At 35.6% G+C, this 72,089-nt stretch overlaps 4 protein-coding genes across 8 annotated transcripts; 3 read left to right on the top strand and 1 right to left on the bottom strand.

The window, feature by feature from the left end:
- Positions 1-7,986: 7,986 nt before the first annotated feature.
- LOC106665717 lies at positions 7,987-15,679 on the top strand. The gene is made up of 5 exons (XM_014392369.2): positions 7,987-8,098; positions 8,158-8,293; positions 10,860-11,048; positions 15,252-15,360; positions 15,421-15,679. Exons 1-5 carry the CDS (start codon positions 8,023-8,025, stop codon positions 15,634-15,636), a joined length of 726 nt encoding a protein of 241 aa, XP_014247855.1. The 5' UTR covers positions 7,987-8,022; the 3' UTR covers positions 15,637-15,679.
- A 5,839-nt stretch (positions 15,680-21,518) lies between these two features.
- Positions 21,519-23,222, top strand: LOC106665602. Of its 2 annotated transcripts, none has more exons than XM_014392105.2 (4): positions 21,519-21,949; positions 22,297-22,618; positions 22,689-22,800; positions 22,849-23,222. In XM_014392105.2, exons 1-4 carry the CDS (start codon positions 21,859-21,861, stop codon positions 22,864-22,866), a joined length of 543 nt encoding a protein of 180 aa, XP_014247591.1. In that variant the 5' UTR covers positions 21,519-21,858; the 3' UTR covers positions 22,867-23,222. The 2 variants fall into 2 exon arrangements, with proteins under 2 accessions (XP_014247591.1, XP_014247590.1); XM_014392104.2 differs by having other exon boundaries at positions 22,854-23,214.
- Positions 23,223-33,076: 9,854 nt separating this feature from the next.
- On the top strand, positions 33,077-50,231 carry LOC106665713 (integrator complex subunit 1). 2 transcript variants are annotated; one of them, XM_024228603.1, is made up of 32 exons: positions 33,077-33,163; positions 33,412-33,737; positions 35,523-35,758; positions 35,829-36,110; positions 36,178-36,398; positions 36,474-36,612; positions 36,694-36,890; positions 37,100-37,262; positions 40,007-40,252; positions 40,370-40,489; positions 41,399-41,642; positions 41,698-42,032; positions 42,090-42,340; positions 42,406-42,601; positions 42,771-42,911; positions 42,995-43,453; positions 43,524-43,693; positions 43,772-43,980; positions 44,039-44,172; positions 44,228-44,428; positions 44,499-44,622; positions 47,737-47,885; positions 47,948-48,087; positions 48,147-48,276; positions 48,354-48,556; positions 48,618-48,739; positions 48,803-48,953; positions 49,012-49,204; positions 49,263-49,390; positions 49,464-49,615; positions 49,675-49,941; positions 50,030-50,231. In XM_024228603.1, the coding sequence occupies exons 2-32, from the start codon at positions 33,575-33,577 to the stop codon at positions 50,143-50,145; spliced, it is 5,982 nt and encodes a 1,993-aa protein (XP_024084371.1). In that variant the 5' UTR covers positions 33,077-33,163; positions 33,412-33,574; the 3' UTR covers positions 50,146-50,231. The 2 variants fall into 2 exon arrangements, with proteins under 2 accessions (XP_024084371.1, XP_014247851.1); XM_014392365.2 differs by lacking the exon at positions 33,077-33,163 and having other exon boundaries at positions 33,404-33,737.
- Positions 50,232-51,697: 1,466 nt separating this feature from the next.
- On the bottom strand, positions 51,698-56,540 carry LOC106665652 (homocysteine S-methyltransferase 3-like). Of its 3 annotated transcripts, none has more exons than XM_014392236.1 (6): positions 56,372-56,540; positions 53,070-53,260; positions 52,860-53,012; positions 52,541-52,803; positions 52,268-52,479; positions 51,698-51,940 (listed from the first exon to the last, which is right to left on the bottom strand). In XM_014392236.1, exons 2-6 carry the CDS (start codon positions 53,224-53,226, stop codon positions 51,787-51,789), a joined length of 939 nt encoding a protein of 312 aa, XP_014247722.1. In that variant the 5' UTR covers positions 53,227-53,260; positions 56,372-56,540; the 3' UTR covers positions 51,698-51,786. The 3 variants fall into 3 exon arrangements, with proteins under 3 accessions (XP_014247722.1, XP_014247720.1, XP_014247721.1); XM_014392234.1 differs by lacking the exon at positions 56,372-56,540 and adding an exon at positions 55,520-55,621; XM_014392235.2 differs by lacking the exon at positions 56,372-56,540 and adding an exon at positions 55,454-55,503.
- Between the last annotated feature and the right edge of the window lie 15,549 nt (positions 56,541-72,089).

Below are 72,089 nucleotides of genomic sequence, written 5' to 3'. Positions count from 1 at the left end.
AGCGTGTAATGAGGCACTACCTGCCTCCTATTGGCACGTCCAGTTGTGACGAGACCAAAATAAAAGATAATCAAAATAAAAACGGTACACTCTTTATTGATAAAAAAATAACAATTTTAATTGAACGAAAAATAAACCTTGATGTATGTGTCCAGAATAAAACAATAAAAATTAAAATTTACTTACAAAAAATAATAAATCTTTCGAGAGGAATAAGAGGAAGGAAGATTCGTTTGAACACGCTCAGCCAATATCCGAACAACAACAACAACAATATCTTTCCTGTCTTTCCTCAACCTTAGGGTCTCCCCACTTGAACATATTATCGTCACACAGTCTCTCGGAATCGTGCTAAAGCCCGGGGGACCCGTTTTGAGGAAAGCCAACTGCCTCTGGGACATCCACTTGCCGGTGACGTCGCTCACTCTCACTATAATACTGCGAACTTCTGGTTCAACATCATGTTACTTCGATGATATAACACCATGGTTAAAGAGAATATAACTACACTAAAGTGGAGAAAAGGTGTTTGTTTACGAGTATATATTATGCAGGGTGGGCGACCAAGACCCGAGGGGTTAAATGCCTGGGTAGACTTGTACCCCATCCCTAAAAGGCCCGGGACTTGGTCGGCTCACGAGTCCTGCATAAACCTCTTGGACTTGTTCACAAACCCCAAGATTTTGGACCATTTTATCTCGGGGAGTGATTTGGTGATGTCCTCTCCTTCAAAGATTTCAAATCTAGACCTAGCATACCCATCACATTCTGCGAGGTAGTGCTTTGCCGTTTCTTCTTTTATTTCGCAAAAGCGGCAATGGGATCAGGTAGGATACCCATTACGAAGAGGTGTCTTCTCAGTGGGCAGTGGCCCGTCAGAGTACCTATCAGCCTCCTAATTCCCTTCCTTGAGATAGAGAATAGCCATTTCGATTCAGCTGGTTTGATCCCCTTAACAAACTCTTTCGAATGCCTATGTCCACTCCCTAAGGAATTGTTTCATGCCCCAGTTATTGATACTCTCTTTCGCTGTGCTCATAGAGTGAGGTAATATCGGTTGTGGTACAACAAACACAGTATTAGAACCTTGTTTGACTAGGTCATCCGCCTTTTCATTGCCATGGTGTCCCTTATGTGCTGGTATCCAAATAACGGTTACCTTGTTTACGAGTAATCTTCATGTTTAATATTCTTACGTAAATCGTTATTAAAAATTAGGATGATTGACGTATTGACGATGTTATAACAAATGAGGATTCATTTGTTTGTTTTTGGTTTGTATTTTCTATTTGGTTTTATCCAACTAACAAAAATATATCGGCTAATTTAATTAAAATGTTTCATTACCTACTCAATCGACAACCAAAATTGCCATTGAAATCAAAATTTTCAACACACACCTACTCAAATCTATTTGGATGAACAGCCAAGGTTATGGCCAAATATTATGATTAATATCTTTTATTAATCGAGAGCGATTGCCAATGGGTAGCTTTCTCTATAACGCCCTTAATAACAAAATCATAAATTGAACTCCAATTTACTGGTTATGTATAATACAAGTAAAGTTGTAGATAATAATAAATCAAGTCCAAAAAAATTATGATAATGAAAATTCAAAAGGTGGGGTTGAGATGGGAAGTTAGTGTCCGAGTGGATCGAGGTCACAATAGCTCAAGTGGTAGAGCAGCGGCGTATCAAGCCGAAGATCGTGGGTTCGAATCCCGTTCGTGCCATTGACTTTTTTATCTCAACTAAAAACCTTAATTAATTGTAATAGAAAAATATTAGGTTGAAAATAACGGGGATAAAATTAGGAATTTTTTCCTATGAAAAAGCCAAAAGTTAAGGGGTTTCCCTTATCTGGTGGGACGATATAGATGTCGGTTAAACATTAATGATTTTAATGTTCATGTTTTATGTTTAGTGGTCTAATTGACCAAATTATTTCTTTCAATTAATTATGCTTTTTATGTAAGGTCTTGGTTGAGATGAAAAGGTTAGTGACGTGAGTTCGAATCCCGCTCGTGACACTAACTTTTCATTCTCAAAAGACCTTACATAAAAAGAATCACTAATTAACGATTTTGTTTTTCAAATAACTATAAAAGCAAAGTTCTTTACTGAATTCTCACTTTTTTTAGATTTTTAAATTATTTCATTTAAAACCGGTTATAAATAAAAAGCCAATATATGTTACCTATTTATTTATTTTATTTTTTCATCTGAATCACTTCAAATATTGCAAAGATTTTGTATGAGGAAGAGGAAGTAGGACTGCTTCGAGATGTATACATTTTATAAATAAAAAAACAGGTTGAACGTGTCCTTAACAAAAAAGCAACCTACAAGATATAAATAACAGTTGCATAAAATGTCACTGATCATATGAATCATAAATGGTAATCGTAAGTCACGCGTCGTCAGACAATCCGCATTGAACGGAATCAAGTGCCATCCGTTCTTCGGGGTCGCACTTTGCGACCTTCGGAACAAAAGTGAAACATTTACATATTTTACACACGGTATTTAAACTCTTTTTAACCCTCCTCCCTCGGCGTGTGCGTTCGTAAAATGGTACTTTGCGAGTGAATTTATTACACCCGCCCGCCCACCGCGCCCCGCGCCCCGCGCCATCCGCCACCTAGAACTTCCGCTAATTCCGCACGTTACACCCTAACGCACTAACGCTCACACCCTCCTCCCACCTACCACGGAATGAATGATAGCGGAATCGTTTATGTTCGCCCATGCACATTCTTTCGGAACGATCGTTATTTTGGTGCCTCAACTTTCTCTCTTCCTAAACCCACTTGGGAACTTGTTATGAAAAAACCCTCTTTTTTTCACTCAATAGATTCCAAACATTTGAAATTGTTAGTTTTTGGTAACAACACAAAATAAGTATGAAAATAATTTGATCAGATCAATCCAATCGGTTACCACGAAGAATTTAGAGAATGCTCTTTAATAAAGTGGGATAAGAATAATCCTGATTCAATTTCCAAACCGGGAAATAACTGTATACTGCACAATAATTAATTTGGCTTTTGTTTGATGAACATTCATTTATTCCAGGCCTTCCTTACCCCAGGAATATAGGAAATCGTTTCCGATCATTTAGTATATCTATCCTCTTTCTGACGCGTTTCGGCTTTTCGCCATCTTCAACAAAACAGTGAGGACAGTAAGAGAAAACTATTGATTAAATGAAGAATTATCAAGAAACTCAACAATTATTTAAGGTTTTTAGTTGAGATGAAAAAAAATGGGGTTGAGATGGGGAGTTGATGTCCGAGTGGATCGAGGTCACGATAGCTCAGGTGGTAGAGCAGCGGCATATCTAGCCGAAGGTCGTGGGTTCGAATCCCTCTCGTGCCGTTAACTTTTTTTCATCTCAACTAAAAACCTTAAATAATTGTAATGTTTAATTGGTCAAGCGGACCACGAAATTAGTGAATTTAAACTCAACAATTTTATTTTGACACAGACACAGCACTGAAGTTGACACAGTCTTTGTGAAAAATTGGTCATTGCTACCTCCTTGCAAATAAAACTGCGCGGGCGGTTCGTCAATAATAATAATACTTTATTGCAAAAAAGAAAAGTTCTAAACATTACATAGTATATAATTTAAAGTAAAATTACGGCATGGAGGGTCCGTCTGCCGGAGGTCGATTTTCATTTGACTTAAATTTTTGGTCGACAAAGAGAAAAATGTACAAAAGAAAAAAATTTTAAAAAAATTGATCCATAAATAAATATTACAATTGATAATTTAATTGTTAATAATTACATTAATTACTAGCATACATTATAAACAATAATTTTTGTTCTTCGTTTAATTTACAATAATATATATAAATTATTTGGGCCAGCAATTTAGAATGACAAGGCTTTAAAATATTCAAAAATTAAAATCTAATATTAACTCTTGGCGATAGTGCCAGGCGTGGCGCGCATATTTGATTAAATTTTTGTAATCATTAACCAGTAAGTCAATAGCCTGTGTCATATTCAATTTAGAAAAATTTAGATGCAGAAGCCGAATCTCCGATAGGATAGTGCATTTTGCAATAAAATGCACTATGTCTTCTTTAACCTGGTGATTGCATAATGAACAAATTACATTTTCTCTAGCCCGAAATGCTGCACCATTGAGATAAAGGAGGTCCCCTCTGATTTTGAGTAACCACCTTAACTCGACCAATGACAAACCTTTAGACCTGTCCTTAGATAGGTTAAACATATTAAAATCATCTTGGTAAAGTTCCTTATAGAATAAAAAGCGCGAGGTTGATCTGACTTGTTCACGAAGTTCTTCACTGAAATTGACACTCAGTTTTGTTATAATTTTCTTAAACTGCAAAGGCCACTCATTCAAGTTATTTATAGAAAATGATGAGTCACATGATAGATCCCTACACATGCTATTCCAACATTCAAACCACAATGCACCACGACTAACGACTTCCAGGGCTATTATTTTGGAAAGACGGTAATCAGGATGTTTCAAGAGTTTAAAGATGTAATTAAAATGAAGTTTGAAGTTTAGTTTGGTGTTTTGAAGTTTCGGGGTTCGTCAATAATTCTCCCTTGTTTTGTCGAACAGACTCATTTAGGGATTTCGCCATCTTTAGTGATTGGCCTGCGTTATAAGCAAAGTGAGGCAAGGGTCTGAGTGTGTAGACCCTAAATATATTTTGCTGTAAGAAGATAATCTATCGTAAAGTTGAAAACGAATTATGGTTTATTTGTTAAACATTGAGACGTTCCTTTACCTTGATCAATTCCGATCAAATCCTCGCTGGATTTTCAGCACATCGCTCTAATGTGTGCAATGTACACTAGAGTTAATGGATTGGTTGGATGGATTAACGTACAAACATTGGTCTGTCGAACTAGATTAGTGATCGTAGTAAATAATTTTGGTATAAAATGAATGAGAAACTGGCATAATATCAAATATCCCTGAGGCTACCCTGGCACTGTACATTTGGTTGTCGACTGTATTGGCGTCAATTTTCTGACATCTCGTCAGGCTCACAAACATAGATTTATTCTTGTAAGTAAAGTAATTTCTGTCATATATGAATCATCACACGTTTGGTGCTGACGGATGAATCAAATTGCAAAGCTGTTTTCCAAATTATTCTCAGAGAAAATTCTGAGGGCTATACCAGGATTCGAACTCAGAACCGCTTGTGTGGCGAAATAATACGAGTAGGCCGACCCAGCAACTCGGTCAACGCGATCATTTTTAGAATGATTGTGGCGAATGGGTACGGAATTAGAGTAAGAACTACTAAATTCGGACGTATAAACCAAATGAGGATAAGTAAAGAAGGACAAGAATTTTTGATTTTTGCAAATTAACCTCCAAATCCAGAAGTTCGCAGTTGTCGCCCAAAGAATCACTGATCAACTGTAATCCAGCAGGGCAGTCATCATGTAGCATAATGCAGATGGCGTAGATAATGCGCGCACATTATGTCACCTACTGTAGCCGATTTTCTCCATTAAGTCATTCAGGGACAAAGAGAAGAGTACCGGAGACAAAAGGTAGCCTTGCTAGTCCACCACATTTAGTGTAGAAAATTTCTCACAAACCAGAGAAACCTATCTCTGTTATAATTACCCAGTTGGTCAGATAAATAAGTTGAAGCAGTCTCAGACGGAAACAACAGGAAGTTTCCCACGAACCTGGAAAATATAAAGTTGCAATAGTTAGACAACCGACCAAATAAATAACTAATATCGAGTTATTTAGTGCTGAAAGGTTGATACAAGGCCAAAAATATAGAAGCGACGTGGGACATCATAATCGGGATCGCGTCAAACAGGTGCGCGACACCCGTCTTCGCCGGTCCCTGGAGGAACTCCCCTGACTTTTGATTTTCCTTTCCACCCCTACACCAGGAGAGAAATTGGTACAAATAGGAATGATTTAGTCAAAAGTCAGTCTCGATCAATGGCCAACCCAGTGAGTCTAGACCAAGGGAGCAAACCATTCAGTCAAAGACAGTGAACTGTCGTCTCCAGGTGTCAATCCGGGGACTCAACAAGGGGACTCAGCCAGCCAAAGCCGAGGAGGACTAGCCGTTGCGACTTCTCAGATCAAGTAGACCGTCGAGATACCGGAATGACGCTGGAGATTCTATGGACGCTGATCATGGCGAGCGTCGTTTGGGGTAAATCCCTTTGTTAATAGACTCATCCCAGATTTAGAGTTATGGCTCACCTCTTAGATTAATTAAGATTTTGTTGTGGTTGTATACATTTAAAAAGCGGAATTGTGTTCAAATAAATGTTGGAAAATATACTCTCCGGTTTAATAAATTCCTTGCCCTACACAAAAATAAGTAGCGAGGCGCTTATGCCGTCTACTCTCATCGCATAGAGAAAAAAACCGAATTTAGAGGGATCGTTCGGCCGTCGCGCTGTCTCGCCCGCTTACAACTTACTTGTTTAAAAGTATAAATTCGTATATTTTTATTATTGTTATTTGCTATTAAATTTTTATAAACTGCCTCAAATAGAAGCTGATGTACAAAATTTCCTTCTGTTTCGTTTTTTTTTCTCTATTCAAATAAACTTCCTAGTGTATTTTACATTCGAAGAAGGCTTCTGTAGGATAACAACGTCTCCGTCGAATAGCAACAAAAGCCCGTACACGATGGCATTACGAACGATCCATGTAAATGACGAGACGATAGAAACGTCCGAAGTGACGACGTTGGTAATGTAAATCCATAACAAAGGGGTCGGAACATCCTAAATGTCGTAAGGGTGTGCCCAAGGGTAGTAGAGGCTTCCTCCCGGCCGGTTGGAAGGGCAGAAGGGCTTCCTCCGGAACTAAGCGATGGACCTTTGTGTATGTCAACTAGAGGACTTACTAAATAATGCCGACGGCCGGATGCGCCTAACGTCCGAGACGGTTTTATGGAAATGTTTCGATAGTGTAAATAACAAGAAGAGTATTACACCATTCGAGGAGCGGGAAAGAATCGCACAACAAAAATAATAAATTATCAATTTTCTTCCTTCTCAGCAAATCAACAAAGCAGGGGGCTGAAATGACGAAATGACCTCTTTATCAAACTGCTGTCGATTGCTGCACAATGCAGCCACAATTTGAAATGGGAAATTACTTTTAACTTTCCCTCCATAGTGATATTTTTCTGAATGTTGATCTTAGATTCATTACTTTTCGTGGTCCGCTTGACCAATTATTGACGAATGTTGATCTTAGAGTTATCATTATTTATACTCCATTTATATTTTAGTGGTCAATTGATCAAGTTACTTCTTTCAATTATTTTTTTTATGTATGGTCTTGGTTAAGATATTTTATTCTACTGTCTACAGCTTGCAAGACAGCTGAAAGACTTCAGGTATAAAGCTATGAAATAAGAAAGCAGGATTAATTTCCAGGCTGTGACGTGGATATGCTACAACCTGAATATGCCGTCCGGTTAATTAAACCAAAACAAAAAAGGTTTTCAAATAGGAGGAATTATCAAATTATTACATCTACCAGATCTGTCTTCGGTCAGGTAGCATTGTTGTTAATTGTAAAAAAAAAATATGGCATAAGCAAAATGCGTGCTTGTCAATTTTTTTTATTTTCATACGGTTTGCACTTCAAAATCAAACACTCTAAAGGCAATGTAGAACTAAAGCGTTTCGAAATGAAAATTATTATTTGTCTACACATCACTTTTTCGTATATGGTTTCAATAAGATTATTACTATCACTCTCCCAATTGATTTTTTGTTTGTTAATGTCCACTTCAATTACGTTTTTAGTAAGATTTTGATTTTTAGAAAGTGAAGTGGTTTTTATACGAGACAGAAATCGCTTTGAGGTTATCGTTCGACGTCTATAAACAAATAAAGCAAAACTGTTTAATTAAAATCGAAAGGTTTTCAAGTGGCCACTTTCTGCAATCGTTATTTAATTTCCTTTGATAAATTCTGATTATAAAAGAAAATCTGGCCGTGGTTGCAGTCACATTAAAAATGAAATACACATTGTTCGCTGTTTTGGCCCTGGTTGCTGCCTCCAGTGGGGCCTACCTCCCCGAGGACGATGACAGTAATATTTTTCAATTTATATTTATTAACGTTGTCAAAATTAATACATTTGCATTCTAGGCGTCTATTTTGTTAGAAACATACTCGACAACCTCGTCAGACAGTCTTTTGAATATTTTAGAAAACTCTTGAAGGAAAATGATCCATACCCGCTTCCCGACGTGTCAGAATTGCACGTCCAAGATCAAGGAGTCGAGTTAGTATTTATTTCTACTCTTAATTTTTATATCTCATAATTTAATTTATTTTAGTATAACGAATGATATATTACTATTATACCCGGTGTCTCGTATTTCAATGAAACACCCACATTTCTCAAAGACGGAGAGTTATAAAAAAAAGTTTTGTAGTTTTTATAGCTTGTCCAACGGAAATGTTTAGACCACTTATTTTAGATCCGTTGGACAAGCTATAAAAACTATATACTTTTTATATTATTATAAATTATTATTTTAATAGTATATTTATTATAATTACCATTTTTATTATATTATAATATTATATTAAGTATTTATTATTATTATGTTATTATAACTCAATTTTATTTTTTCAAATAAAAAAGAGAGAGACTTACTAATTTTTGATATATTTTCAAAAACTAAATTTTTTAATATGAAAAAATTACATCAACAAAATTTAGATTGTTGTTCATTTCCAGAGCTATTTCATGCAAAGACGTGTGTTATTTTATATTTTTAATGTTGTTCTAAGGACTAATTTTACTCAATTTTTTTTACTTTGACTGCTGATCAATTTGGCCTCCGACGGCTCGGCTGCCAAACTGCCATTGTTCGTTTGGTAGATCAGCAATTGACCTGGGACGAATGTAGGCAGGCTTCGACTTGGTTCATTATGGTCTTAGTCGTATGTGAGAAGAGTAATTATTACTGAAGACCCGATTATGAGATATTTCCACAAATTAAAAAGCGGGGTTAAATAAAACGAGCTGGCCAAGAAATAGGGCCACTGTACCTAATCAATTTTTCAGGAAAGAAAGGATCAAGTAAACGTGTAAAAATTGTGCTATTGTGGGCCGAGCGTACAGTTGAAACCACATCCAACGTGTCTGCATTGATACCTCCTCCAATAATCCTGGTAATTCGTTGACGAAAAAATTTTGATAAAATTATCCTGACAAGTCATTTTGGTAGAAGTCAGTAGACGTTAAGACCGATTAATTTATTTCAAATTCAGCCAAACCGAATATTAATTGAACATACATTTTAATGATGAGCTTCATATACCATCCGAGGATTGTTCACTGCTCAGATTCGAAATTTCCCATTATCGGTAATTTTGCATGCAAAATGCACGGGAGAAATCTTATATGGTTCTACTCCATAAGTTTGTACATTATTATCTTTGAAAATACTCGGTACATCAGCTCTTTTCTTAAAGATGAATTAGGGTTTTCTTTCACAAAAATCAAAACAGCTAATTCTGTATCAAATTTACGTCTTATTTTTTTATTCGTATTGGGATATCTCAAAGTATTATAATTCTAATATACAAAATATCTCCGCAAATACGCAACCAATTTAATTGTTTGTTTATACCAACAAATCTAGTATTTTTAATATATCATAACTTGTTACGTCTCATTTGAAAAAACAAATAAATAAATTTTTATGCCCAATTACTTATTACTGCCTTTAAAAAAAATATTTAGACCTCTTGGCAAAAACGACGGTGGGTTACATAAAATTTATTTAAACTTTTTTTCTATAACCCTTCGTTTTTAAGAAAAGTGAGAGTTCGATTGAAATAGACACTTGTAGTTTTTACTTACAAATATTGCCAATTAGTATGGTTTTATTTTATTGCAAACCTTTTTTTTCTTTTTCTTTTCAACTAAGTTTTCAAAATTTCTATGGGATTTCGTAATGTTGAGTACAGTGTAATGTTTACAAATCCGGGTAGGCCCATAAATGGAAGATAACACATGAATTTAAGAGAGTCGTGAGATTTTTCTTTAGGTTTGAGGGATGATGAACCTGCATTTCCGTCGTGTCCGATCATTATTATCTGCTATTCCTCACTTTATATATCTTTCAGGAAAATTTCATATCTGAAAATGGCGGAAAGCCTAGAATAAGCAGCCAAAAATTATCAGAAACGACGAAAAAATATAATTGAATTTTATTTAATTATTTCTGTTAAGAGCGCATTGAAAGAAAAAAACGTCTTGGGAAAACGCAATCAATCGTTACAAAGCGAAAAGTAATATTTTGTCTTTTATAAATTATAATCATATTTCAAACGATTTATACTTGTGCAATAAGTTTACCGAGCCATCAAAGAATTATGAGGCATTCCGTTGTCATGGAAGGTATTTATATTCATTACCGTATGCCGTTCATCTTCGATGGCTGCATACAGTTTTTTAGGAAGATATTTCTGATTTCTGTGACATTGGCTATCTCAAAAAGGAAATTCTTTAAAGGATGTTCCCCCAATCGCTTGAAATATGTACTACTACTACTTCTACTCTGTCTGTCTCTCTCTGTCTGTCTGTCTCTCTCTCTCTCTCTCTCTCTCTCTCTCTCTCTCTCTCTCTCTCTCTCTCTTTCTCTCTTTCTCTCTCCATGTATTCAACTCTCTATCTATCTCATTCTATCTCTATCTATCTTTCTAGCTATTATTTGTCGATCTAGTTAATATATATATATATACATTTTTACATATTTACTTAGGGCATAATTATAATTTATAGATACAATAACGTGTCTGCAGAGTTTTTAATTGTGAGATTTTATTTTTAGCTTAACTGTCTCCCTTAAAAACTTCAAAGCAACCAAAGCGAGCGACTTCACTATAGACCAACTCAACAGCGATCTTCCAAGCCTTTATGTCAAGTTGGAGGGGACACTCCCGGCGCTGCACTTAGAAGGCGATTACGAAGTCCTTGGGGTCGTCCAAGGGAGAAAGGTCGAGGGAAAAGGCCCGTGCAAGTAAGCTATTATTCTGTACTCACACCTAAGGAGTTTAAAATTTTTACGAATCGTAAAGAAAACATGACGCCGATAGGGATGATATGTGACAAAACGAAGTGTGTGATGCTCGAGATGATATCGGGCAGCCTGTACCCTTCGCTTTTCAAGCATAAAAAGAAATACAGAGATAAAACGTTGTTCAGAAATAAGTACCATTCCAATGTGCAGTCCAAGTCGGCATTGAGCTTTTTGTACAGCAAGTCGAAAGTCGAGCAAGAAATTAATATAGGTGTTAAAATGCGGTACGCCAGCAAAAATGCGACGATCGGTCCCGTTTTTACCTCCGTGAAATTCGAAAGCCAAGGCTGATTTAGAAATTGTCGATACTCACCGTTCCCTGTTGCAAAAATCCCAAACCAAACAATTATAAGTAAAATCGTTCCCCTTCTGACGTCGTGTTTCCCGAATGGGTCTCGAGTCGTTTTCTCTCCGTTTAAAATCGGTATCTGTGAACTGCGTAATTCCATGCAATAAAAAGTAATCAAGAAAGCGGAAAGAGCCAACAGTCCTATAGGTTCCTCTTGGTGAGTCAGAAGTATAAAACTCGATGAAAGACCGAAGCACAAAGCGCACAGCTTTTTTACGCCCTCCGTGCTATGCAGAACAGCCATAAACGGTGCAAACAATATGACCCTGGATATGAGCACTTTTAAAAAATCAGGAATATCTTCGTTTCTATTTTGTATGTTGTAGATGTTCCACGTAGCCAAGAGTACTAAACACGCTTCTAGAAACGCGAAACAGCAATCGAGAACGTTTCTAAAATAATACATGTAAAACAGCATCATTAAAATCCAGGCTGCTGCGCAGTTGGTCCTCATTTGTAGAATCTCTCCTTCTAAAATTGGTAGGTTCAAGCACATGGCTAAAAAAATAGAAGTCGCTATCCACAACAGCCTTAACACGTTTTCAGCCCTGCCTTTAGAATTAAAAATAGTTACACCCGTCAAAGCCACGACAAGACACAGTCTACCCACTGAGAAATAAATGCCCAAAATCAACAGAATAACAGACATCACTGAAATCCCGCACCAACTCATTTTGTCCACAACGTTTACAGGACCTTTCAAGATATCTATAAAACACAAGACAACTCTCCACATTACGAACACGTTGATTAAAGACGTTATCGTTATAAAGATCGGTATTTTCTTCACATAAAATAAAATTGAAAAGCCAAAACTGAAAAGTAAAAGTGAGCAGTGTGAGACGTTATCTTGCCACGTATTGAAATGCGCCCTGAGCCTGACGACGAGATTGTTTTCGACTTGTCCATTGGTGGCTACAGACAAAACCCTCAAGAATAGCCAAAACCCATAGAGTACATACGTCAAAAACATAATACACCAGATCAAAGTCTTAAAGTAGTATTTATAAAATCTCAACTGCTCTCGGTGTGTGAGAATCAGTCTTTCTTCCACGTATATCTTCTCTTTTTCAACGCTATTTTTCAACAAGGTTTGAAGGATGGTTATGTTTGCAATCCCGCTAGGCGTTTTGGAAGGGTAGTTGTTTAAACCTGTAATGTTCTGGTACTTTATTACAATATTTTTTACCTGTTTCTCGTTGCAACGTAACGCACTGAGCAAATCAATTTCTTCGATATCTAACATTTTGTACGGTATAATTCCTATTGACTGGTCTGGAGGCGCGTGCCCGAGCAACGTAGAAATCAAAGGAGCGACGTCAACGTCTTCTATGTCAACCCGAGTAATATTGACATTTCTCCAATTGCTTCTAAATTTGTACATGTTATTGGGCTTTTTGATACCCGCTCCCCATGCTAAAATCGTCCCTTCTGTATCTTCCGGTCCGCTTTTTCTCCTGTATTTGTTTAAACCGTGATCCGAGGTAAAAACAAAGCTTGTGCGAGAGTCGTTATAAAACGAACGAAATAGGATTTCCGCGTTCATTATCTCAGTGTGAAAGTTGGCTATCACGTCAGCGCACAGGTCGAAGCTGTGACTCCACTGCCGGCAATTGGCCAAGGCAGAAAGGTAGAAAACGAACACCGTGTTGTTTTTCGTTATTCTCGTTCTCATCGTTCTATCGGCGAACAGGGTATCCAATTCGTCAAAAACGAAAGTATCTATAAGCTTGAAATTTTGAGAAGAGACGGCGTCTTTCCTCAAACTCCTGTTCCACGTTCTGACGTACCAATTTTTCCCCGTGGCGTTTATGAACTCGGGAAATAAAGGGTCACCCAATAAAAACACATCGTCGGCTTTGTCGAGTACACTGTCCAATTTGTACTTGACCAACTTGGCGTGTGTCCAGATCAAAGAGGTTTCGAACCTGGTGCCAGAGAAGATGGCAGTGTTACTGTACTCGGCGGCTGATGAGAAATCCCCGTACGAAACTCCCCACGACCCTTCGCTTTCTATTATCCTTCTGAAGAACAGCGTCCTCGCTGTCGTCGACGTCATGGTGTAAAGCTGTTCAGCTTCGAGTTGGCCAACGACAAAAAGAACGACTCTGCTCGCGAGGGGCTGCAAGCTCTCTTCGCACTCAAAACGCCCAACATCGACACTTCTATAATGCAACAAATACGCCAAATATAACAACAACAAATTGATAAAACCCGAAAACGGTAAAAACATTTTTGAAATTATAAATGCCGAAAAAAATGTGGACAGGTGATTTTTGTAATGATAAAACTAAAATCCCTTCTGTATTCCATGTTCTTTCGTAAAAAGCAAAACCACAATATCTCACATAGAAATGATAAATGGTGGAGTGAGTGTGTGGTTCTATCTTTTGAAAAAGGTATTTCCTACTCACAGTTAATTGTTTTCAACAATCCGGGTTTCAAGCTTATAGCTCATCATCAGGTTGAAAGAATTTACAACCACGTCTCTCGACATGAATTGTAAGAGTCATGACTATATTTTTAACCTCTACTGTTAATTGTAATCCTTGACAAAACCGGCTAAAGATTTATTTATTTACTTCATTGTGAAATTTCCAAGAAATGGTGAACCCGTACATTTTCGTTTCGTGTCATTTTGATCTGCCTATCCTGCTTGTTTTGTCCTTTGAAGTTCGTTTCAGCTTCTCGCCATTTTCAGACCCAGAACTGATTTTCTCAATCGTATCTTGTTACAAGGCGTTTGTTCCGCCATTTAGTCTGTTGTTGTAAGCGTTTTGACAAAGATAGCAGAAAAGTGTCTGACTGACCGAAACTTCGAGGACAGGCAGACCAAACTGATCATAATCAAAGAAACTATACATTTATTGATTTTTAAATATTTGTCAGGGTGAAGACAAGAACTAAGAATAATTTATGTACATTATAGACGTTCCGCACCCTCTCTTGAAATCGTAAGAATACTCCAATTATCCAATATTTATTGAATTATTTGTTTCTTCTTATCCTGGAATCCTATTTCACGGACCGCTGCTTCAGAATAAGGTGCGTCAAGGAGAACTTAGATATCGGACCGATAAATGCCGGCGTCTCATATGGGAGCATTTCTGGTTCCATCCTGGTTACCATTTATACTACTGTTTATACTACTACGGTTATACTACTGACTTCTTACACATCTCAACACCATTGAGCAGTTCTGCTTCTAACACCAACTGGTGCAAAAAGTGAAAAACAAAACTGAATAAGGAAAAACGTACAGAGTGTACATTTACATTTAAAAAAAGTTTTGTCCTTCACTGAACATCAATAACAAGACTTCTACTTAACTAAAACACTTATAACACACCTAGACAGCAGACACACAAGACTTAAGACTTGGACTAGTCCGAGAACTGTTTTGACTGTCAAACTACCACTATAACAAAAGACATCACTGCGACCATTCTGTACATACGCGGTGGAACTGTGTGGTTCCAAGCCATCCAATATCCAACCCTTCCAGCCAAAAGTCCGCAGGCAAATTTTCTACCTCCCTTCCGACGTCACCAATCTCATAACTATTTTTCCTTTTGTCAAATCCCGAAAAACCGATTCGCTTAAATAATAAATTAGCCTTTATTAAAAAATTTATTTGTTAAATGAATGACTAAAACCACAATTTTTTCATTTTATTCTTCTAAGGTTTTCTTCTAGATTTAAATGTGTTTAAATGTCATTTTATATTTTATTTTCTGTTTAATTTTATTATTGTTCCTTTATATTTTATTTCATTTAAACTTTTTTTTTTGAAGATCTGAAGTCACTCTGTTTAAGCTGAAAGGAATGTTGGAAGAAAAAGTCGAAAAACACGAACTCCAGGTTTCAAAACTCGAATTTGATTACGACTTAAAAGGTCTTGCGGTAAGCTAAGCTTAACATTATAATCAACAAAACAAACGATAACATTACGTTACATTACAGTTCGACCTCCCTGACCTGAAAGTTGAAGGTATGTCCAAGGAAGAAGTACACGAACTTATCAACAACAAGTTTTTTGAGTATCTCGAGAACAACAAACAAGAAGTCAGCAATGCTGTTGCCAAGCGCGTCAAGGATTATTTGAATAAGGCTACCAAAGGGAAATCGCTCAAGGATATCATGGATTGGTTCAAGAGCATGATAAAACCGGCTGCTTAATTAAAACAATTTTTTAAAAATAAATAAAATAATACACGCTGGCCGTTGGAAATTGATTATTTTCCCTTTTTTGTAATCTTTATTTGACAAAAACGATCACTCATCAACAAAAACCTTTCCTCAATGAAAAGTTGACACCGTCTTATAAAATTGTATCTCAAATGATATTGGGTTGTCCGGAAAATAATGCAGGATTTTGGTATTAAACAAAAAAAAAGAAACTAGTTACTTTAAAGCAATGTTCTTTAATCAAAATAATTTCCCATACTCTCAATACATTTCTCCCAACGTGTTGGTAACTTATTAATTCCGTCTGAGTAGAATTCAGAATTTTTAGAATTGATAAAGTCAATAAATGCATTTTCCAGTTCCGTTTGATTTTTGAATATTATGTGTTGTAAGTAGTGGTCCAGGTGTCTAAAAAAATGGTAGTCAGTAGGCGAGAGGTCCGGAGAGTAGGGTGGGTGAGGCAAAGTTTCATAGCCAAGCTCCAATAATTTTTGTGACGTTACACGTGACACATGTGGTCGAGCGTTGTCATGCAACAAAATGGGCCCTTTCCGATTGACCAAAGAGGGCTTCATTACTGCCAATTTCTGATGCATGGTATTAATTTGGTTACAGTATGATTCAGCATTGATGGTTTCGCCAGGATTTAAGAAGCTGTAGTGTATTAAACCAAATGAAGCCCACCATACCGTAACCATTACCTTTTTTTGATGAGTTGGGGGCTTTGGAAAATGTATTGGAGCTTCTCCTTTGTCGAGCCACTGTCCAGAACGTCTAGTGTTATCGTAGAGAATCCACTTTTCGTCACATGTAACAATTCTGGCCAGAAATGGGTCATTTTTGTTTCGACAAAGAAGTGATGCACAAACATCAAAGCGCTGATTTTTTTGGCGATCGTTTAATGAGTGTGGAACCCAATTTTCGAGTTTTTTCACTTTTCCAATCGCCTTGAGGTGGTCAGCGACGGTCGTTTTACTGACTTTGAGTTGCTCTGCAAGTTCTCGAACAGTTGTTTTGGGGTTTTCTTCCACCACTGATCGCAGAACATCATCATTAAGAGAGGAAGGCCTTCCACGACCTTCTTCATCTTCAAGGCTGAAATCTCCCTCCCGAAATTTTTTAAACCACCTTTGCACAGTGCACTCATTAACACAACCCTCGCCCCAGACTTGGTTAATGTTTCTAGCCGTTTGGGCTCCGCTTCGGCCGAGTTTAAACTCGTAAAAGAAAATCGTACGAAATTCTCGCTTTGACATTATAAGGATGACTGAATTATTTCCAAGTAGCGGAATGCTACAGAGGTAAACAAACAATATCATTTGGAAGAGGATTAATAAGTGTTGACATTCATACAAATGAGTAATCCTGTAAACGTAAACAGAATATTTTATATAGATTTTTTTTAATGAAAACTTAAAATCCTGCATTATTTTCCGGACAACCCGATAGTATTGAGAAGTCAAAAAGATGCAAATTTTGCAAAATCAAGTTTTTGAGTACTTTCTCGATAGATGTAGATGAGCCTTTTGCACTGCATCATAAGGTAGGATTAATATTCCCTTCCACTTAGGTTACAACTCACAATTCAGGCTTTTTCTTAGCCTCCATAGTCTTGATAGTAGCTCCTCAGTTATGTTTGTTCTATTAATCTTTTTTTCGCTTACATAAGTACTGCAGTTTCTTTATCTTCGTGTCATCTACACTATCCTACATTCTTCTACTCTCAATATTTTTAAATGCCTATTGAGTCAGCAATGTCCAGTGCACATTTTGCAATGATCCTGAGTTGGTTTTGACCATGCCGCAGGCGGTCAGTTGTAAGCTTAGAAGAGGACTTAACAAATTCTTTTCCTGCCAACTTCCTGGAGTGTTGTTCCACGTTTTAACATAATCCCGTCGGAAATTGTTTTCGTAGAAGTTTGCAATTTTACAGAAAGTTTTGGGTCTTATTGGAGTTGCTGAGGAACCTTCCCTGATTTTATCGTCCTCTTTGTTACATTTCTGTTATGTATGACAGAAGACAATTTGTTTTTTGTTCTTATTTCCCATTACTCTTACAAAGTCTCATATTCTCCTTACTCTTACTCAGTTGAAGCCAGTTCTATGAGGACAGCTTGGCTGATAAAGTGGACCTTTTTTCCTTCCCACTCATGGTTTTATCTCTTTCGGCACAAATCTATGTTCGGAAAGAATTCATATTCCTTCTATTACAACTGGCTCTCATGCCTATTACAACTGTCTTTTGAGCCATCCGTGTACCAAATAGGATGGACGCTTTCTCAAATACCATAATGTGGTATTTATTTGATAAGTTATACCTAAGGGTCATGGCATACATGGGCAAATATTACTTGCTTTCAAAGTTCCGCTCAAAATCTTAATTTCTTGGCATCTTAAAAACATAATCGTTTGTCCAATCTTGGTTTACGCTGGATGAACATGGTAGAGGGGATAGAGTTAGTACATTCAAGGCAGCGGTCAGCTTGTTCTTTGCGACAGTTCCTATACTGACATAACCTAACTCGTCTCTAACACAAACTTTACCTGAACTAGCATACCCTAACCCTTCTCTAACTTTATTTAACCTAACATACTAATCGTAAAATAATCGATATTAACACTAACTCTACCTAACCTAACATAACCTAACCTAACATAACCTAACCCGTTTCAATAATATCTAACCTAAACCCTTCCCCATAAACTAACCTTTCCCTAACACCACCCTTACCTAACCTAACATAATTATAACCCGTAGTTCTTCACGATAATTTCAATGCGATTACATATTAGTAACAGACACAGAATTGACAATGATCGTTATATCGATATCGGGACTTCTGATTCTCGCTGCCAAGTCAATTGACAGCATCTTTGATAGTTGGTCTTAGGGGGCGTATAATGTTTACAAAATGGGTTCAAAACTGTTTGCATTTTTAAGCTATTGCAACTAAGCATGATGAATTTACAACTGATTATACGAGCTGTACATCAGTTGGGATGACCTATGCATCGATAATAGCACACCATCAACTGCTCAACCCCATAGATAATAATTAACGAGAACATAATAATACAGCATTCGACATACGTGTCTTAATGATCAATAACAAGAAAATGAAATGAGTCTGAGGGACCTATACATAAAAACTGTAAACATAATCGGTTACACAACAATGTCTCCAAATTCGTTGCTGTAATATAAAAATTATATTATTTATTTAGAAATCGTGAGATGCGGTCTGGTGTGATGTAGGTTTCAGAAAAACATTTTCTTATCGTGCCAATGTTTCGATCTTTATTGAGATCATCTTCAGGGCTCAAAGTGTTTGTCTTCTGTGTAATGTTGCCATTCTTGCGTGTCGTGTCGAGAGTGCCGATTTCTAAATAAATATCGATTAACGGTCACTAATCACCACACATTATATTATTTGTAAAACCAGAATAAAAATAATATTGAATTAATTAAAATATATACTTTTAATTCAAATAGGTAATTAACGAGAAATCACCATATCAGACATAGTTGACGTCCTTTGACTCTATATAAAAAGGAAGTTGTCACGCGACCCAATATGAAATTAGCAGCAGCCTTATTGTTTTTGAGCACCACAGCTAGTTTCTTGGATAAAATTAAATACGAGCTGTTACTTATTTACGTGATTTTTTTTTATAGAAACAATAAGCCTGAATAGTGTGACAGGGTTAAAGATGAATATCTAATACTTGGAAATGGTGTGCCCTATTGAGAGAATGAGTAATTTATGTTTTGCTCATAATTTGCATTCGGGAGCGGGGCTGAAATGACCTAGTTGTCGATAGACTCGGAGCCTAACTTCTGTGGGAAGGACGGACAAGACCAAGCTGCCAACAACACTGTAGGTGAGAAGTCTAATTCCAATTCCAACAAACTTCTAAAACACGCTAAATTCTCAAATAAATATTTATACTAAATTCACTGCTGAGCCAATGGCAATTATTTATTCCCCAATATTGACGGAGAACCGCACAAATTTCAACGGTTTAGTTGTCTTAAACAACAACAAACTTTAGCTGATGATTTTTCGTTTAAACGAGTTTTAATTCATTTACCGTATATTTGGCGAATAATTAATCTTAAAAATTAAGTAGAATATTTGCTTAGCTTGTCTTTTAAGTCAACATATAGGCGCGATTTCAAAGTAACAAATGCATACTGACATACCACACTTGCAGTGTTTCTTTACGTTAAAATATATGTACAAATATTTTTTTCCAAGTTGTTAGCCAAAACAAGTAAAATAAATAAGCAACTCGATGTAATATTCAAAACGAAAGATTTTTCATTTGTAAAATCTTCTCAAAATTACAATTTACATTTTAATGATGTCATGGATACGATTTTACTGGTTTAAATTTCCTCTTCCTTGATTAAAATACTCAGAATGTGCGTTATTTACAATAATGGTATTATTTAAACTTCGGTGGCTTTCTGAGCCTTGCAATTGTAAAACTTTTGATAAGTAAACAGAAAAAATGTTTAAAAACAAACCGCTACAACATGGATTTATAAAAATTCAAGTAGGACTCATCATAACTCACCTTCAGCATCAGTTTAATTTATTGTGACATTTCCTTTTGGGGTATGCGGTGTGATGAACCTGTAGTTAGGCATTTCCGATCATTTCGGCCTGTCTATTCTCGCTATTCGTTACAACTGAGGACAGACGCAGCACACAGAGGAAGAACGCGTCTGACAGACCAAAAACGCGAGAATAAGCAAACTGGAATACAACTAACTACCAAATTATAAGTTTCTTTATACTTACTTAAACCGAAACATCTTACTTCGTCACAACTCGGCAAGCCTGAGTTTTGTATTAAAATATTTTCTCCACTTCATAAAAAAATACTGAAGCATGATATATAACCTAACTCTTACTCTATGTAACATGACATAACCTAACCTTAACCCTTCCTAATCTAATAACCGAACCCTAACTCTAACCTTACTTAACCCAACAAAACCTAACCCGTTCCTTATTTTAACCAATTCCATCTAACTTACCATAACCTAACCCGTTGAATTCTATCTAACCTGCCAAACCTAACATAAACTAACCCATTTCTTACCCTAACCAAACCTACCTAACCTATCATATTCTAACCCGTCCCCTAACTGTATCTAACCTATCCCGTCCCCGAATGGCTATTTTTTATTTTGACGCACTTTTTTAAATTCTTAAATTTTCTAGATTTAATTTAATCCGATTTAATTAACAAAAAGCTAATAAATATTTTCTTGTAACAATAAATTAACGTTCCTACTTTATTAATGCTAAAAATAAATTATGTAAAATTATTTTGTAATCAGCAATGGAAACAGGATGAATAAACAGCCTCATTACAGGGTTAATGTGGCGGGAGGAAACCCCTGACCCTAACCTAGCCTAATCTACCCTCATTCTAATCTAATCTAACATAATCTAACCCAACCTGAACCGACATAACATTACCTGCCCCCAGCCCTATGAAACTTAACGTAACCTAGCATAACCTAATCTCTCCCCTATCTAACTTAATAAATCCTAACCCTAAATCTAAATAACCAAGCCCGATCCTTAGGTAATCTGGCATAACCTAACCATGCCTAACTCATATAACTTAGCCCGTCCACAATTCACACTTTTTTCTGTTGCCCATTTCAACTTAACGTAAAAGTTTTAGCCTTGTTGGTTGCACTATTATGTCTTGAACTCTGACCAAGCTGAATCGTATTATCAATTAATGTTTTCGTACAAACGTTAAGGATTCTTGGGTAGTTGAGCTCAGGCGTTATCATGTTCCTGTTCTCTGCAGATTGGTGGTTTTAAACACAAGTTGAAAATCATGTGCTTTTTTTGGTTTCATGTTCAAGAGTAAAAGTTTTTGTAGAACCATGAAATATTCTAAGTATATTTTGAATTAATTCAGACCAGAGAGTTTTTCTTTACCTCCTTCAACCATCTTGACTCGTTAGAAGAGAATAGTACGCCATCAGCAAACAATCACAAGATGGCATCGATCCATTCGATAAATATCATCACATTTCTCACAAGAAAAAATACACTACGAAATAAAATTCTTAACAAACACAGATTTAGTAAGAAACCGACTTTTATTTCAAATCATTTGAACAATTCAATAAAGTAGAACGAGTCACAAACATAAAGAAGACTATCATCTAAATTAAAGATGTTAAAACAGTGGCAATTTACAAAAAGAAAACATAACTCACTCTCACGGAAACGTGGAAGCTTCGGGTACTCCCAACTCACCTACATGAGTAAGAAATAGATTTTACACAAAATTTTGAAATATTTTGATTTCTATTTTATTTTTTCCCATATGTTTAATTTATGAATAACAAAGCTTAATTAATAATCCTAACTGAATTAGTACTTAAGTTTGAATGTTTTAAGTATTTTATTGGTACCTCGAATATAAAGTCAATGTTAAATGTTTAAAGAGTCAAGCTCACTTCCTGAATAGAAATTATTGCAGCAAAACAGAATAACACCTGTTGAGGATCGTCGCATACTTTGATATCAACTGAGTTTAAACACCGATAAAAACTTTATACTTTTTTGGCGTTTACTTTTGAACAAATTCTAATTAAACGGATTTCAATAGTTCCTGACCAAGTGGACCCACTGTCGTTCTTGACTGAAAAGGCACTCGAGTTCGCAAAACGTTACTTGAAAAAGAACGAGCCGTTCACTTACAAAGAGCTGCCGATTCTGAAAGTGCGGGGTGATGACATCAACCTTCAGGTCAGAATCAAGGATCTGTCAGTCGCGAGCGGGGCTACCTTCCGCACAGACGACATCATCACCGACCCGGAAAGGATGTCGATCCGCTTCAGAATCATCTTTCCTCAGATCATCATAGCGGGTCGTTATTCGGTCAGCGGAAAAGAAGAAGGAAAGAAGGTCTCCTCTAAAGGCCAATTCAGGTAAAAACTATTAACCGAACTTCTTATCACACTGTTATAATCCGCTGTGTATGCTTAATTGTGTAATCAGGATTGGACTTTATAATTCGAAGGTAACCGGGCGCCTCAGCTTGCTTATAATCGAGGGGAAAATATACATCAAGCGATTTGACATGGACTATTTCATCAATAACAACTTAAAGGTATAATCAAATATTATATTGATGTCTGTAATGCTAATTTTTTGACAGTTTAGGTGGAACAGTTAAGCATAGATAGCAAGGGGATGACGGAAGACGATCTTTTCGAACTGCTACCCCATGTCATGTTCCTTTATCTCGAAGAAAATGAAAAACTCATATGCTTCATAATTAGCATCGAACTTACAGAATATGCAAACGTTCGGCTGGCCAAGCTTTCTGTTAAAAACGCTGTGAAATGGCTCACAGAAGAAGTTTAAATTACAATTAAACGCAAAATAACAACATTTGTAGTTTAGTCTTCTCCTATCATTTTGGCCCGCCTATTCTCGCTGTTTCGGTCTGTCAAACATTTTTTAGCTCCTCATCATCTTCTGAAAAAGGGGAAAAACAGTTTGATACAACAGTCTAATACAACAAAAATAGCGAGGATAGGCAGACCAAAATGATTGGGAAGACCTACAATATTATCTAACCTTACCGCTCCTCACTATTTCAAATACTCGATATTACCTAAGTTAAGGTTAATGAAAAAAAAGGTGTTTCTTTTTATCGTAATCATTTTTGCTGTAAAGCTGCGACATAAATTGCATATAAAACGTTATTTTTAAAACTAACTAATAAGCTGGGCGGAAAGTAGGCTAAACCAGCAATTCAGTTCTGTCCATCTGTTTGGTTGGACTTCTGCGCCGTTCAGTTTTCCCTATTATCCGACAAATGATTGTTATCGTTAAATTATAATTATAAATTGTTCGTATGTTTCATTTAAAATTAACAAATGTCCTTAGTTACTGACTTTGCGTAAGATTTTGTTATATTTAATTAATTAAGGTTTTTAGTCGAGATGAAAAAAGCTAATGGCACGAGCGGGATTCGAACCCACGATCTTCGGCTAGATACGCCGCTGCTTCTACCACTTGAGCTATCGTGACCTCGATCCACTCGGACATCAACTTACTATCTCAACCCCACCTTATGAGTTTTCCCTCCTTTTTGCCATTTTTCATGAGGTCACAATAGCTCAAGTGGTAGAGCAGCGGCGTATCTAGCGGAAGATCGTGGGTTCGAATCCCGCTCGTGCCATTAGCTTTTTTCATCTCGATTAAAAACCTTAATTAATTGTAATGTATTAATTGGTCAAGCGGACCACAAAATTAGTGAAGTTATATTTAATACTTAATCATCAGTTTTAAATAAGTTTAACGAGTTGTATTTGTAAATACCATATGAAATAAATGTACCAAACCTACATATATATTAATTGAGAGTATTAATTTTAACTAAAACACATAAAAAGATAAAATTTCACACTGCACAATAGACTAATACTGGTCGTGGTGTGTAAGGTCGTAAAGAGGCTGACCCTTTTTAACATTTAAACTTAAGTTTCGCATAAAACGACTAAAAAATTGGAATTATGGTATCGTTTTGGAAATGTATTTGATTTCTAGTTGTCTGGTAGGGAAGTTGAAATAATGTAAGAATGGGTACTTATGAAATGAAAAATTTAAAGCAACCTCTGGCGTACCACAAGGTTTAGCCCTATCCTATTTTTAATATACATTACTGTCTTATATTTTTCATATTGCTTGAAACCATTCCATCAAATTAATAATTCTCACAATTTTCTTTTATTGGAATAAAATTTAGATACCTAGAAAGTTAACGTATCATTGATGGATGTTGGTCTATGAGTCATTGAACCATGTTGAACCAACCCTGTCACTTGTATCTGTCTACACTCAAGAACATTTCTCATTGCTAAAAACTAAGTAATATAAAAATCCACAAGTGTAAACGGAACCAAGAAGTGACCCAGTGCCAGTTCAAAATCTAATTAGGGTAAATATCACCAATGTTTTTTCATCTAAAGATTTTTTTATTTGTATAAACGTTATATATGGACATAATAGAACATGCATACATATATTGGGTTGTCCGGAAAATAATGCAGGATTTTGGTATTAAACAAAAAAAAAGAAACTAGTTACTTTAAAGCAATGTTCTTTAATCATACATTTCTCCCAACGTGTTGGTAACTTATTAATTCCGTCTGAGTAGAATTCAGAATTTTTAGAATTGATAAAGTCAATAAATGCATTTTCCAGTTCCGTTTGATTTTTGAATATTATGTGTTGTAAGTAGTGGTCCAGGTGTCTAAAAAAATGGTAGTCAGTAGGCGAGAGGTCCGGAGAGTAGGGTGGGTGAGGCAAAGTTTCATAGCCAAGCTCCAATAATTTTTGTGACGTTACACGTGACACATGTGGTCGAGCGTTGTCATGCAACAAAATGGGCCCTTTCCGATTGACCAAAGAGGGCTTCATTACTGCCAATTTCTGATGCATGGTATTAATTTGGTTACAGTATGATTCAGCATTGATGGTTTCGCCAGGATTTAAGAAGCTGTAGTGTATTAAACCAAATGAAGCCCACCATACCGTAACCATTACCTTTTTTTGATGAGTTGGGGGCTTTGGAAAATGTATTGGAGCTTCTCCTTTGTCGAGCCACTGTCCAGAACGTCTAGTGTTATCGTAGAGAATCCACTTTTCGTCACATGTAACAATTCTGGCCAGAAATGGGTCATTTTTGTTTCGACAAAGAAGTGATGCACAAACATCAAAGCGCTGATTTTTTTGGCGATCGTTTAATGAGTGTGGAACCCAATTTTCGAGTTTTTTCACTTTTCCAATCGCCTTGAGGTGGTCAGCGACGGTCGTTTTACTGACTTTGAGTTGCTCTGCAAGTTCTCGAACAGTTGTTTTGGGGTTTTCTTCCACCACTGATCGCAGAACATCATCATTAAGAGAGGAAGGCCTTCCACGACCTTCTTCATCTTCAAAGCTGAAATCTCCCTCCCGAAATTTTTTAAACCACCTTTGCACAGTGCACTCATTAACACAACCCTCGCCCCAGACTTGGTTAATGTTTCTAGCCGTTTGGGCTCCGCTTCGGCCGAGTTTAAACTCGTAAAAGAAAATCGTACGAAATTCTCGCTTTGACATTATAAGGATGACTGAATTATTTCCAAGTAGCGGAATGCTACAGAGGTAAACAAACAATATCATTTGGAAGAGGATTAATAAGTGTTGACATTCATACAAATGAGTAATCCTGTAAACGTAAACAGAATATTTTATATAGATTTTTTTTAATGAAAACTTAAAATCCTGCATTATTTTCCGGACAACCCGATACATGGCAACTCTACTGCCCAAGAATGTGGAGTCATAGTTGATTGCAAATTTTTTTAATGTCCAATTACATCAAAGTCCAACTGGATGTTAGGATTTATCTATCACAATTCTAAAGCCAGCATATTAATTCACTCAAGTAACTTCACTGTTCTTCAGTTAGACCTCATCTGAAATTTTTGGCTTGGAAAGGAACAACAAGTTCAACAGAAATTCAAGCTTTGTTGAAGGGCTGGCTGTTTGGCCAGTGATACTGGTAAGATCATATGGTACACGTTGTCAGTACTAGCCCAGATGCTCTTTCACAGCTCTTTTTGGTGAGGCTTAATTGGATGTTGGAACAGGACACTGTCTTATCTAGACCTGTGATGCATGTTTTGCAAGTGAATCAACAACCTCATTCCCTTGTTGGCTACTCGTACCCAGCTGAAGGACACCTCGGTTCCGGATTTGCTTGTTATCAATTGCTTGGATTGATAAAATAGACATTCAGAGATTTTCCAGATCATTTCATAGTAAAACTGCTTTTCTGTTCAATGGTCATACCCTAACTGAAATATGGCTCTTTAATTTGGTCACCCTGTCACAAATCCTCCATTAGAAAAAATTTTAAAAGTACAAAGAAAAATTATGGCTTCCGCTATTTAGGCATGTTGTATGTCGAATTATGTGACATACTGGGCCTTGCTTATTTGCTAGATTTGTTTTCCCTTTTCCATCTTTTAAATAATCATATTGACCACCATTCTTAATTTAAAAAATATTAACTTTTACGTACCTCTCCCTTACACCTTATGACAAGCCAAAGTATTATTGAATAGCCCTCTCCTACAAATTATGAGAACAGCAACCTCTCTTGGATTTGTAACAACAATAACAAAAACTACAGATCTGACGACTAATACTCACATAGTAAATGGTCATATTTCATATGGTATTCATTTACATTTTATCTGCAGATATTAATAGACTAAAAACTTTGAATTAATTGACCAAGGGAGTAGTGCATATAAAACAGAAAATCACCACCAAAAGTATTGAGGAAGATCTTAATAAAAAATTATATTATCAATACAACTGATAAGCTGATTGAAGAAACTCAAATAACAACAATAAAAGAAAATTAGAAGCCAGAAAGGAAAAAGTGAATACTAAAAGCAAATACAAGTGTCAGAATGGTAAAAGTTAGAAAAGATAAAAGGAGCATCACTACAATTGTGTTACACTAATTCACTTATCTAGGATTCATTCCATATACTTACTAATATGTATTATTTAGTGACTCTTGATATAATGTAGAGCCAATTAACAACCATTCTTATGTACATATACTCCAAAAGGCCTACGGAGTACTGGATATTGTAACAACCTCAACACAAAGTATGCGACTAATCTATACTGATGTCTCTCACACTAAATATTCATGCTAATAAATACATTCAGTCTCATAAGATATTTCACAAACAATGTTGCATTAAACCCAAATGTCTTACAAAAATCATATGAGTGAATTCACAATATACAGTTGTATCCTCGTACAGTAGTAAACAGCGGAATAAAAATTTACATTTCACAACACCATCACATAAAACTAATATGACACTACAAGAATAGCACCACACTTAATGTATGTATGAAATACTTGGTTCAAAATTTATATTTATCTGTATTGTATTTTTTACAATCAACATATGTTTTGTAATTTACCCAGGCCCTGAAGATGACCCGAATAAAGGTCGAAACGTCGATAAAAAAATGAAAAAGGTGTTTTTCTAAACTCTCATTCTTGACCACTCCTCATGACTTAAATAAACTACTAATATAATTTAAAAATGCTGTATTTCTTAACAAATAAATTAAATTGTAAGCTAAGTAATACTGAATATGAAAAGATGGACCAGTTTTGTAGTAATACGTAAAAATTAGGGAATAAAACAGTAGCCTAAAGAAGGCAACTGTCTGATAGCTAGCTGGTTTTCTGATTAAATTAAAATATCACAGCTCTACAAACTTTAAAATATTTAACAAAATACATTTTATATGAATTTGTAAAATCTTTTAATTAATGTTTTTAAAGCCCTAGTAGTGATCATCTCCCACGTTCTCTCCACTTTATTTATTTTACCTTTATCTTTCTCCTTCACAGACACAAATTTAGCAATACATAAAGGACTTTAATGGAAGCAAAAATACTACAGTGCTACAAACACTGACATGTTGAGTATCACTTCAAGCCGCTTATAAAGAAATGTTATACCTACTGCTAACCAAATCAAAGAAAAGGACACCCATTCAGAAAAGGAAGACTGGAAAATTTCATTTACATGGGTCAAAGCATAATAATTGACTAGGTTATTAGGAACCAGTCTTACAGGCAGTTTCAAAAAAAATTCCAGTCCTATGTCTGCCAAAAGTGCAAACAAAAAATTATAACTATGTAGGAAACCAAGTAAAAATAGAGACTATAGCATCTATGCTGCACCTTCATTCAGACTATAAGCTCCTACTGAAGTGTTGTGACCAGCATGAGCTTAGAGCCTATGTTTTGTGCCTGTGTCTGATTATTGTTAAATCAGATAAATTCATAACTTTATGTTATAAAAATAAAGTACTTTTTTTTTATTCGGAAATCGTGAGATGCAGTCTGGTGTGACTTACGTTTCAGAAAAACATTTTCTTTATCGTGCCAACATTTCGATCTTTATTGAGATCATCTTTAGGTCCTGGGATTTACAAACATTGTTTAAATTTAACAAATACATGTAGGATGTGGAAAAAAGTGAATTTATATAAATAAAAAAATATATATTTTTTATATTCAATCAACGTATTTCTACTCACTCAAAAGTGTTTGTTTTCTGTGTAATTGTGCCATTCTTGCGTGTCGTGTTGAGAGTGCCAGTGAGATTTTGCTGTTTTATGTTTATATATGTTGGATTTTGAAGAAGGAAAGGAAGTCGGTGTACTTCGTCACACCAGACTGCATCTCACGATTTCTGAATAATCATAGACTAGTGGTCACTTCACCACACACGTACTTCTTTTTTATGAACATATATGCTGTTCATTGTTAACAACCAAACAACATTAACACTTCCTTTCTACATTTCATTTCTTTTCTTCACCACACTCCACTTCTCCACACAATTACCTAATGATAATTTTAATATGTATTGTATAATGGGAAAAAAAAACATGCTTGTAATCTTGCATCCTCATTCTAACCATCTCTATCCCTGTAATTAGTTACCAGCCTTTCAACAATATAAAACCTCTGTGCAACTATTAGGCATACTGTTAATAAGGTTATAACTAATTTCATAAAGACAATTAATTAAGGTTTTTAGTTGAGATGAAAAAAATTTAATGGCACGAGAGGGATTCGAACCCACGACCTTCGGCTAGATATGCCGCTGCTGTACCACCTGAGCTATCGTGACCTCGATCCACTCGGACATCAACTCCTCATCTCAACCCCACCTTATGAGTTTTCCCTCCTTTTGCCATTTTTCTGCCAACTAAAAACCTTAATTAATTGTCTTGTATTAATTGGTAAAGCGGACCACGAAAATAGTGAATTAATAATTTCATAAATTTCACTCCATAGATGTCACAACGCTACACACAGATGTTGCAGGTCAACTGGCTGTGGTTGGTGATCAAAAAGCCTTCTCTGCAATGCATCCCACATGTGCTCAATGGGATTGAGGTCTGGAGGCAATGGGAGAAGGGGCAGATGGGAAATTCCCAGGTTTTCTTAACAACAACGAACAACTCTACCTCTATGAGGTCTGGCATTCTCATCCAGAAATCAAAAATCCCTGTCAATGAGATCCCTGTTTGAGGGATGTAATCACCAATAATTGCTTGGACATAACCGACTTTGCTAAGGTGCCTTCAGCAGTATGGAATCCAGTCCGTTCTTCAGTGTAAATCCCAGCTCAGACCATTACAGTGCCTCCTTCAGACTGCACTGAAGAGAGTACGAACTGGGGCATTGTACACATCCCTTGTTCTTGGAAGATGCTTCGTCGCCTACTATAACTATAGAGACAGAATCACAACTCATCAATAAACATACAGCATTCCAAATGGTGTTCTCTTTGAGGCGCTCTCTGTATCATCTTCTCCTGAGTTGCTAGTGCTAGGCTGTTGCTGCAGGTCATCTCAAAAAGGCATCTGATATGAGGCCAACTTCCTACAATAGATTATGAATCCTTTGTGTTGATAAAGGCCTCGTCAAAACATCTTGTACTTCATTTAGGATCTGTTGGGCACTGTGGAAAGGGTTTCCGTCTTGCAGCTTTCTGTCCTCCCTTTGCGTTGTAACCCGCTGAGATCCACTACCAGGCCTCCTATTGGTACTTAATTGGGCTAACCACGTCCGAGACAAACCAACTCCCTCTGCGATATCCACTTGCCAGTGGTACACAATAATATTGCGAACTTCGGGTTCAAGATGATGTCTTTCCATGGTTAAAGAGAATATAACTGGATTAGAAAAGATGAGAAAATGTGTTTGTTTACAAAATGAATAAGCTTCATGCTTAATATTTTTAAGTAATTATTTAGAGATCGTGAGACGCGCCACGCGGTCTGGTGTGATATAGGTTTCAGAAAAACATTTTCTTTATCGTGCCTACGTTTCGATCTTTATTGAGATCATCTTCAGAGCCTGGGATTTACAAACGTCGTTTGAATTTAACAAATAAATGTAGGATGTGGAAAAAAAGTGAATTTATACAATGCGAAATATATTTTTTATATTCAATCAAAGTATTTCTACTCACTCAAAAGTGTTTGTTTTCTGCGTAATTGTGCCATTCTTGCGTTTCGTGTTGAGAGTACGAGTGAGATATTGCTGTTTTATGTTTATATATGTTGGATTTTGAAGGGGTGGGGAGGGATGTCTGTATAGAAAAGACATTTTTGTATAAGGCGTCGGCTTCTTTGAGGTGAAAAGAGCCGACGAAGGGAAAAAACGTTGGTAATGGTTCGGCCAGATTATCCTTTCAGGATTATATACACGGAATAAATAGGAAAAGGAAAGCTAAATTGTTCAAAAATTAGACTGTAAAAATGTTTGACGTGTGGAATGTGATGTGATGACATAAGTATGTTATCTATATTGAATTTGAAATCATCGACTAATCACCACACATTTTTAAGTAAATCTATTATTTAATGAGGATTAACATTTAATGGTTTTTGGGTTTTTTTTCTATATTGTTTCATCCAACGAAAAAGAATATATTTTTTTAATTGAATTAAAATTAATAGAATAAGAATAAATTGCAAATATCCCTATTCATTTTTGAGCAGTTTATATAGAAAGAATATTTATTTATTTATTTATTTACGGATCGAAATCCACTATAAAAAAAGACATTTTACAAAAACAAAAAATATAAATAATATATGTAAAAATACAAATAATATATATAAAAAGAATAAGGACGTATATTCATGGTAATAATATAAATGGTAAATATAAATGATAAATATAAAAATACAATTAAAGAGTAAAAACTGAACAACAAAAATGTAAGACATAATTACTAACCAAATAAGGCAGAGGAAACAAAATAAAGCTGAAAGACAATTGAAACTACAATAATTAGGTACATATTTAATGAAAATAATACTCTTTGTAAATATATAATAAGACTAGAGTGCGAGAATTAGTTGAACCAGTAAATGAAATAAATTGTAATAATTTTGTACAGTATGAAATATAAAAGCATTCAACTAAGGTTGTAGGATAAGGTTTTTCACAGATTGCACAGAACTATTGAAGAAGTCAATGCTATTGCAGATGTTGTTACTCTTGATCATCATTCTGTGTAGAGGAGAAGAGAGCATGTAGTTAGAGCTTTGGAATTCAATATAAAATAATTTATAGGTTTTAAGAGAGTACGAAGGGACATGTAGCTGTAGTTGAGAGAGGAGATAAGGACTATCAATGAGATTGTTTAATAATTTAAATACAAAAACAATATCAAAGTAATCCCTTCTTAGTGCCAGTTCGAAAAGTTTAAATTCAGAGCGGATTCCAGGGTAGGCAGAATTCGGAGGAAGATTGAGTTTGTAGGAAAGTTTTTTTAAAAATTTGTTTTGTACAGATTGAAGAATTTTTTGATAATTTAGATAGAATGGGTTCCAAACAGGTGTAGCATATTCTAGTATGGGTTGTACAAAAGCTTTATAAAGATGGACAAAACATAGAGGATTTTTAAATTCATAGGTGTTCCGGATGATGAAACCTAGCATCTTCATAGATCTATTTTTTATTGAAGAAATATGTTCTTTAAACTTGAGCTTTTGATCAAAAAGTACACCAAGATCCTTTACGACCTCAACTCGCGTTAAAAGAGCATCATGGAGAGTATAGAGATAAATAAAAGGTTGTTTCTTATGAGAGAATGTAATTGTGTAGCATTTGGAAACATTAAGAGCAAGTTTGTTATTAGAGCACCAGGTTAGCACATTATTGATAGAATTTTGTAATTGTAAGCAATCGGAAGGAGAAGTGATTATGGAATAGATTTTCAGATCATCAGCAAATAATAAAAATTGAGCAGAAGGGAGAGCAAGATGGATATCATTAATAAATAAGAGAAACAAAACTGGTCCAAGATGAGACCCTTGCGGGACTCCCGAGGAAGCCACAAAGGGACATGATTTAAATGATTTTATTTTGACTATTTGTTTTCTGTCGGAAAGAAAGAATATGTAGACAAAGAGGGATTTTTACATTATTAATGATTTAATTTTCTACAATTTGCTAATTACAACAGATTTAAGGAAAATCAAACTTTCCTGGAAAGAAAAAAATATGATAGCCAGTAAGATTCACTATTGTTTAATTCTTTTTAATTTATAGGCAATCAAGCTAAATAAGCTGTCATCACTTTTTATTTATGTACATATTTTGTTTATTTAAAATTAATTAATTTTTCTTCTTTCCTTCCCCTTATCAAATTAATTATTTCCCTTCCAATTTATTCACTTTGTTCATTTGCTTGATGATTAATGTTGGGGAGAGAGTGGTGGCAGCACCCTATAGGGCCCCAAAAAGGGACCTGCAAAAAGTCGTCCCAGTTTTTGGTTTAATTCGGTGTTTTTCTAATAGCCACCAGCCAGACCCTCAGAGCCGTTTAATTGTTTAATTCGTAAGACTGTTAATTCATTCACATTAAATCTTATTATAAACGCGAAGCCACAAATACTAAACTAGATCAAATTTTTGATGTTTCAGAGACGGAAAATTTATGTAATATAAATACATAGTTTGGTTATAATGTAATATTTTAGCTAATCTGTTAAATTTTGCTATTTAGTATTAGTATTGTTATTTTGAATTCGTTGGAAATTTAAACTGATACATAAACCGATAAAGCCCATGTTTGTGTAACCGTAGGAAGGTTGCGCCTCTATCCAGATTTCCAGAGACCAGAACCTCCCAAGACTGTTCAGGACTGTGGACCTGTGGTGTTACCTCTGCCGACAGTTCGAAATTCGAATGCCGCAGGCATCCGGTATTACATAGTGCCACACTTGTCTGGCTTTTTTCACACGAAAAAATGGAAAGGACCAAGTCCTCGTCGGGACGCGGCAGCAAGAGCAAGGCGCCGCAGTTTCCCCAGGATTTGTACGTCCTGGGAGCGAAAGGCAGCTCGGCCGATAACAAGCAGAGAAACGCACCGGCGAACAGCGGACCCAAAGCTACGTTACCTCAGTCTTCAGGTATGTCATTCTGGTAAAACATAAATTATTAAGATTGCAAGGGATTATCTTTCTACTCGGGGAAAAATGTGACTATTCGTTTGATCTCAGAGCTTAGACATGGCATCTCTATCCAGATACTTCACACTTTTTAATCCCATTTGCACAAAATGTAGCATTATGCAGTTCCATTCTGCTGGGCCTAAAGTTTACTTTCAGTTAATATTTTTCTACATTGATTTACTTCGATATTATTTTTATTCTTAAACCATTTTCGATGCCTCCAGTCAGGCATGTGAATAAGTATGACAGTGTCAGGGTCACAACATTGTTAGAGGAAGGATAGAATCAACGCAAAGCTGCCACGGGACTTAGTATATAGGAAGGGTTCTTTGGGCTTCAGAGAAACAGGACTTCATAGAACACCAGGACAGGGTCTTCGGGTGAGAGAGATGATAAATTCATCCATCATCAAGCTCTACAAAATTGCAGCATTATAGGAAATGACGTACGAAATCTGATAAGACACGTCCGAAATGTTTCCATTTCCTCCAGGACTGTAGGAAGAAGGCTCAATGAAAACATCAGTATCCAGCTCATGGACGTCTTCTTACTAAAGCTCAGAAAATGGCCAGGCTTCAATTCGGGAACATGTGATTTGGAGATTGGAAGATTTGGGACGAATTTTCTTTACAGATAGAGTTGGCCTCAAATTGTTAGACAGGCATAATTTCATATGCTCCATGTTGTATGGTTCCTCATTTCTCGGTAGGCATTGATGTTCTGGGATGACATTTCTCGGTGGGTCATTGATGTTCTGGAGTGACATTTCTCGGTGGGTCATTGATGTTCTGGAGTGGTATTTCTCGGTGGGTCATTGATGTTCTGGAGTGGTATTTCTCGGTGGGTCAGTGATGTTCTGGGGTGATGGGGTGACATTTCTCGGTGGGTCATTGATGTTCTGGCGTGACATTTCTCAGTGGGTAATTGATGTTCTGGAGTGGTATTTCTCGGTGGGTCAGTGATGTTCTGGGATTTAAAAAAGAAAAATATGAAAGGAGCCAGTTTACAACTTTCAGACAGTCAGGTATAAAGGCACTAAATGTGCTTTTAGCTCCAAACAAATCTGGGAACGCATAAATTGCCTAATAACCTTACGAAAGCACAAGTTGGTGTTGGTTTCTGTGATATAAAAATATAGAAGGAAACTAAAAAGGTGACCACTTGGCCAAAAAAGGGCAGCCATCCCACCCATGAAACCAGCATCAGAGCGTATGCTAAAGTTTTAAGTGGAAAACTTTCTTGAGAAAGAAAATCCCAACGACCTGGCCAAAACACCAGATATGAGGCACGCTAATTTCTCAAAAACCATGGCTAAGGAACTCCTATATACGGCCACTGCCCTCTTAACCACCACTTACAGAAGATGTGCAAAATAGTGACATGCCAACTATGATGGAGAAACCAAAGACATTGGCACACATCCTTTGTGGATGTGAAAGATCCTGGTTACAGTTCAACCACTTTGGCAAGGCAGTTCTCTTCTTCAAGGAGGCACTAATGAAAGTGCTTAGTTTTATAGGAAAAGGTGCTCTTTCTCAAGTATTAAAGTTGGCGTTTATTAGCCTGCAGATGGCACAAAACTGAGTGAGAGTAGACAGACCTAGTAAAGTGATCCCACTAGCTGACAAAACTATGAAAACCAGGATCAATTAATCACTTTTAAATATCTTTTAATATATTTTTACTTATTTAAATTGTGTATAATTTCAAAGGAAAAATATTTTATCTTATTTAATTGACTAGGTGAGAGAGATAGAAAGCGTGATGGCCCTGCTTTATCATCGTCGATTCCCTCAAAAAAGTCTAAGTTATCGAGCGGTTTGGGCCAGCGTGCAGGAGTTACAACTTCTGGGAGTTCGTCTTCAAGCAGTTCCTCTTCGTCAACTGACACATGGGAATCATTAGCGCTCGAAGTTGACACACCAGAATTGGTTCCTAACGTTATGGAAGCATTAGAGAACGATGAACAAGACAAATGTGTAAGAATTTTGTCTAATATGTTTTTTTGTTATAGTTTGTATTTATTTATTTTTTTTTTTAATTTTGTAGATTGGTTTAATTTGTGGTGCGATTAAATTACTTAAAGGGCAGAGGTTCAAAGTAGACTCAATACTCTATATCGGATTGTCTTACCTTTCAAAAATTAAAAGTTCCCTATTCACAAACGAATTCATCGTCGCTGGGCTCAGTTCTCTTTTAAAAAGGGAAATTGTGAGTTCTTCATTTAAAACACTTCCTTCAAAAATGAATATCATTACAGCCCTTTTAGCGATAAACATCATCAACAATTCTTTCAAAGAAATAAAGAAATGGCCTGAAAGTTTGTTAAAGGTATATTCGACATTTGTTAATATTTATTACCTAGACTAACAAAAATTGTTGTTGATCAATTTTATAGCTATACTTGGAGGATGCTGGCGGCGACAGGAACTGGGTTGACCATGATCTCGCCAAGAATTTTGTAGAGAATATTATCTATTCTTTGGGCACGAAGCACAGCTCAGCCATCCTGCCCGAAATAGCCGGTCGGCCAGAACAACAAGAAGATGACATCGTGACGACAATTAAAATGACACTCTCGGAGCCATTCATGGTCGAGACATTTACACCCGCTACAAAGTTAGTTTCATAAACATTAAATAAATTATTTTTTTATTTCTAAGGATATTTTCATCCTGAATTTAATATTTTTAGCCGATTTCGTTGGAACAAGGATTCTGTTGAAAATATCGTTTTGGAAACTGTTAAGGAACAGTTGTCAAGAAGACAGAGTATTGATCTTATAAACAGAAATTTTCTCAGGATGTTAACTGCCTTGTGTGGAGTATCCGAGGTGTGTTTTATCACACATTCTTCTTAATTAAACTATTACATAAATTATTACATGTATTTTGTTTTGATTTTAATAAATAAGGTGAGACTTTTGATCACGCCAAGACTGGAAGCCTGGATACAGAACCCAAAACTGACACGCTCAGCACAAGAGCTTCTTATGTCGGTCTGCGTCAATTGCAGCACACATACAAAAAAGGATATTGAAGTTATTAGCTCACTGATCAAGATGAGGCTGAAGACAAAAGCGCTCAGCAGTTATTACCAGCTGTGTATTAAGTATGTATTGTAATTATAAGCTGGATGGTGCATTTTTCAACAAGCCATTAAAAAAAAAAATTCATAGCCTGCTTTTAAAAGGTCTTTAAATGTGATTATCTTAACTTCTGCCCCAGAATCCATTTGATCAGCTGTTGGCTTGTATTTCCTATTGTGCGTCGGAAAATGAACTGCCTGAATATTTATAATTTTGTGTATTTATTTTTAAGGGAGCTTGTAACAGCACATCCAGACAATTTGGGCACAATGTTAAAGCACACAATTTACAATGAGTTGTCCAGCTCTCGCAATCCAAACAACATGACGATGCTCAGTGTGATTTTTCAGTGCAATCCGCTGTCAGCAGCAGATCATTTAGCTACCATATTTTTAGTGAGTTCTTTGAATTTTCATTATATTTTTATGTGTAATATTTAGTGACCATTAAGTAATGTTTATTTAGAGATCATGATATGCGGTCTGGTGTGATGTAGGTTTAGAAAAATATTTTCTTTATCGTACCAACATTTTAATCTTTATTGAGATCTTCTTCAGGGCCAAGGATTTATAAAGTTGTTTATTATTCCAGCTAATTATTCTTTTTATCTAAAGTTTTTGATTGAGATGAAATTAATGTCATGAGCGGGATTCGTTCCCACGACCTTCAGCTCAATTATGCTGCTCTACTACTTAAGCCAACATGACTTCGATCCTCCCAGACACCACCTCTCCATCTCACCCTACAATTGTTCGAATTTTCCCTCGTTTTGCCATATTTTCAAATTTCTTGTAATCAGGATTCGATTCTCAGCGACTTTTGAAGTGGTCACAGGGAGCTGTTAATGAAGTAATTTCTTCTTTTTTAATTATTAAATTTATCGATATTTGCATTAGTGGTCATAATTGACCGTTTAGTTATTCCAATTAATTATTCTTTTTATCTAAGGTTTTTGGTTGAGATGAAAAATTAGTGTCACAAGCGGGATTCGTTCCCACGACCTTCAGCTCAATTATGCTGCTCTAACTATCTTTATAAGTTGCTGATAATCGAATCCTGATTACACGACATTTGAAAATATAGCAAAAAGAGGGAAAATTTGAACGGTTGTAGGTTTTTTACCAAAGTTAAAGATCCCGTACCTGTGACAAATAAGTCTGATGTGATTTACAAAATCAATTGTATAATAATTGTCCAGCAACTTACATCGGCATTATAAACCAATATCTGGATAAAAGGGTAAAACAAAATATTGCACAAAACCCAAACAAAATCCTTCATAACAGGCTACCAACCATTTTGAACATTCAACAATCCAAAAATACTAACCTCAGAAGAAAACAAAAATAAACTTTGACTTTAACTTTAGTAATGTGTAACTTTTTACAAATGAATTAAGGTTTTTAGTTGTGATAAAAAAAGTCAGTGGCACGAGCAGGATTCGAACCCACGATCTTCGGCTAGATACCCTGCTGCTCTACCACTTGAGCTATCGTGACCTCAATCTACTCGGACACTAACTTCCCATCTCAACCGCACCTTTTGAATTTTCCCTCCTTTTTGCCATTTTTCAAATGTCATAAAAACCTTAATTAATTGTAATATATTAATTGGTCAAGCGGACCACGAAAACAAGTGAATAAATAAATTTAAAATGAAGTATACCTTCACTAAAGCTCTCCGTGGCGATTTCATTTATCGCCGAGAATCAAATAGATTGCACGACATTTGAAAAATGGCAAAAAGGAGGGAAAATACAAAAGGTGGATTTGAGATGGGAAGTTAGTGTCCGAATGGATCGAGGTAACAATAGCTCAAGTGGTAGAGCAGCGGCGTATCTAGCCGAAGATCGTGGGTTCGAATCCCGCTTGTACCATTGACTTTTTTATCTCAATTAAAAACCTTAATTAATTGTAATATATTAATTGGTCAAGCAGACCACGAAATTAGTGAATTTTTAGAAATGGTTTACATCAACAGAGATAAACCCAGCATCAATTACAGAACAGACACATGTAAACTCAGCTGCAGCTATGCTGATATAAATCAAGTTCGCTATCAATAACGTACACATAAGACACAAAACATATAATATAACATATAAAACAATCATTACACTCCGCACATCAAACAATTCTACATAGTCTAAATCCCCAATAATTTATCTCTCCTTTCCCTAATAATATAACAATCCTGAAAGCCTAACCAGGCCTGAACAACAAACCATTACACCTTTTTTCCATTGTCGGTCCCTTTCACTTCAAAGAAACTGACTCCTCATAGAAAAATTAATTTCTATCCTTACCTCCTTCCCCACTCCTTAAAAATCAAACATATATAAACAAAAAACATTAATATCTTACTTACACTCTCAACATGACACAATAGTGATACATCTACACAGAAAACACTTTGAGGGAGTACGAATACAAGTTCAAAGAGAGGCAGAAAAAGCATCGCATGGATAATGCGAGAAATAAAACCAGGGCTACATAAAGATTCATAGCAGCGTCTCGCTTGTGTAGCTATTCATATACATATTTTTACCTCTAACCTTAAGTAAAAGTTCACTAATTTTGTGGTCTGCTTGACCAATTAATATATTACAATTAATTAAGGTTTTTAGTTGAGATGAAAAAGTCAATGGCACGAGCAGGATTCGAACCCACGATCTTCGGTCTGATACGCCGCTGCTCTACCACTTGAGCTATCGTGACCTCGATCCACTCGGACACCAACTTTCTATCTCAAAAGTATCCTATCTCTTAAGTAAAAGGTATCCATGATCTTGCCAATCGTATCTGGTTTTCATACCATGTTATAATTAGGGAGTATGCTGACATGAATTTTCTAAATCATGAGTTTCGCTCTGATATATAAAATTCTAAAAATAATTAAATCTAAAATTTTTATATTGTGTACTTCAATGTATAAATTCATAGTCATATCTTATATGTATTTATGTAATTTAAACAATGTTTATAATTCCCCGGCCCTGAAGATGACCTCAATAAAGCTTGAAACGGCATGATAAAGGAATGTTTTTTTAAACCTGTATCACACCAGTCCGCATCTCACAATCTCTAAATAATTATTATATTTTATTTATAATATTTTTATACATCTGCTTTGATTAAAGGAGCTTTTAATGCATCGAGATGATTTCTTAAGACCACTGAGAGGCCTACTTCGTGAGTTGGCAAGAGTCCTTAGGCATGAATTGAAACTGCAGGATTTCTGTAGGGGTCTCATGTCGCACACGGAGCCACTGTCACGAGAGATTGACAGCAGCAGGTCATTCATGTCAACGGTTGATATAATCTCCCTTTGCATTTTCCTTGCCGTTATGCCTCATGCGAGGACTGAAAAAAAAGATTTGACACAAGTAAGTCCATGAAATTTTACTTTTGGCTTAATTCGTAAAAATAAATTATTCCAGATCAAGGCTATTGTGTTGTTTTTAATGTATGACTGTTTCAAATAAACACTTGAACACTTTTAGATGGAAAAGATGCAGTTTACAATTTCTACCATTCAGTGTGACGCGATTTGGTGGCTGAATGAGACTGTCTTGAGCGTTTACAAGCCATCGCCTGCAGATTACACGCATGCACTTCAGAAGGTAATATCTACTTTAGATAGGTCACTTCTGATCATTTTTAAAATATAGACTAAAATGATCAGAAATGACAAGCCACATGTTCAGATACCCCCTCCCCTGGACCCCAAAAGGGAAATCTCCAACTAACCTTCAACATGGTTTTTTCCAATCATTTTGGTCTGGCTCCAAGCCGTATGATAGACCAAAATGATCAGAAATGACCAAGCCACATGTACAGTTACCCCCTCCCCCAGGGGGTTTCGGGTCCAGACCCGAAAAAGGGAAATCTCCAACTGACCTTCAACATGGTTTTTTCCAATCATTTTGGTCTGGCTCCAAGCTGTAATGATAGACCAAAATGATCGGATATGACAAGCTAAAAGACCAGCCCTTCAGACATCAAAAAGAAATCTCATAATTTAACAATTATCTTATTAGTGAAATTGATAAAATTTTCTTTTTTGGTTTAATAAACATAAACCACTTTATTCATTCATGTTTGGAGCAGAACAACTGGTGTCAAAAGTGCCAAGTTGCGTACATCCGTCTAACTGGCTGTCCCATTTTTTATTCAGCCAAACAATGTACAATATTCATGATATACTCAAACTTGTTTAGCCCTTTAGATGATTTTTCAAGTTTAAAATAGCCCCGGACCATGGGAAATTTTGGTCCTTTCTATAAATTATTTATAAATGGTTTTCAATCACTCCCTCCAAGAGGGGTCTGTCAATATGTTATTTATGTAAGGAAAATAATGGTTGAGCCTTTGGGTGCCTCCTGGTTGGCGGCGGCAGCGGGTCTCTCCCCGGTGCATGCCTTGGAGATCATCGCAGCCTAAGTTAGTCTCTGACCAATGGATTTTGTCTAGGGTCATTTAAAAAAAATAAAAAAGTTTAAAATAAAAATTTTTTATATATTTATTTTCAGGTCTTGTTGTTAGAGCCAGCAGAACAATACTACAAGACTGATAATTGGCCACCGGATCAAGACAGGTCATTGTTTATGAGAATGGCTTCAGAGGCACCAGTTTTTGAGAAGACCATTATCACAATATTAATGATCGGGTTGTCAAAAGAGCATCCCCTTTCACCTTCTGACGCTCTGGATCTAGCACTTGAAATCACAAAGCGTGCAGCTGCTGTCAATAACCCAATCACTCCGATACTTAAATGTATGTGTCTTTTATTGCTTTTCAACACAGATTTTATTTGCTTGATTGTTTTCAGGTGATCAAATTCAGATATTTGATCTTGTATTCAACCTATCGGCATACAGGCATCCCGATAACATAGACCTTCCCAGTGGCTATAAGCCTCCTTCATTGGCCATTTCGTCTCTCTACTGGAAAGGCTGCACCCTTTTGTTGATTCTTTCATCACACAATCCGGAAAAGTTCGGAGAACTGACTTGGAATAAATACCCGACACTGAGAATACTTATGGAGATGTGTATCACAAGCCACTTTGTCTTTCCTCCCGGTTACGAGGATCTCCAACTACTGACAGTGGAAAAGCAAGGGATACTTGAATTCGAAACTCATCTTGCCGCTGCATCCACAAAAGTGCGTATCAACAGCGTCAATATTGGAATTTTAATAAATTAATTGTGGTGTTTACAGATGGAAATCACGGAACAGTCATCTCTACTTTTGTCCCAGTTGGTGACGATGGACCCTCAAGGGCCACCGAGACGCCCTCCACAAGCGACAATCGAAACGATTAAAGCATTGAATACTCCGTTAAAACTAGGCCATTTATTATGTAGATCGCGACAGCCTGATTTTCTTCTTGATATAATTCACAGGCAAGGGTCATCACAAAGCATGCCTTGGCTTGCTGATCTCGTCCACAACTCAGATGGAGCTTTAAAGTTAGAAATTTTACAATTATTTTTATTTTAAAAAAATTATGATTATATTAATTTTTTTTTTATAGTCATCTTCCAGTGCAATGCCTATGTGAGTTCCTTCTTAGCTCTGGACATAAACAAGAAGGAAAATACCAGCAGCTTTTGAAACATCTTCAAAATATTCTAACAGACGCTAATCAAGATCCTGTCAACGCTTGTGAAGTTCTGGATTATTTCTTGAGAAGGCTCAGCTCTCCAAACAACCGAGCTTTAGCGATAGCTGTAAATATTTCTCATTATTGTATGAATAATCAGAAAAAAATGTTTTAACCATTGATAAATAGTCAGTTTTAGTCTTTGTCCTCCTCACCTACTCACAACTTTACTTTGTTTAATGTTTCAAATACTAGGACATTACAGAAAATAGATTTTATTTTTATTGTTGTTATAGGGTTTGAAACTGGTCATTTCACCTTTGCTTGATGAAGATGTGGATATGGATAGAGACAAATCATTAATACTGAAAGAAGATCCAAGTTGGCTGATGGACCAGTTGCCAAAGATTCCACATTTTGAAGCAGCAAGACCTCAAGTAATTTTTTTTAATGCAAACTTCTTTCTTAATAATTCTTTTGATTTGTAATTTTTACTGTTTTACCATAAATATACTTTTAGATTGTGGCTTCGTTGAGGTCTGCCTGCCAAGTGGAAAATGAGCCGAACCTTGTCACCGCTTATCTCTGTTTTCTGTCTCAACACGCCATCGGTGATTTGAACGAAATGGGAGAACTCGTTTTGGACATGGCTCAGCTCATAGTGGAACGCAGTACAATAATGGCCTCGATACTCCCGGCCGGCGAAAGGCCGAACCCAGCTCTAGACGCTTTCTTGCAGATATTCTACAACTACCTCACAAAAGCCAGGGAGCCTAAAAAGGACAAGTACACTTGGTCCGAGTCTCAGGATCAGGTCCTCGTTTCTTGGCCGTCAGGAGAGGAGTGCACTGTCTACATTTTGGTCGTGCATGCTATGGTCATACTGTTAACTTACGGGCCAGAAGCAGTCAGTGCAACTACTCAATACGTTCACCTTTTAAACACTTGGTTTCCCCAGGATATATCTAAATCACCTAAGGTACCTTTATTTAAAAAAAAATAATAATAAATTACATTTAATTAAAAAAAAAAATAAACAAATTTACTAGGGCTTCTTAGTGGATACTTCAGAGGAAGCCCTTCTCATCCCAGACTGGCTAAAATTGAGAATGATTAGATCACATGTTCCACGTCTTGTCAAAGCTGCGTTGACTGATCTTGATATGAATCAATTGATTTTGTTCATACAAAGTTTTGGAATACCGATTGCTTCGATGAGGCAAGTGTGACGGTGTCAATTTAAAATAATTAATTCAAAAACTTGTATATCTATTAACGGATTGTGAAATTTGTATAGCAAGTTGTTGGCCACGTTGGACAGTGCAGTGATTAGTGATCAGAGTTCTGTCGGTGATGCTGTGATCGACAAGACGTACATGATACAACTTGTAGAAGTTCAGCACAGGAGAGGTGCTAAAGGCGGTGAAACTTTTACCAGTGTGCTCGACCTACAAGACCCTCAGAAAGTTCAACCTATGGACATCGATCCACTCGTTTTCCCCAAAGGTAAGTTCTAGTAAATTTAATTAATTAAAAAAATATATTTTTTTGTTTTTGTTTTTAGAAACAGTCAAAAAGAAAGATAAATTCCAGCTTAGTTGCTTTTCGGCTGGACAAGGAAATTCTCTATTGGAAACTGTTTTTCTCCCAGCCAAATCTACTTATAATCTCGAGTACCAGTTCGCTAATTTACTAAGGGTATTTTAATTGAAACATTTAAAATTCATTTGTGTATATTGATTATGTTTTTTAGACATTGGTCCAGGAATTTATAACAAATGGGAAAACGTACGACAAACCCCTCGTGAATGAAGTTGTCAGTTTCTTCAAGGTAGTCATAGAGAAAAACAATAAATTCATTTTGGAATCTTTATCGTCAAAACTTCAATATTCTTGCCCGTTGTTCTATCTTCTTTCGAACATAGCGATAGATGAAGACATCGAATTTCTCAGGGTAAGTGATGATGTTCCATCATAATCGGGCTTTTTTTTAGTTTTATTGGCATACTTTTAATTACTTTCAGTCGAAATTGAGCCAAAAGGAAGAAGATGCAGGGATTAAGCTGTTGCTCGATTTATTAACAAAACGGTCGGATTCAAGCTTCTGGGGGGAATCAAAAATCAAGGATGCACTGAAAATGGATGAAGGTGAGCTTGTTCAATGACTATTTTAATAAAGGTATGTTTTTCATCTGGATGCACAAATTTGTTTTGCGTGGTCATTCAAGACAGTCTTCTCATTACCGATGGGTTGGGTTAGGTTAGAAACAGTTAAGTTAGGTAATCGGATGGATATGTGTCAATACCTCTGGTTTCTCCTGACATGTGTCAGCACATTTCTGCCTCCGCTTTGCCCACCTTTAGAAGTGGAGGAAATATGCGATGGCCAACCGCAAATTTTTGATTTAAATCTTGATATAAAAGTGTGTGGTGATTAGAGACAGTTAATCGATGATTATTCAGAGATCGTGAGATGTGGTCTGGTGTGATGTAGGTTTCAGAAAAACATTTTCTTTATCGTGCCAACGTTTCGATCTTTATTGAGATCACCTTCAGGGCCTAGGATTTACAAACATTGTTTACATTTAACAAATACATGTAGGATGTGGAAAAAAGTGTATTTATACAATACAAAAAAAAATTTTTTTATATTCAATCAAAGTATTTCTACTCACTCAAAGTGTTTGTCTTCTGTGTAATTGTGTCGTTCTTGCGTGTCGTGTCGAGAGTGCCAGTGAGATTTTGCTATTTTGTGTTTATATACGTTGGATTTTGAAGGGGTGGGGAAGGATGTCGGTATAGAAAAGACATTTTTGTATAGGGCTCTTGTCCGATAACTTCAAAATAGCTTTCAAAAATTATAAAACAATTCAAACACTTTTTTCCAAAATTAAAGATCCCACACCAATAACAAATAAATCTGACGTAATCTACAGATCAACTGTATAAACTGTCCGGCACAGCAAGCAGCAAAAAACCCAAGCAAAATCCTACAGCACTCGCTACCCACCATTTTGAACACCAACACAATTTCGTCTCCAAAAATCCAAAAATATTACATACAGAACAAAACAAATATAAACGTAATTTCTTAGAATTGGTTTATATCAACCGAGATAAACACAGCATCAATTACAGAACAGATACATACAAACTCAGTCGTAGCTACGCGAATATCATTAATCAAATTCAATACAGATAACATACCTATATCATCACATTACATTCCACACATCAAATATTTTTCACATAGGTTAATTGCCCAACAATTTAGCTTTCCTTTTCCTATTTATCCCTTTCCATATAATCCTGAAAGGATAATCTGGCCGAACCATTACCAACACATTTTTTCCCTTCGTCGGCTCCTTTCACCTCAAAGAAGACGACGCCTTATACAAGAATGTCTTTCTATACCAACATCCTTCCTCACCCCTTCAAAATCCAACGTATATAAACACAAAATAGCAAAATCTCACTGGCACTCTCGACACGACATGCAAGAATGACACAATTACACAGAAGACAAACACTTTGAGTGAGTAGAAATACTTTGATTGAATATATAAAAAAATATATTTTGCATTGTATAAATTCTCTTTTTTCCACATCCTACATGTTTTTGTTAAATTTAAATAATGTTTGTAAATCCCAGGCCCTGAAGATGATCTCAATAAAGATCGAAACGTTGACACGATAAAGAAAATGTTTCTCTGAAACCTACATCACACCATTTCACGATATCTAAATAAATATCGATTAACGGTCACTAATCACCACACAAAATACAGTTGAGACTTCAGAGGAAAATGGGCACTTTTTGCCAATAACAGACTAAACAAATAGCGTTGCCCTCCTAATTTCCACCAGAGTCAACTGTGTTAGAGCAGAGAAACAAAAATAAAGAAAAAGAGTTCAAATGTCTTCACATTTAATTCCTCCAAGAAAGAGAAACTTTCAAAATGTACCTATGTAATTCCCAAAAATAGATTACCAAAACATGTTTCAGTGACCATGGAACAGCATATGTGAGGAGGAACATCCATTAAAAAAAAAGAGCTAAAAGAAGAAAATCTATTTTTACATCTATCAATTATACTTTTTATCTAAGGTCTTGGTTCAGATGAAAAAGTTATTGTCACGAGTGGGATTCGAACCCATGACCTTCAGCTCAATACGCCGCTGCTCTAACCATTTGAGCTATCTTGACTTCGATACACTCGGACCAACTCCTGATCTCATCCTACAACCTTTCAAATTTTCCCTCTTTTCGCCATATTTTCAACTCGACCAAGAACTTAAATAAAAAGTATAATTAATTGAAATAACTAATAAAGTTAATTATGATTGCTAAACATATATGGATTAATATAATAATTAAAGAAGTAAATACTTCGCTAACAGCTCCTCATGGCCACTATATTAGTCGCTGAAGAGACTCGAACCCTGATTACACGATATTTTAAAATATGGCAATTTTTACATTTTACGTCTATTCTTTACGGGTGAATTACTTTAATGAGGACTGACAGCAATGTCCACAATGGAGGGGTTCCGAAATAGTAGTGTTGAAAATGTATAAAACCCTATTTTTTTGGCTGGGGAATGCAAAAAATGGTTGTTATAGAGAGGGGTGCCCATTAGGAGGGGTTTCAATGTAATTTTTTTTCAGTAGTTTGTTTTATATAATTTATTTTTGGTCTTAATATTTATTATATTTGATAGGCAAATTCAACCAAAACTAAATTTTCATAAAACATTTTGCGATATGTAACAATTTCTGGATGCGATCCCACCTCTTTAGCTGTTTTAAACTTAAATTGTGTCCAGTTTTATGGACAGTATAATAAATAATAAAAAATTTTTAAAATAAATGTATGAAAGCGTTGTTTTATGTAAACACAACAAAAAAGAAAATTGGAAAAAGCAGAACTTAATTCTGAAATCATATTTTATTGATCGTTTCCGATCATTTTGGTCTGCTTAACCTCGCAGTTCACCGGCGGTAAATCTGGGTTGAATTGAACCCCCATCTGGACGGATATAAATGGAGGCACCACATGCACATCCCTCAGATAAGACATAGGCCAAGTTAAACTTAAATAGGGGTAGCCTCAACATCTTTGTTCAATGTGGATTGCCTCATGGTTGTCAGGGTGTCCGCTCGGATCTCCTTGCAAACTGTCTCATGTCTATTGGCAGGATATCATAATGATGAAGCCACCAAAAAAAATTAATAACTTAATAAATAATAAATTAATTTAGATATCGAAATGGAAGCTGAACACGAAGAATGTTCGCTTACTGAAACCATGAACAAATTGCTTATCTGTCGAGACGAAGATTCCGGCCATCTTGTCGACAAACTGGTCAAGCTCGAGCCTGAAATTTTAGGTTCAAAGATGGAAGTACAGGTGATTAAAGCGCTATGCAATTTTACAAAATCTTGTAACTAAACCAGCCTTTCTTTCACCAGATGAAGCTTTTATTTTGCAAGAGAAAAGTCAGCACGCTACAATGCCGACCATACTTGCTAACATTGCTGACGCACCATGCTAGCTGGAACACCCTGAGCCACTGTGTTGAAATTCTCCTGAAAAGCGATTCCGTAGCACAGTGAGTAACTCTGAAGACAGATTTATTTGGGTAATAGCATTTAAATAAATTATTTTCAGATATGAACCAACTCCAGTACTTGATTTTCTCAAAGCGCTGACCTGTAGCCCAAAACTCTGGCAAGGAAGGGAGAAGCACACTCCTAAACATTACACTCCAGAAGACGTACTCAATTTGGACGTTAATCAAGTATATTGAATTATTTCATTTCGTAGAGGTTGGTAGGTCGACACAAAATACAAACTAATAATTTGTTTCAATTTCAGTTGAAAATTTTAACAGACTACATAATCAGCGAAGGCGTTAATGCTCAGAATGGTTATGTCTCGATAGCAAATAAAGATTTAACGTATCATCTTTCTCAAAGACTTACACTTCTGTACCAATGCATTGTGGCGACAGAAATAGACTTCGCTGTTGACATCGCAAATCACTTGATGAAAAAAAACTTGCCATACCCTAAGAAAACGTACTTATTTTGTACATTTATATCAAACATAATTTACCAATAAATATTTTTTGTATTTCAGTAAAGAAGCTGAAATGTCTAAACAACTCTTGGTTCAATTATATTTAAAAATTCCAAGCTTGATTACGCACCTCTCCGAGAGTGATATTAAAAAGTTTTTCTATAATTTCTCAGCATTGTCAGGTATATTGTTTTTGTCTTTGAGTTTTCGTCTTAAGGATACAATTCAAACTTATATTTAAATAGTCGGAGGATGTTGTACTATGGATGTTATGTCTCACAATTTGATATCAGCCCTGTCGGAGACTTCAATTTCAAAAGATTGGAACAAAAAGTCGCAAGAGTTGGAATTGTGCTTAAGAAAGATGGCATCGACTCATCCTCTTTTAGTTCTCAGGTAATTTAAAAAAAATAATTATCATGCCATAATATTAGTTATTTATTTGTATTTTTAGGCAATTGCCAATGATAGCTTCGGTTCTCCGAGGCCGAGTTGACCTCGACTGGAACGTCTTCAGCGCAAGAGGCCACTGGCGACTTTTCCAGCAGATCGCCAACATTTTAGACTTACTTCAACCGGTCATTTATCAGGACCATTACACGACATCGCTTCACAAAATTTTAAACAGCTATCTCGAATTATTTCAAGTAATTATAATTTTTGATGTTAACGAGAGCAGTTTTAATCGCTCTTTTGTATTTGTAGAATTATGCCAGAGAGGCGAATACTTTATCGCCTTTGGTAGCTCAATTCGTCTCGTTTTTGGAAGGTTACATTAAACACAATATTAAACAGGTTGAAGCTTTTATCCAAAACCAAGCTGAGCTCATACGGTAATTTAATTTGAAGATTTAACACAATTTAATTTATTTTCAATTTTTAATGTAATGTTTTCTTTGCTATCAGTGATTTACAAGAAGAATATTCTTATTTACGAACTTTGTGCGTCATAATATCGAGCAAGGAATATGGAAATGAAGTAATTATCACGCCAATTAACATAATAGAAAATCCAAATTCTCAGTGGGAAGCACGAGTCGCATTGACCAAAAAAGACGGTATAAAACTTTTAAAAAAATTTTCCTATCATATCCAATATAATGTTACATAATTACAGATTTGGCGTCTATACTTCAATTTTTGGACTTCAACTGCGGGAAAAAACCGATCGGTGCGTTTTTTTCCTTTTACTGTACACACATTAAACATTCGTGCTCTCAAGTGAGAACGACTTGCCACAACATGATCGCAAGACACTTGAGGACGAATCCGAAAGCAGCGTCCGAAGCGATCCCTTATTACTTAAACTGCCTAGAATCCGACAACCCCGAGATCGTGTTAAACGCTCTCGAAAAGCTCCCTGAAGTGATGGTCTGCGCCCAAGGCAAGTACAGTCAATAGAAATATTAGTATAATTCTCAAACTTACATATAAAATTTTCTCATTTTTTTAAATATATTTTTGTTCCTTAGAATTAGCACCGCCAGTATTGCAGAAAGTGTTTTGTTTGGGCATAACAAATAACATCAACACTGCTCCCTGTATATCAAGGACGATTGCACTTCTCAACCTTCAGTCAGCTTGTTGAGAAATGAGTCTATTAAAAATTTAGATTTAATTATTTATCCTATGGTAGATCTAGCTCATCATAAAAACAATTTTCTTTTATTATGATGTATTTTACATGTAATATAATTTTGTAAAAAAAAAATCATTTTCTTTATGTACAATAATTTAAAAAATTATAAATTTGTATATTTTGATCTTGTTTTAAGTTAGTTACAAACCTGCAAAGCCCTTTGTCTACAATTGTTATAAAACTAACATGGGGCCGTGGTAGCCGAGTGGTTAAGGCATCAGACTCTCGGCTAGTAGATCCCGCGGTCGTGGGTTCGATCCCCACCGTCGCCTCTGGACTTTCTGATGCCTAAGGGGACCGGTGGCCGCAATTGAAAGAAATTGACACTGCACTCATCAACGGAAGGAGCGGGATCAGATCTCAGCGACCCTGAATTTGGTCCCAACCCCCTTCAAAAAATGAGTTTCTTCGATGGAAGAACACCGGCACACCGGGGGCTCAAATTCGCTCTTGTGTTGTGAGCCCCCAAAAATGAACCAGGGATAAAGAACAATAAGCTGTACAGCTGCAGTGCTCAGAAGAGAACATCTCCAGTTCCTGGTATCCATTGTTTAAAAAAATAAATAAATTGTGACATTTTTTCGAGTGGTCTGGTAGTCCAAGGGATGATGAAACTAATTCGGCTGTAACCGCTGAGTAGCAAGGATAAACAGACCAAAATGATAGGCAATGACCACAAAAATGAAATAAATTATTTTAACATATGTGGTGATTAGTGACCGTTAATCGATATTTATTTAGAAATCGTGAGATGCGGTCTGGTGTGATGTAGGTTTCAGAAAAACTTTTTCTCTATCATGCCAACGTTTCGATCTTTATTGAGATCATCTTCAGGGCCTGGGATTTACAAACATTGTTTACATATTACAATTACAATTTGGATGTGGAAAAGTGAATTTATACAATGCAAAATATATTTTATATATTCAATCAAAGTATTTCTACTCACTCAAAGTGTTTGTTGGATTTTGAAGGGGTGGGGAAGGAAGTCGGTTTAGAAAAGACATTTTTGTATAAGGCATCGGCTCCTTTCACCTCAAAGAACCCCTTCAAAATCCAACGTATATAAACACAAAACAGCAAAATCTCACTGGCACTCTCGACACGACACGCAAGAATGACACAATTACACAGAAGACAAACACTTTGAGTAGAAATACTTTGATTGAATATATAAAATATATTTTGCATTCTATAAATTCACTTTTCCACATCCAAATTGTAATTGTAATATGTAAACAATGTTTGTAAATCCCAGGCCCTGAATATGATCTCAATAAAGATCGAAACGTTGGCACGATAAAGAAAATGTTTTTCTGAAACCTACATCACACCAGACCGCATCTCACGATTTCTAAATAAATATTTTAACATTATTGACCAATTTTTGAGGCGACTTGTTTGAAATGGCATTACTGTTCAGAAAAGAAACAAAAACATGAAGCATGAATCATGAAGTCTAGTTACAAAAATGTATGGTTTTCTAATAGTGTACTCCAAATAATATTTTAAAAAATTGTCTTTATTTCTTGATATTGTATTTTATCTACATTGGTTTTTTTTTCTAACTTTAGAAAAAGCATAAGGCTGTTATTTAACCTTCTGGCGATTTTTCAACACTTTGCCAATATCCAAAAGATCAGAAGCAGTGTTTCGGCAGCAAGCGCCAACATACGAAATCCCTTTTTCTAGCCAATGAGGTACATAATCCGCAACCTTTCCCTTGTTGCTGCCTTCAATCCACCTGAAATAAAAGGTCATTTAATTTTATTTTCTAAGAAGTTTTATTTTTATTTATTTTTTATTTTTTTTGTTGATTGGATACCAGAACTGGAGGAGTACTCCCTGAGCAATGCAGCTTTACAGTGTATTGTACTCCTTCCTGGTTCCATTTGGGGAACTTTAAACAACAAATGTTCTTCCTCAGTGTTCTTCCAAGGAAGAAACTCATTTTCAAAGAGGGTTGGGGCCAAATTCAAGGCTGCTGAAACCCAATTCTGCCCCCAATCTTCTATTGATATGTACTTTCAGCTAGAGCGGTCCCACTAAGATGTTTAAAGACATTTATTACCTTTTATTAACCTCATCGAAGGTTTCTCCACTGTTCGGGTATGCAATGAAAGGGATAGAACTGTCTTTTTCTTTAAGCGAAGTCAAAAGCGATAGAATAAATTCCGGTTTGCAGCAGTTTGCGCCAATGGCGACCAACTGCCCGTTTGACTTGTCCCAACATTTTTTCGCACTTTCTGCAAAATTTTCTCCATTGCTTATTTCCTTTTCATTCTAAAACCATCCAATATTTTTTTAATAAACATATAATTGAATTTAAAATGATAGTTTTTACTTTTATACTGAAAGAAAGCCAAGCTTTAGCTTGAGGAAATTCTTTAAGTAAGTCGAGGATGGCAAGAGCTTCTTTTGAGCAAGGTACAGTCTCAATTGCGAGCAAATCGACTCCAGCTTTGAGCAGATTTGACACCCTCCATCTATGCCATTCTTTAAATTCTTCAGAAGTCACTGAATCACAATAACTGCCCGTGTATTCCGATCCGTCGTGAAGGCTTGCGCCGTATGGACCGACTGAGCCGGCTATTTTCACTTTTACCCCTGAAAACATTTATGAACATGAGCGCTGAAATAACGCCTTGAACGCGCTTAGTTACCATCAGGGTGCTTTACTTCTTCGACAGCCTGCCTGCAAAGATTAACAGCTACGTACACCAAATCTGTAACTTCCTTTTCAGACATTTCCATGTGCTTTATAAAACCTTGCAAACTTAATTGATACGTGTTGCTCCTAATGATAGTCGAGCCGGCTAAAAAATTTAATTTTTAATTAGAAATTTAAGTAATTGTTTATAAAGTATACTTACACCTAATGAAATCTTTATGAACGGACAGGCAGGCATTTTTGTCATGCACCAAAAATCGAGCGACCCATAAAGGATGGTCATCAAGATTTCCTGATATATAATTTCTCAGTTGGGTTGCAAAACCGCTGTCGATTAATACTGCTCCTTTTGAGCTCATTTTGTTTTTAATCAAGAGCCAATAAACCTCATAGCTAAAAATATAGAAAAATACAATTTTAAGCAACAAGTACAAAACATATGTAACAATTATAAATAATATTTAGCTATTGATTTATTTTTATTTGCAACATGCCAGTATGTCAAATATTTGTCAATTATTAATAAAAAGTTAAAAATTTTTATGTAAAACAGTACAATACAGTCAACTAAATGTTATAGACATTAATTGATTGTCCAAGTGTGTCAATGGAATATCAAGCGGGAACAGTGGCACTTACTTTATTATAAACATGAACATTTAAATATGGATAAAATGAAAATATATACAGTAATAAGGTGAAATATTTCAAAATGAAGTCAGTTGTTCAAATAGCTGAAATGTAGAAGGCAAGTGAATTTAGGTCTTAAAAGAGTCTCATTTGACATTTTCTTAAGAAATGGAATATTCCATACGGTTGTTGTAATCATAATTTATGATTATATAAGCTTGAGTATATTAAATACAGATAAATGAAAATATATATGTAAATATTTCAAAATAAGCAACAAGAAGTAGCTTGTTGAAGGAGCTGAAATAAAGAAGACAAGCGAATTTAGTCCTTAACAGAGTCAGGTTTGTCATTTTCTTAAATGTAGCTCCAATACAGGATTTGCTGAATGCCGAATATTTGCTAAATGTTGATATGCTCGACTTGGCATTCGCCAAATAGTGCATACACGTGCAGGATTGTGCAACTGCCCAGTTCATGTGTGAACCTGAAAAGTTGTGCACTGATGAAAAGTGAGGTGAGCACTGACTACTGTTGCTCGATGAGTAACCGAGCACTCATCTAGCCAGGATTCAGTGAAACTTTGCTTGGCGTTCGACGAATCCTGCATGCTTGGGACCGTAAGAAATTAGATGTCCAAAAAGGCTGCTGTAATCGTTATAATGATTATATTTTAGTGTATGCATTAATATATTTTTTATGCATCAAATGAAAATATATTGTTTATACAATAAAAAGGTAAAATATTTTAAAGTGGTTAAAATAGCTAAATTGAAGAAGACAAGCAAATTGAGCCCTTAACAGATTCCAGTTTGCCATTTTCTTAAGAAATGGTGCATCCAAAAAGGTCGTAATCATCATTTATGATTATACCTTAGCATAAATATACAATATTATTACATATAGATATATAATTAAAATAACTATACAATAATATGGTTAAATATTTTAAAATTGTGCTTAGTACTTGTTAGTGCTTGTTGAAGTAGTTGAAATGAACGGATTGGGGCCTTAACAGATTCTGGTTTGTCGTTTTCTCAAGAAATGGAATGTCCAAAAAGGTCATAATCATGATTTATGATTATACTTTACCAATTAATTAAGGTTTTAAGTTGAGATAAAAAAGTCAGTATCATGAGTGGGATTCGAACCCACGACCTTCAACTTGATACACCGCTACTCTACTACTTGAGCTATCATGACTTCATGGAGTCACGATAGCTCAAGTGGTAGAGTAGCGGCGTATCAAGCCGAACGTCGTGGGTTCGAATCCCGCTCATGACACTGACTTTTTTATCTCCACTTAAAACCTTAATTAATTGTATGATATTAATTGGTCAAGCGGACCATGAAAAATTGTGAACTTAATGGAATTATACTTTACCATGAATATATTAAATATGAATATAATAAAAATATATATACAACAATATTGTTCAATATTTCAAAATCGCACTGTGTAGCTTGTTGAAGTAGGCAAAATGAGGGAATTGAGGCCTTAATAGATTTTGGTTTGCCTTTTTCTTAAGAAATGGAATGCCCAAAACGGTCGTAATCATGATTTTCGATTATACTTTACCATGAATATATAATGACAATATATATGCAATATTGTTAAATATTTTAAAATTGTAAGTGATTGTTGAAGTAGCTGAAATGAAGAAGAAAAGCGAATTTACACTTTAACAGATTCTGATTTGCAATTTTCTTAAGAAATGAAATGTCAAAAAAAGTCATAATCATGATTTATGATTATACTTTACCATGAATATATTAAATATACATATAATGACAATATATATGCAATATTGTTAAATATTTTAAAATTGGCTGTGCAATTGAAATGAGCTATTTGATTCCTTAACAGACTTCTAACAGGCCTTCTTTAATTAATATTTTTTTGGTGAAAAACAAATGGTCAAGTTATAATTAAATAAAAGTATATTTATTTATTACCTGTTCTAACAGAAAAAATTAATTATTGTAGTGCATCAGTAGGCAAATGCAGTTAAATTAACATACCTGAACGGGAACGGTTCCAAGTCATACGATTGCTATCACAAATCTGTCACATTTCAAGGAGAAATAGAAAACAATACGGTCGGAAAACGCGAAGATTCAGTTTTTAAATTACATTTTTCTGTGCTGCTATCTGTTATTTATTTGTATTCGGCTTACGTTCCAACTCAACAGAAATCGCTGCATCCTCATTTCCAACATGTTTCCTTTGAAATTTTCCCCTTTCTTTAGGTAATTTTTTCCTTCTGCTGTGTTATTGAAATTGTCACTATAGTGTTTGGAAACATTGCTATTTTTCGGGCCAATACAAACAGAAGCTAAGTAACAACTCTCATGGAATTCTCCTTAGTCTTGTTTTTGTTTCCTACCGGCTTTTATCCTTGCTCAGTTGTTGTAATCACCCGTGACCCGTGAGATTTTTATGATAATGTCCAAAGCCTATCTTCCTTGATAAACATGTGCAATAGGTTGAAAAAAATGTCCCTGAATTATGATCGAAATCATGAATGGACTTTGGCCGGATGAATTGTGACGCCGAATCACGTCCATCCTCCGTTCGATGTCCCTCTTATTATAGTTTGCAAGAAATTCCCTACTATATTTGTTTTTAATTATACTAAAACTTAAAACAAAAACCTTCTTTAAAACTACTTCTGATGCTAAATCCAAAAAATAAAAACCTCGTAAACACTATTTTTTAAAATTATGTAGGCTCCATGACCATCTAGACTTATTTGACGCCCTTACGATAAACAATTAATAACATTAATTAAACAAGAATGACAAATTTATAAGAATACACAATAAAAAAACATTACAATAAGACAAAATGTCGCATAAAGCGTCAGCACTTACAAATGAAATTTCTGATGTCCCCTTGAAACCCCTGAGGAGTATGAACTGCTGTGCGCAGGAACTGTTCTGAGGGGTGGGCTACTCCCCCAACCCGCAAATGAGAAAGTGAAGGGTATTCGGTCAAAATTTCCACGCACATTTGTTATATTGAAATTAGTTGGACTCGTGAGGAGCTGTCAAGAATGAGGTAGTTTAGAAAAACACCTCGTTAATATTCGGGTCATCTTCAGGGCATAAAGTGCGGTGATATTCTTGTGGTGTCATATTGGTTTTGTGTGAAAGTGTTGTGAAACGAAACCGATATGACACCACAAGAATATCACGACTCTTTATGCCCTGAAGATGACCCGAATAAAGGTCGAAACGCTGCAAAAAAATTAAAAAGGTGTTTTTTTAAACTACCTCATTCTTGACCGCTCCTCACGACTTCAACAAATTATGAAACAACAGGTCACTAAGAAACACACGTTATATTGAAATATCATTTATTTAAATTTATTAAATAATATTAACAGGTCATCGACTTTTCCTCCTATAGGTTCTCCACTCATGACTGCTGTTGTCACTACACAAATTAATCAACAGAATAATAAACTGCCATGGTTAAAGCGCAAATCGGGATTACGCTAAAGCATCCATATGATTGCTGGTGCTATCAAAGAGACCTATAAAAAACCTCAACCGAATGATGTGTCAGCAATTGGCTCAAAATCTACCCAGTTTAAAAGGAAAAACGCCGCAGGGCCCGGTGTGAACACGAACCTTCATTAACTCTCGTGCTGATAAACATGTGCAATCGGTTTTATAAAATGCCTTTTTTTCAGATTATCCTGAACCATGATTAAACCTTTCCCGGATAAATTGTGACGGTAGATTAAGAACAAAACGCCTCAGGGATAGAGTGAAAAGGGACTTTCGTTCGTTTATTTTATTTTAATTTTTTTTAACTGTATTCGTTCTTGACTTCTTTTTAACTATCGTATCATGTAGTGCTATTTTCCTAATTAATTATTTCTAATATCTAGATTCATGATATTGTACCCAAATGGTACAAAAAGTCAAACTGATTGTTGCTAAAATAACTAGAAGAGATCGACCTTTCGCAAATGGTCCTGTTTTATAAATTTTAGTTCAGTCGTTTCGCATTGGCAGAAATCTAAGCAATGTTTTATATCAACTCTGTATATGTCTTAATAACAAAAAACAAAAACAAACGTCCTGGAATACTAAGGAATATATATATTTACCATACCAATATTGAAATCAAATTGTGAGTTTGCAAACTGATAAACCATCAAAAGCCAGAACGGCTCAAATTATGCATTTTTGCTGTTTGTTTACATCAAAGCTGGTGTCAACAGGTTGCTGAAACGCATTTGAGTGGGTGTGAAATCCTGGATCACGCACAAGTAGCAATATTTCGTTTCACTGTACTACTTCCACGGAATATTGGTCTTTTTTTAAAAAAGTTTCAGGTTAAAATTAAGCTTGATGGAGCACTTGGACATTTCAGGTGTGCCGTTCTCGGTTTAAAATCCGGAATCATCATGGTTCATCGCCTCCCTTGATGGCCTTTATCATCAAAGTTCAGACTAGTTCAACAAACTGCTAACATTATTTGTGCCTTGTCTTTAAAAAAACCAACAGGCCTTAAATTTTGGTTTATAGTTTGGAAGAAATTGGTCTGCTTACATAACCGATATCATCTAACTTTTATCGATAATTTAAATATTTAAATTAATAAGAATGGTCGGTCAATTCAAAGTTTATATCATCAAAACCAAACTGTTACTGTTTTAACTTCCTTTATGCGTGAAAACTAATCGTCTGTATACCGAAATTTCTCGCCATTAATCGTAAATGTAAAAAATTAACGAAATAATAGATTAAGTTTTATATTAGAATTATATTGAAATACATTGGCAAATCTATTAAAATTTATTTGAAAAACGTGAGATGCGTTCTGGTGTGATGTAGATTTCAAAAAAACATTTTCTTTATCGTGCCAACGTTTCGATCTTTATTGAGATCATCTTCAGGGCTCAAAGTCTTTGTCTTCTGTGTAATTCTGCCATTCTTGCGTGTCCTGTCGAGAGCGCTATTAAAATTTGTGGCTTGGTCTTTTCCCTTTAGTTTGGTCTACCAAAAGTCTTTTCAATGTTTACTTTTGATAAAATTTAAAATGTTTATTCAGTTTCATTTGAATTCTAAAGCAATAAACTGTTTAGTTTTCATCTTTGTTTTCTTAATTTCAGTTTTTAAACTTAAAAATGTCATTTAATGCTGAGGATATTGCGCGCGATGTGGCACTTATTGATGATAGAAAAGGCTTGCTTGGTCTTGCTGTTTAGGTTTGTCATACTCGTTTCGGCATATCGCCATCCTCAGGGGTTGGTCAGGGTTCTAAGCAGGGATTGGCGAGACAGCAAAATCCGCCGCAGGATGGTCGGAAACGGCCTTACTGGAGCTTCAAAACCCCGCAGACTTCAAGAGATTCATTTGGTTAATTTCTGTATCTCGACTCTTCACAATTATTGGAACAAATAAAGCTGCTTGACTGATCAAATAACACAAATGAACCTCTGAAGATGGCGAAATTCCACTAACAGCCTGAGAGTCCGAAACGCGAGAGTATGTGGACCAAGAAGAACCGAAACGACCACATTTTATACAATATGAAAAATTGCTAATCCAATAAGAGATTATTTTAGTTTATAATAATAACTTAATTTTGGGTGTTATTGGAGGGAATCAATGATTATAGCGGTGGGACGATAATATCTCATTTCCTAGGAGAAACAGCCAAAATTAAAGTTTGGCCCACCCTATTTTCCCTTCATCTTTTCTCAGACAAAAACAAATTTTCTGTAATTTGACCTTATGGTAATTTGACAAAATAATAGGCTGAGCTTTTTATCAAATAGTTGAAATATCCAGTATTTGTACAAAACTTTAGAACCCCGTTTGTTTTCATATCATTTTGAGCAGATGTTATCTTGCTTTGTTGTACGCGTTTCGGTATAACGTCGTATTCATTAGTTCATCAGGGTTATAAGCAGGGTGAGGCACCCCAGCCAAATCTACCGCTAAAGACCGCTAAAAGCCGAAACTTGTACATCACTCCGCAGGCCTCATCTTACGATATAAAAACGGCCTACACAATCTTCACATTTATTAGTACGAATAAAAGGCTTTAACTTAAAAAATAACCCACAGATCAATCACAGAAGATAGGGAAATTCTGAAAATGCGCCTGACAGACCAAAACGACGGAAGGTCGACCTGGATCAAAAGAAATAACCAAATTAAAATAAATAAATAAATAGTTTCTTTTACTTTTAACTATTTTAACTAACATTTTCCCGGTAATGATCTTTCATCTTTTATTGGTCAAAACTAATTTTCTTATGTGTGACTTTAACTCAGTAATAAACTGAAGAGGGCGTCGGTGGCCGCAACGGTTTAGGCGTTGACACGGCGCTCATCACTGTAAGGTAAAGGTCCCGGGTTCGAATCCAGTGGCCCTGAATTCGAACCCGACATATTTACAAATTTTTTTTTTTTTTTCAAAAACACCGGCACTCTGAGGATTTATATGACTCGTTATATAAAAAAAGAAAAAAAATTGTACAAAACTTTGCAACTTAACTTTTTTCTCGATCATTTTGGTCGGGCTATCCTAACAGTTTTTGGTCTGTTTTGGCATTTCGCCTTCATTCTATCCAGAATCTTCCTTTTCAGGCTTTTAAGCAGGGTGAGGCAACACAGCTAAACCCAGCGCGAAAATAATCGTATAAAAGACGCTTGTCTGGCAAAATAAAATGAAACTATGCATCAAATTTATTAAATTTATAAAAGTTGCGGAGGTTACTACAGACTAAAACTGCGAAGCCTGGCGACCAGGATCAAGAGAATGTGCCAAATCAAAAAAATATATTTTTAATTGTACTTGTTTTCTTATAATCTTGTATGGCCTTTCCTCGCTGCTTTTGGTCTGTCAGACACGTTTTGGCTTTTCGCCATCTTAGCTAACGGCAAGTTGCATCTCACCTCACTCCGCGTTCATACCCGACTGACGAATCACCCTACAGACCTCAAGATGAAATTTCACTATATTAAAACTGTTTACATCTTGTATTTTGAATCACTACAATTCACATGCACTGGCAGGACATAAATTACAACCAATTGATTTTGTATCATTTTCTCGGTAAAAGAAAATGCTGCCTCATTATTTTTACCAATAAATATTTGTTTATGCTGTTTTAAATTGGGAATATCAATTAGAGGTAAACACACTGATTCCAAAACAAGGATAAAGGACTTTTCAATGTTTATTTTGATAAAATTTAAAATGTTTATTCAGTCTCGTTTGAATTCTGAAGCAATAAAATGTTTAGTTTTCATCTTTGTTTTCTTAATTTCAATTTTTAAACTTAAAAATGCCACTTAGTGCTGAGAATGTTGTGCGTGGTGCGGTAGTTATTGATAGATGTTCCATCAGGTATGGATCTATCAATATCTACCTGCCGATCGATATCTATTGCCATCGGAGTTCCCTACGAAACACTGCGAGACGCCGTTAGACGTTTCTGAGAAACTATATATAAACTAACCCCAGGGTAACAGAACCATAGGATGACCGTTTTTTGACTTTGACAATTTTGCGAAACCGGCACCTTAATGTTGTTCAAGCGATTCATCAGCTCCAGGAAATTCGAGGAGTCCAAATTTCTGAACGCACTGATCGAAGAAGATTAAATCAATATGGAGTGATGGCTTTTCACCCCGAAAGAGGACCAGAATTGACCAGAGCACACGGTGTTGCACGGCTCGCATTTGCTCGAGAGCACAGCCATTGGTCTTTGGACGATTGGTCTGCTGTACTTCGTACAGATGAGTGTAGATTTGCTCTACGGGGGTGAAAGAGTGTGGGGAAGGCGAAATAAAAGGTACGAACCTTGTAATTTTTTCCAGAGCCAACCTTTTCGACGTGGCTCAGTGATGGTGTGGGCGGGAATTTCAACGATGAGTCGCCCAGAGTTGGTTATTGCTCTTGGAGGGTCTTTGAAAGCCGCTCGCTATGTCGATGAAATTTTGGGTAATCATGCGTTGCCTATCCTCGATGAAATCAGCGACAATCCTAGTCTAATGCTCGATAATACCCGTTCATATGTCGCTCGCGTAGTACAAACGAACCTTCAACAGCAATAACGTCAGTATCTGCCTGGCCAGCCTGTTCTCCAGACTTGAACCCCATAGAACATTTATGGGATAACCTCAAAAGGCGAATAAGAGCAAGTCCATCACTTCCTGATACACTCCAAGACCTCGCTTCGTGAAGAATGAAGTAACCTCCAGCAAAGAGACATTTCCAGACTAGTAGAAAATATGCCGAGGCGTCTTCGAGATGTAATTAAGCCAAGAGGCGAAAATCCGCGATATTAATCCGCGATGTTAATTCAAAATCTAAAACAAAATTGGTCTTTCGACGATTGGCCTGCGGTACATTTTACAGATAAGTGAAGATTTTCTCTACGATCTCCAGATGTGCGTGAAAGAGTGTGGAGAAGGCGAAATGAAAGGTACGAAGCCCGTAATTCAGCGATAATCCTATTCTAATGCAAGATGATGCCCGTCCACATGTCGTGCGCATAGTACAAACGTACCTTCAATAGCATAACATCAGGGTCTTAGCCTGGCCCGTCCGTTCTCCAAACTTGACTGAACAGCATCGAACATTTGTGGGATAACCTCAAAAGACGAAGCACGTCTTTGGACACCACGTCACTTTCTGATACACTCCACGATCTTGAAAGATGTCTTCGAATAGGCTCTCCAGCAAAGAGTCATTTCCAGACTCGTAGATAGTATGCCGAGGCGTCTTCGAGATGTGATTAAGGCAAGAGGAGGAAATAGCGGTAATGAAATGTTAATTAAAAGTATATTAAAACAAATTTTATCGGTCTATATATACAAAATATATACATATCAAGTTATATTACAAGTGCGTGGATTTTTTCCTGCCAATGTATATTCAAACTATAAAAGGTGCTTGACTGACCAAGTAACACACACCGCTGAAGATGGCGAAATTCCAAAAATGCGTCTGTAAGACCAAAACATCGTGATGTGGGGTTAAGAATCAACATAAACGACTAAATTACTAAAAACTATACCATTTTTTTCAACTGACATTTTTGAAAGGAATCAAAGAAACTTGAGGAGGAACGGATTGACGGAATAAACAACCAAGGAGACGAAATCTATTTGGAGAACAGCATTCCCATTCGGCGTAACTTGTTAAAAGGCTCGACTCCCTTTGGGATTTTTTCTCAACCGGGTTCGATTGCAACACGATTGAACCCAAGCCCGGATCCTGTTTTGTGTATCCGCCGAAATGATTTCGGAGAGGGAGGCGAGGAGTCTCGGGCTAATAAATTACAGGTTGCAAAACAGGGATGGGCCGCATTTAGCCGGGGACTGCGACGCGGCGCTTGGCAAACCACATAGGCGGCGGAAGGCCACTAACCTTGAATACACGTCCGAATTAGAATGTAAAATATTGAAACATAGCACCAACGACAAAAATATAGGTTGAATATTAATGTTCGACGGATCAAACTGTTCAAAGGAAGAGAACATCTGGAGTCCGAGTCTTTTCAAACAATGGAGATCCCATTGTTTGACACTCCGTTAAAACTGAATGAACCCATCGGTTCCAATTACTCAATAAAATCATATTGAAAAATAAACAGGTGTGTAGAGAAAATACAAATCATCCTCTTTCAACAAGTCTTTAGTAACCTGTTATGCTCCGAGACGTGCTTGTCGGGGCTTATTTTCATTTCATGCACCATTAAACACGTAAAAGCTGCAAAGTCTTAAACCGCCTTTTCTCCTGCATCAAAATATAAAAACAATCACATGAATTTTAAACAATTCGGTCGATCATGAAAATTTATTTTGTTAATAAAAATAGTGACAGAACTAATCCTTGCACATTTTAATGATTTATTTATATTGTAGTTGAATGAAGGCGTAAAATCTTTAAATTATCGAGTGGCTTGTTCAGTTGATTCAAATCAGAGATGTGTGAGAACAACTGTAGATGGTGAAACATTGAAAAATAGTTATAATTTATAGGTATTGTGTGCATTCTTTGTTCCTAACCTAGCGAGCTTTAAAGTGCAAACTTTGCCAACTATCGCACTCCTATATTTAAAATGAGCTTGTTGCAAAAGGCAAATCTGATTTCAGGCCGTATTAGGTTTCCGTTTGAATTTGAAGGACCTGTTGCGATATGAACTGTGTATTTTTGCCCAGGGATGCCCGGAACTTCAGCCAACAGTCTACTGCTATTTTCAGTTCCACACGCTCTAATTGTACCCGTTCCAAACATAGACTGTAGTACACACTGGCAGGGTGCTAAACATAGAAGCCGGCATGTGACATGAAACTTGTTTTTCTTCTTTTAGTAGGTTCTTCGTCTTCCACTCTTCATAATATTTCACAGGGGGGTATCTTTTCCTGTCAATCTTAGCGAATCTGTCGGATCTGTTAATCTGGTGAAAACCTTTAGCTATCTTGATCGTAAGGAATGAAAATTAGAATAAACAGTAATATTTAATCAAAATTTGTGCTTTTAAAATGATACTTTATCACTTCTGTTGGATAAGCAAGTTACTTTTCATCCTTTGGTAAAATACTTTATATTTCATTTGTAAAACAACTATCATCGTTAATAAAAAGGTATACGTTTGATTTGATCATCGTTATATCCTCGACATGAGCTTTTATCAGAGTGGTTATGACAAGGCTTGACAGGTCAGTATTGAAAATTGCTTAAAACGCGTTCCGACCATCAATCTATTGTCCATTAGCATCAACGCTTAAATTAGAAGGAAGAATGGAGATAAAATATATCGTACGAAACGGGACAATAGCCAAGTTGAGGTTTGAGACACGGTGAAGGGTTGGACCGATCGAAAGTTGTGTCAGAGTTACTCAAACACAAGTAGAGGCCACGCACTTACCCAACACACATCTTTAGGCTTAGCACCGACGCAACAACTTCATCCTGTTAAAGCTCTGTTTTTTCTGGTACGTTACAGTCAGGCGGTTTATTAGAAAAATTCAAGACTACAAGAAAAGCCAATAAGTAGTTATGCTATCAGAAGAAAATCGAACACGTGGTATATGGTTTGTATATCAAATCCCATCAGAGTGGTTTATCATTGACTCGGATTAACTTCGGAAAAGAACAGTAAAAACTGTCTGCCTTGAAGTTTGTTCTATTTTAAATTCTGCGTTCATACGAGTGACATTCTTCCAAGTAGGTGATAATTTCATATCAAACTTGACGCTCTCTAGGGCCAAGGGGGTAAAACATAAAAGTTTTGAGTCCAAGTCCAGTACCCACGTGAATCGGCAAGGATTGCTTTGCCCGGTTAATGAGTGAAGATGGTCTTTAAAACATGACCTCGAAACCTCCACGGCAAAGGTTGTGCAAAGTGTTCCACTTCCGAGATCGGGGTCAAGTTGACCGGCACTTCCCCCGGCTTCAATATTGCAATGGATCAGGGGCTTGGATATTATTTACATCATTCTTTCAACATTGCTTTTAAAGTTTTTATACAGTTTTTTTTGTCTTCTCAAATCGATTTTTTTGACCTCGTTGTTTTTAAAAAACAAGGGTAAAAATTGGTCCAGCCTTCATCTTGTGATAATCTATCGTTAACAAATGCAATGAAAAATCTTATGTATGTTTATCGTTTCTTCTAGCAATGGCATTCGGTTTTCACATAATATATAATTTTATTTAACAAAATAAAAGGTTTTGGACATAATGTTGAATTTATGTGCTTTTAGCGAGAGAGAGAGAAAAAGGAAAATGAAACTACCAAAAGTATTACCTATTATTTACACAAATCCCAAATTTATTTTTAAAACATACAAAACAAAATCTATAAGGGTAATTATTTAACTGGACTAAGAAAAAAAGAAAGATTTTCATTGGGTATTGGTAAAAACCAAATGTCAGTATAAAACATGAAATATTGAAAATTTTCCATATGCCAATTAAAGATTATATTAACCCATATTGATAATAATAATATAATACACATATAGCACTTTACGTGAGTTTGAAATATTCGGTATATTATTTACATCTGTATTGAATTTTTCCCAATCTACAATGTTTTGTAATTCACCCAGGCCCTGAAGATGTCTCTAATTAAGGTCGAAACGTCGGCAAAAAATGAAAAAGGTGTTTTTCTATAATACTTCATTCCTGACCGCTCCTCAAGACTTCAACAAATTTTTTATAAAATTATAATTTTTGGGCGATGTTGGTGGGAATCAAAACTACATTTAAGACCACTTGGTATACTTTAACCAACCAAATAGAGGATACGAGGACTAGGATAAATAGAATCGACCAAATGACATAAAAACCAAACCCAGAGATATTTATTACTTAGTTTTTTAACTTCCTTAATCGGTTCATATTAATCGTCCGCAATCCGAATCTCTTCCTCCCGTTAATTGCTAGTAGTAGAGTATTTAATGATTTTTAGTTGAGCATTAATTTAACTTTAAGAAATAACCAACATTTTTACAAAACTATTAACAGTTTCTAGCTTGTTCTATTTCGGTCATTTTGGTTTACCAGTACTTGCTGTTTAGGTATGTCATATGTGTTTCGGTACATCGCCTTCTTTAGAGTTTAGTCAGGGTTATAAGCAGGGAGAAGCTAGACGAAAAAACCCACCGCATGGTAATCGAAAACCGCCATACTACAAGTTGACGACTCTGCAGACATCTAGAGGAAATGCGTATGCACAACCAAACATGGCACAAATTTCCCAATCAAAAATCCTCCGAAAAATAGTAAACGCTTCTACGTATCAAATTATTCCATCCATAATGACCTCAACACTCCTTTTGTAAAAGATATCATAAAATCCCAGCAAAAAATCATCAGTGGTTTTTGCTATTATATTGGAATACTAAAATATCTTTGACAAATACTATATAATATTTTATGACAACCACAAAATGAAATAATGTACAACAAACTGTGTACATATATTATGTTTTTTCATATTTTATATCAAGTTTGTACCTCAAATTAATAAATATTTGAGATATTGAATTTTAATTTTTCAAAAGATGTAATCCTTTTTGTGCCCTTCAGGAATAGTAGATGATGTGTATAAACATTTTTTAATCCGTTTTGATGCTTTCATTAATATAATTTTTTTTCAATGTACATTTACTTAAGACTAGCAAAAATAATGAATAATAGCATAATAAATATAAAAATGGTCAGACATTAAAAAGTCAAAAATGGCAGATTTCTTCTTTTTATTCATTTGTTTATTGTAATTTCTATGTATTTTTTAATTAGCATTAATAAACAGTTAATAACAAAAGAAATTATCAAAAAATTGAATAACTGTAGACATTTGCTGTTATCAAAATAACAGAAGTGGCGTATATTTTTTTTTGTTATTTACTTTTGTTATTTGATAAAATTAGCATCAATAAACAGTTTATGGGCGTCGGTGGCCGCAACGGTTAAGGTGTTGGCACGGCGCTCATCACTATAAGGTAAAGGTCCAGGGTTCGAATCTAGCACCCTGAGGGTTTATATGACCTCTGCTGTTGCGAACCCTCGTAAAAAAAAAAAATGAACATTTTATAACAAAATAAATCATTAAAAAATGGAATGACTAGAAATTTGCTAATATTCAAAACTTCGAAGTAGCTGATTTACTTCATTTCGCTATTTTCCATTATTAATGACATTTTTGTAATTTCGAAAATTGAACTTTGGCTATCCTGTAACGATTCTGTTCAAAAATGTGAGTTTAAAGATTTAAAAACTATGCAGTCTAAATCGAATAATAATTTAGTAGTTTTATTAACTTTCCACGCTTGCATTTTTATACTTAGTTTAACATTTTATGACAACTTTTCCAAATTCACAAATTTATCGTATTTTACCGTACCTTTGATCTCAGCGAGTGTTAATAAATATATTTAAAATTTGGAGTGCAACCGGCCGTTATCGAAGGATACAAATTTGTACAAACACGTTCTATTAATAAAAAAAAAGTTATTTTGAGATCGAAAAAATAAGGTTGTTTTCTCAATACGCATCCTTGAGGATATATAAATTCGCTGCTCAATTTATTTGAGAAAATCTAATTTCAAGCGGCATGAATCACCCTGCAATGAATTTATAATATGTTTGTTACCAGATCGCGGACAATTTAGCAATAATTATTAGTAAAAATGATATAAGAGATTTCGGATTCTTGGAAAATATGTCTTTAAGTGAAATCCTTGAGAAATAAGTTGCAATTCAATCTGTGTGCAACGTAAAGGATCATTGTGTAAATCTTACACATCTCACCTTTCTAATACCCATTAGTGACGGTGTACTCAGCATGTCAAGTAAATTGTACCAAACTTAGTTTTCTCATCAATATAAAACTTAGGTCAAATTCAAAATTTAATTAGTCTTAATGAGTTGTAAATTAAATTTTTAACGGCTTTAGAAAAAGTAATTAAAACTAAAAAACTGCCTATGTTGTTCATTTCATGTATATTCATCGTTTTTCTATAAAGAATAGTTTAATTGGCTGAATATAAATTTAATATTTGAATTATTACAATCTAACAATGCAAGGTGATAAATTAGCATGTTCAAGTGCAGTAAATTTTAAAAATATAAATAATTTTATTTTAAATAACAAAGCGTTGGACAAATATTTGGAAAATTACAGTATACACAATGAAAAAATTAACTTAAATTTCTTACTGATATGTGGTGTTTAGTGATCGTTATTCAACGATTATTCGGAGATCGTGAGGTGCGGTCTGGTGTGACGTCGGTTTTAGAAAAACCTTTTCTTTATCGTGTCAACGTTTCGATCTTTATTGAGATCATCTTCAGGGCCTGGGATTTATAAACATTGTCTAAATTTTACAAATACGTGTAGGATGTGAAAAAATGAATTTATACAATGCTATAAAAATGAGATTTAAAAAAATAATGAATTTATACAATGATAGAAAATTGTTTAGATTTAAAAAAATTAATTTATACAATGCTAGAAAATTTTAGATTAAAAAAAATAATGAACTTATACAATGCTAGAAAAGCTTTAGATTAAAAAAAATAATGATAATGCTAGAAAATTTTAGATTCAATCAAAGTATTTGCACTCACTAAAAGTGTTTGTTTTCCGAGTAGATGTGTCATTATTGTGTGTCTTTTGAGAATGCCAGTGAGATGTTGCTGCTTTATGTTTATATACGTTGGATTTTGATGGGGTGGAGAAGGAAGTGAATCGGCTTCTTTGAGGTGAAAGGGCCTTTCTTACTAATGAAATGGACTAGTGAAAATTATCTCTATTCGTCTTCGTACTTTTTTTGGAAATTTCCCAAAATTTCTCTATGTTTAACTCACGACAATTAACATAATGTGTAGAGGTTAGTGACCGTTAATCGATAGTTATTCAGATATCGTGAGGTGCGGTCGGGTGTGATGTAGGTTCTTCAAAACCAAACATATATAAACATAAAACAGCAAAATCTCACTGGCACTCTCAACACGACACGCAAGGATGGCACAATTACACAGACAAACACTTTGAGTGATTAGAAATACTTTGTTTAAATATAAAATATATTTTGCATTGTATAAATTCACTTTTCCACATCCTAAATGTATTTGTTAAATGTAAACATTGTTNCTCTCTTCTTCTCTGTCTCTTTGTCTGTCTGTCTCTATCTGTCACTCTCACTCTGTTTCTCTCTCTCCCTCTCCCTCTCTCTCTCCCTCTCTCTCTCTCTCTCACTCTCTCTCTCTGTCTGTATCTACTACACACACACACTCTCTCTCTACCCATATATTTCTATATCTATTTATTCACTTATCTCTATCCGTCTATTTACCTAACTTGGTTTAGATCACAGAGTGTCAATCTCTATTTCATCTCCCTTTCTCTATACATATTTGAAAAGAACCCTATCTATCTCTGTTTTGTCTGACTTTAAAGCTCTAGTCTACAATTCGATTTTCCAAACTTCATTCTAATGTTAATTATTATAGATAAGCTCTTCTACCTGAATTATTGCGCTATTTAACTTGTCTATTTTAAATGAAAGTAGAACAAATATGATTCCCTATTTTTTAGCAGCCAAGACCTTTCTTTACCTTAGTGATGACCGCCGTGTCAACGCCTATACTGTTGCGGCCACTGACGCCCCCCCCCCGCCATAATTTTCCTTGATATTTTTTATGATGTACGTTGTTCCTATTAAAATTATTTACTAAATTACAACGTTATAACAATGTTTTTAACAATGAAAGGGTTGGTTAAAATAGCAGTTGAAAAGCAAATATGAGTCATTCGTACTCTTCTGATGCAATTTAACTTATCAAAACTGTGAAAAAATACAAGTTAAGTATAAAAATGAGTAATATTGGGTTGTCCGGAAAATAATGCAGGATTTTGGTATTAAACAAAAAAAAAGAAACTAGTTACTTTAAAGCAATGTTCTTTAATCAAAATAATTTCCCATACTCTCAATACATTTCTCCCAACGTGTTGGTAACTTATTAATTCCGTCTGAGTAGAATTCAGAATTTTTAGAATTGATAAAGTCAATAAATGCATTTTCCAGTTCCGTTTGATTTTTGAATATTATGTGTTGTAAGTAGTGGTCCAGGTGTCTAAAAAAATGGTAGTCAGTAGGCGAGAGGTCCGGAGAGTAGGGTGGGTGAGGCAAAGTTTCATAGCCAAGCTCCAATAATTTTTGTGACGTTACACGTGACACATGTGGTCGAGCGTTGTCATGCAACAAAATGGGCCCTTTCCGATTGACCAAAGAGGGCTTCATTACTGCCAATTTCTGATGCATGGTATTAATTTGGTTACAGTATGATTCAGCATTGATGGTTTCGCCAGGATTTAAGAAGCTGTAGTGTATTAAACCAAATGAAGCCCACCATACCGTAACCATTACCTTTTTTTGATGAGTTGGGGGCTTTGGAGCTTCTCCTTTGTCGAGCCACTGTCCAGAACGTCTAGTGTTATCGTAGAGAATCCACTTTTCGTCACATGTAACAATTCTGGCCAGAAATGGGTCATTTTTGTTTCGACAAAGAAGTGATGCACAAACATCAAAGCGCTGATTTTTTTGGCGATCGTTTAATGAGTGTGGAACCCAATTTTCGAGTTTTTTCACTTTTCCAATCGCCTTGAGGTGGTCAGCGACGGTCGTTTTACTGACTTTGAGTTGCTCTGCAAGTTCTCGAACAGTTGTTTTGGGGTTTTCTTCCACCACTGATCGCAGAACATCATCATTAAGAGAGGAAGGCCTTCCACGACCTTCTTCATCTTCAAGGCTGAAATCTCCCTCCCGAAATTTTTTAAACCACCTTTGCACAGTGCACTCATTAACACAACCCTCGCCCCAGACTTGGTTAATGTTTCTAGCCGTTTGGGCTCCGCTTCGGCCGAGTTTAAACTCGTAAAAGAAAATCGTACGAAATTCTCGCTTTGACATTATAAGGATGACTGAATTATTTCCAAGTAGCGGAATGCTACAGAGGTAAACAAACAATATCATTTGGAAGAGGATTAATAAGTGAATGAGTAATCCTGTAAACGTAAACAGAATATTTTATATAGATTTTTTTTAATGAAAACTTAAAATCCTGCATTATTTTCCGGACAACCCGATAATAAACCCGAGAAGAAGAAAAAAAAAAAAACGAATGGTAGAGGCCGCTATTTCGAAACAAAATCTGTTGTACTTTGCCAAACACCTTGAAATATATCCGTTCACTTTCAAACAGGAATAAATTTCATTCCGCATTATATATGGGTTACGTGTTTGTGCGAAACGGGGTGCAATCGGTCCTGACAATAGAACCTCAGGGATAAAAGTGCTTGTTAACATTAAAAAACAAAATCCCCTAAACTCTAGGACTGATGTATTTCCGTTAATCCCTCAAATCATGAAGCGTTAACCTAAAAGCATTTCAGGTTTCCGGTGGCAACAGTATAAAAACTGACCTTTGTGAAACTGAATCCGTCTAATTTCCAAATTATCTCGCCTCCTTTATCACATCTATTTTGCCGAAAATACAAAAGCTAAAATTTAAGAGGAGATTGAACAAATAAAATTTGTACATATAGTTCTAGAAGTATAAGGGAGTAATAAATATTAAGTAGACGATAAGAAAACTTTCATCAGTGCTTTAATACAAAATATTAAATTCTTGTAAAACTCAAAAATTTTCATTTTTGTTTTCAAATTTATCTATTATAATCGACCATTTTATATAGTATTTTACTTCGACCTTACAAAAACCATGTAACAAAGGATATAAAAAGGTTAACTGTAAGATACAAATGAACCTTAGGGATAGAGAGGCTACGGACGGAGTATTACCAATTTTAATGACACCTCTTTTTTGATTCTAAATCTAAAAAATTCTAAATCAAAAAATATCAGACCGTTCTTGACACCTACACGTCAAGAATACAAAATTAAGTACTTTTCATCAACAATTTTTAAGACACTCGGTCGCAAATTATGTATTTCAATATTAACGATACCAATGTTATGGCTAGCTGCGAAGTATGTATAATTTCGGTTAGTTTTATAAAATGAAACAAAATTGACAATC

This window comes from Cimex lectularius, unplaced genomic scaffold (assembly GCF_000648675.2).
Source record: "Cimex lectularius strain Harlan isolate CLEC.00 unplaced genomic scaffold, Clec_2.1 scaffold239, whole genome shotgun sequence".
In the NCBI taxonomy this organism is placed as follows: Eukaryota; Metazoa; Arthropoda; class Insecta; order Hemiptera; family Cimicidae; genus Cimex; species Cimex lectularius.
Note: the sequence above shows the minus strand (reverse complement) of the source record. Positions and strands in the feature narration are given on the sequence as shown.

Bases quoted from the DNA above. Each gene is read 5' to 3' on its own strand.
- LOC106665717 (XM_014392369.2), top strand. From the start codon at position 8,023: ATGAAATACACATTGTTCGCTGTTTTGGCCCTGGTTGCTGCCTCCAGT. The intron at 8,099-8,157 runs GTAATATTTTTC...TTTGCATTCTAG, and splicing joins CCTCCCCGAGGACGATGACA to GCGTCTATTTTGTTAGAAAC. The intron at 15,361-15,420 runs GTAAGCTAAGCT...GTTACATTACAG, and splicing joins ACGACTTAAAAGGTCTTGCG to TTCGACCTCCCTGACCTGAA.
- LOC106665602 (XM_014392104.2), top strand. From the start codon at position 21,859: ATGTTAAAACAGTGGCAATTTACAAAAAGAAAACATAACTCACTCTCA. The intron at 22,619-22,688 runs GTAAAAACTATT...TTGTGTAATCAG, and splicing joins TCCTCTAAAGGCCAATTCAG to GATTGGACTTTATAATTCGA. The intron at 22,801-22,853 runs GTATAATCAAAT...TTGACAGTTTAG, and splicing joins TCATCAATAACAACTTAAAG to GTGGAACAGTTAAGCATAGA.
- LOC106665713 (XM_024228603.1), top strand. From the start codon at position 33,575: ATGGAAAGGACCAAGTCCTCGTCGGGACGCGGCAGCAAGAGCAAGGCG. The intron at 36,399-36,473 runs GTTAGTTTCATA...TAATATTTTTAG, and splicing joins ACATTTACACCCGCTACAAA to CCGATTTCGTTGGAACAAGG. The intron at 36,613-36,693 runs GTGTGTTTTATC...TTAATAAATAAG, and splicing joins CCTTGTGTGGAGTATCCGAG to GTGAGACTTTTGATCACGCC.
- LOC106665652 (XM_014392236.1), bottom strand. From the start codon at position 53,226: ATGAGCTCAAAAGGAGCAGTATTAATCGACAGCGGTTTTGCAACCCAA. The intron at 52,804-52,859 runs GTAACTAAGCGC...AAATGTTTTCAG, and splicing joins AGAAGTAAAGCACCCTGATG to GGGTAAAAGTGAAAATAGCC. The intron at 51,941-52,267 runs GTAATAAATGTC...CTTTTATTTCAG, and splicing joins TTCGATGAGGTTAATAAAAG to GTGGATTGAAGGCAGCAACA.